This window comes from Herpailurus yagouaroundi, unplaced genomic scaffold (assembly GCF_014898765.1).
Source record: "Herpailurus yagouaroundi ecotype Mexico unplaced genomic scaffold, PumYag 198, whole genome shotgun sequence".
Taxonomy (NCBI): Eukaryota; Metazoa; Chordata; class Mammalia; order Carnivora; family Felidae; genus Herpailurus; species Herpailurus yagouaroundi.
In genome coordinates this window covers 3,989,248-4,045,568 of record NW_024412429.1, presented here as the reverse complement: position 1 = coordinate 4,045,568, position 56,321 = coordinate 3,989,248, and the positions used below count along the sequence as shown (strand labels likewise).

Genomic DNA, 56,321 nt, shown 5'->3' with positions numbered 1-56,321 from the left:
CCCCCCCCCCCCCCCCCCCCCCCCCCCCCCCCCCCCCCCACGGAGTGAGTCTCAGCCCCCAGGGGCCGAGTGGCACAGCTCAGCTCAGCTTGTCCGCACAGACACGCCATGTCGTCTCTGTCCTGCTTCTGATGGGTGTTCTCTCTTCACCGTCGCAGCCTGACGGTCCCTGCCACCCACAGTCCCTTCCCCCACCCTGGATGTCACCGCAGCCTCGTGGGCAGTCTCCACGCTCGACTCCCGAGTCCCGGTGCTTCTCTCTGGAGGTCTTTCTTTGGCCACGGAGGCCTGCTGGCTCGTGCAGGGGCGCCGGCCTGGTGAGCCACACTCAGGAGCAACCTTGAACCAGGGAAGGGTGGGACTCAGCAAGTAACTTCCCCAACCTCCACACTCCTCGGTGGGATCGGTCGGAGCCTCGGTCTCCCCAGGTGTCCCACATGCCCAAGCAGGCCTACAATATGCCTTCCATTGGGCAATCCTCCTAGGACTCAGGCGTCCGTCCCATCGAGGGCTGGCGTCTGGTAATCTGCCCACCGTGGAAGGTGTGGGATTCCCTCAGAAGGGGACTGCTGTGGTCACTGGGGTCTCCAGTGCAAGGAGCTCAGGGGACTTGATTCTCTCGATAGTTATCCCGAGTTCTGACTACCTCCCATCTTGAAAGGAAGAGAAAGAAGGAAGCCGGAGGAAGTCAAGGCACTGACACAGTTTTCACCACACCAAGATCCCTGTCCCTTCCCAGCAGGACACACACACAGCGGGGGCCGAAAGATCACCCGTATCAGCTTCTGCCTCAGTGATGGAATGCTCTCCTCAAATACTTGAGGTTCTTTGAAATCTTGTGGATCGTGGGCCAGTGAGAATCACCTTAGCTCTCAAAGCCATGGTTCTGCACATGCGAAGGCAGCCTGAAAGTGTACAATTTAGACCAGGCAGGGGGATGAAAAAATCACGCCCTAAATCTTACACATGAACAAAGGAAACAGCCCGATAGGCTTACTACAAATGTAAAGGGTGACGCTCTAAGAAAGAATAAGCTAATAGCTAGGTTCCTGAAACAATTAGGTTAATAAACGTTCAGCCATTTTACAAGAGCATAAACCAATTTTATTTGTGGGCAAAGTCCTTGAGATTGGAAAAATCAATAGAGGCCGTTTCACTTTACTACCTCAAGAGAATCTTAGCACATTTTGTCATTTCTGCCAAGAACGTGAGTTCGGTACGTATTGAAAGTACAGGAAAATGTGTTGCGAAGCGTTGTCCGGAGAGAGGGAAAATTTGAATTATTTTCAACGAACCAAGAGGACATGAAATGGAAAATACAGCGAAGCAAATAATTACCTCGAAATAGATCTTAAATATGCAATCACTTAGGAGAGTGCTTGCATTTCGGAAAAGTCCAAGATCAATTCCTGTTAGAGTGGACAATAAGAAATCTAGATGACCTGGTTCAAAGATCATTTTCTCAACTAAAAATGAGGGGCCTGAATTCACATGCAAAAGGTCACGCCCAATATTTATGCGAAGCCAGAGTGTTCTAGATTTGCATCCCCCGATGTAGCCCAATGCTAAGCCAGCTTTCCCCTGGCCCTTGAGTGTACCTGGCATCGGGGATGGAACTCATTACTGAGGTTAAGGTTACCTGCCCGTTCACTTGTCCCCGGGTCACCCAGCAGACATACGGGGAGGCCTCACGGTGTCTGTTCCCTACAGCTGCCGTAGCAAAGCACCACGGTCGAGGTGTCTTCACCAGCAGAAACTCACTGCCTTCTGCTTCTGGAAACTGCGAGCCTGGGATCCGGGCGTCGGCAGGGCCGGGCTCCCTCTGAAGGAGCTGGGAGATCCGGGCCGCCCTCCCGGCTGCTGGAGGCTCCCGGGCTGGTGGCAGAAGTCCACCTTCCACGGTGTTCCCCGTGGGTGCCTCTGTGTCCACATTTCCCATTCAGAGGGACACCAGCTGCCGTGGGTGAGGGCCCACCTACTCTGATATGATCTCACCTTCTGCCAAGACCTCATGTCCACGTAAGGTCACACACATCTGAGGTTCTGGGTCTTCGAATTCCAACATCTTCTGGGAGGAGGTGATTCAACGCAGATAGTCACTAAAACGCATCAAACATTATGAAGGTTTTGAAGGTGCTGATATAACTTATGGTGTCTTCCTTCAGGAATCAAGCCCCTCTTTCTGGGAGACACTGATTCATCAACAGAAAATTACCATAGGGGCGCCTGGGTGGCTCAGTCGGTTCAGCATACAATTCAGCTCAGGTCACGATCTCACTGTGCCTAAGCTCTAGCCTCCCATCAGGCTCTGTGCTAACAGATCCTAGCCCGCTTGGGATCCTCTGTCTCCCTTCTGTGCCCCTGCCCCAGTCTTTCTCTCTCTCAAAAATGAATAAACATTTATTAAAAAAAGAAAAAGAGGGGCGCCTGCATGGCTCAGTCAGTTGAGTGTCTGACTCTGGGTTTTGGCTCAGGTCATGATCCCATGATCCCAAGTGCAGGGTGCAGAGCCTGCTTGGGATTCTCTCTCTCTCCCTCTCTCTGCCGCTTTGCCACTCACACCTGTTCTCTCTGTCTCTCTCAAAATAAATAAAAGTAAGAAAAGAAAAGAAAACTACCATATCTGTGATGATACATGCACAGGAGGGGCCACAGGACCACTCAGGGACAGCAAAGGCCGCCATCGGGACAAGGTGAGCATCTGAGCTGGTCTTAGCTCTGAATCCTACTTAATGCAGCCGGAAGAGAGGCCAGGCTGCTCTAGGCTGGGAAACCGTCCCTGTCGACCGCAGACGATGTGGGGAGGCCTGGGGCAAGGGGTGCTTGTGAAGGGGGCAGTGACATAGGACGGACAGGGCGCTAAGCAGGAAGGCTCGCCCACGTTAGCGAGAACGGTGGCAGGCCAGCGCCTGGCAGACGCCTGGGGCAGCCCCTTTGACCAGAAGTGAGGCGGGTGGCCGGCGATGGCACGACACCCCTTTTCCAGGCACGTTTGCCGGGGAGGAGGAAAGCTGCAAGACGAAGAAGGCTCCTTGCGACCTGCCGGCGTGGCTCCCGTGAGGCCCGGTCCCCCAGCCGGTGGAGGAGAGCCCGCAGGGCAGGGCCGGGAAGGGCGCAGGGCAGCGACCTGCGGAGAGGGCTCCTCCCTGCGCCCAGGCCTGGGTCCGCCTGGTTTCTCGGGGCCCCTCTCGGCCCTGCCCCCGTGGGGCTCCGGAAGCTGCAAGAAAACGCCCACCTGCACGAGAACGTCCCTCCTTTCATTGGGTGCCCTTTACCCAATGACTGCTGTCCGCTCAGGACAGTCTCCGAGCGCCCTGACTCACTGTTGCTGGCAAGAAAGACGAGAGCAAATCTACAACGCACCTGAGAGCAGAATCTGGTAACCCATCTCGGGGTTAAAATTCTCCTATTAAACTTTGCAAGCAGAAAGCATGGGAGAAACGGCACGTCACTGGAACAGCTTCAACAGTTCTTGAGGCCATTCACACTTTATTGGGGGGGGGGAGGGGCAGAGAGAGAGGGAGACAGAATCCCAAGCAGGCTCTGTGCTGATGGAACCGATGCAGGGCTCGAACCCACGAACCACGAGATCATGACCTGAGCCAGAATCAAGAGTTGGATGCTTAACCATCTGAGCCACCCAGGCGCCCCAGTAATTCACATTTATAAGAATTAGATTCAAGAGATTTATACACAGTTGAACATAAAACATAATACTCATTTAAATATAATAACCAGAAGGCTGAACTGAGCACTAAAGCCGAGCAAACTCAGATGATAAGGCGGTAATTTTAGATCTGGTCTCTACAATAACAATAAATGGAGACTATGAAAAATTATAGTTTAGTCTTGCAAAAATGTTCCTCTTTAGAATTTATTGTTACATTTACGAATGAATCTAAAGCAAATTAGAATATGGGACCAAATCCAAGTTAAGATATTCAGCATTCTGAAGATAAAGATATATCCTAAATAAGTTTAAATGTGCTCACTAGCTGACCATAACAATGTGCTCATTAACTGCAAGTTCAAGTGAATTAAGATTATAAAAATAATTCCCCCAAAAAGGCAATGGTGTCTGATTAAAGTTATTGCTGTTTCACTCATTCTGTTAATTTGGTCAATGTCTTTTATTAGCATTATATATGGCCACGAATATGTTTCTCTTAAATTCTTTAAGAGAATTACATAGAATTGGGTACATTTGACCTAGTGACAAAGCATCCTTTGTGATAAAACATTATTAAAGGCACAGGACCCTTCTGAGATTCCACGCAATGTTTTTTAATTTTATTGTTTATTTTTTAAAATCTACATCCAAATTAGTTAGCATCTAGTGCAACAATGATTTTAGGAGTAGGTTCCTTGATGCCCTTCCCCCATTTAGCCCATCCCACCCCCCACACCCCCTCCAGCAACTCTCAGTTTGTTCTCTGAGTCTCTTCTGTTTTGTTGCCCTCCCTGGTTTTATATTATTTTTGTTTCCCTTCGTTTATGTTCATCTGTTTTGTCTCTTAAAGTCCTCATATGAGTGAAGTCATATGATATTTGTCTTTCTCTGACTAATTTCACTTAGCATAATACGCTCCAGTTCCATCCACGTAGTTGCAAATGGCAAGATTTCTTTTTGATTGCCGAGTAATACTCCCTTGTATATATAGACCACATCTTCTTTATCCATTCATCCATCGGTGGACATTTGGGCTCTTTCCATACTTTGGCAATTGTCGATAGTGCTGCTACAAACATGGGGGTGCATGTGTCCCTTCAAAACAGCACACCCATATCCCGTGGATAAATGCCTAGTAATGCAATTGCTGGGTCGTAGGGTAGTTCTATTTTTAGTTTTTTGAGGAACCTCCATACTGTTTTCCAGAGCGGCTGCACCACCTTGCATTGCCACCAACAGTGCAAAAGAGATCCTCTCTCTCCGCATCTTCGCCAACATCTGTTGTTGCCTGAGTTCATGTTAGCCATTCTGACAGGTGTGAGGTGGTATCTCATTGTGGTTTTGATTTGTATTCCCTGATGATGAATGAGGTTGAGCATCTTTTCATGTGTCGGTTGGCCATCTGGATGTCTTCTTTGGAGAAGTGTCTATGCATGTCTTTTGCCCATTTCTTCACTGGATTATTTGTTTTTTGGGGGTTGAGTTTGATAAATTCTCTACAGATTTTGGATACCAACCCTTTATCTGATATGCCATTTGCAAATATCTTTTCCCATTCTGTCGGTTGCCTTTAAGTTTTGCTAGATTCCGTGCAATTTTAAACATCATCTAGAAATACTTTGGTGTTAAGACACTTCTATTCTGCTACTATTAATGCCTTACCCTTGAACATTTTCCCAATTCCCTTCACTGCCTATCCCTCCTGTTCTTTTTATGTTTCCCGCATCACAGAGATGAGAGAAACCCTCAGGATCCAGATCAAGGCTTCACTATGTCTATATACGCACAAGCCCCACTAGACGCTCAAAAAAGAAAATGAGTTATTTTGGGAAAATACCACGTGGTACATCTCCTTCTTAGAGACTGACAGGGCGTTGAAAGCGCGGTCTGAAAGATGAGGTGATCTCAGTCTCAGTTCTAATTATCCCCTCGACTTGCTGTGGAATCTTGGACAAATCCCTTCATCTAATTGCTTTTTCATTCTTAATCTCTAAATTAGGGCCTGGATTAACAATGTACAGACATGTGGAATTGGAAGGGAAGTTTTAGAGCCATCTGGTCTGATCAAACCTGTGTTTCTGTTTCATGTGTGCGCACGTAGTGTTATGAAAAGCTGTTATTTTTTTCTGATGAAAGGATTATCTAATAAATGGTGCTAAAAAGTTGCCTATTATGGAAAAGAGGTAGCAAGGGAAGACATTGAACAATAATTTCAGCGAAAGGGGCCAGATAATTTATTTTTGTAAAAGAAATGTGTAAAGAACTAAAAAAATAAGAAGGCATTGGCAGGTATAAGTAACCATGCCAAAGTATGAACATCAACAGCTCTGAGTGCACAGAATTATAGACATTTTCCTACTTTTTTACACCGTTGAGTGTTTTCCAAGATTTCTTTTTTTTTTTTTAATTTTTTAAGTTTATTTATTTATGAGAAATAGAGATAGCACGAGCGGGGGAAAGGCAGAGAGAGGGAGGCACAGAATCCGAGGCAGGCTCCAGGCTCCAAGCTGTCGGTGCAGAGCCCGATGTGGGGCTGAAACTCACGAACTGTGAGATCACGACCTGAAGTTGGAGAAGTTGGACGCTCAACCGACTGAGTCACCCAGGCACCCCCCAAAATTTCTAACCCCCCAAAATTTCTAAGCGGAGCCAATATTACTTTTTTAAAATTGTTTTTAATGTTTATTTTATTTTTGAGAGAGAGAGAGAGAGAGAGAGAGGGACAGAGTGTGAACAGGGGAGGGGCAGAAAGAGAGAGAGGCACAGAATTCAGAGCAGGCTCCAGGCTCTGAGCTGTCAGCACAGAGCCCAATGCGGGCTCAGACCCATAAACCGCGAGCTGAAGTCAGACACTCAACCAACGGAGCCACCCGGGCGCCCCGATATTACTTTTATAATAATAGCAAAACACGTACTCTCAGAAAATAATATACATTCTGAAGTTTTACCCTTCCCCCTCCAGAAAAGCTCCACGCCCTCATTTCCAAACCAGGGGAATGTAAGAGTGAGTGAAAATTCTGTTAGTTGCTCAATCCATTTTTCAAAGATTGTCAAGAGAGTTTAATTTTAGGTCAAAAGTGAATTACTGTCAAGAGAATGGGAGACTGTCAAGACTCAGGGAGACCCGAGTTTTGCAAGAGACACATCTGTTGCAGGACTGTCGTCCAACACATGCAAAGAGCTCTTAAAATTCAACAATGAGGAAATATGAACAACCCGATTACAAAATGGGCAAAAGATCTGAACACACACCTCACCAAAGAAGACGTACAGATGGCAAACCCCGTGTGAAAAGATGCCCCATATCGTGTGCCACCGGGGAAATGCGAATGAGAACAAGGAGGTACCACTTTGCGCCTATCACAATGACCAAAGCCCGGAACCCTGGGAACGCCAAACGCTGGCGGAGCCGTGGAGCCACAGAACTCCCCTTACTGTTGGTGCGCGTGCAAGATGGCGCAGCCACTTGGAAGGTAGTCTTGGAGTTCTTTACCAAACGAAATACGCTCGTGCCGAATGCTCCAGCAACACTCCTTAGTATTAACCCAAATTAGTCGGATGCTTACGTCCACACAAAAACCTGCATATTAGAGCAGGTTGGTAGCAGCTTTGCTAGTCATTGCCCAAACCAACATGTCCTTCACAGGTGAGTAGATAAAGGAACTGCGGTAACTCCAAACCGTGGAATATTATTCAGTGCCGAAAAGGCACGCGCTATCAGTCCACGAAAAGGCATAGAGGAAACATAAATGCATGTAACTCAGCGAAAGAGGCAAAGCTGAAAAGGCCACATACAGTATGATTCCAACCATACAACATTTTGGGAAAGGCATGGAGGCTGTGAAAATATCGGTGGTTGTCAGAGGTGGTGGGGGGAGGGATACGTATGCAGAGCACGGGGTTTTTAGGGCAATAAACCTATTCTGTAGGATGTTAAAGTGGTGATATGTCATTACACGCTGGTGGGGGCAGAGATGACCAGGGAAATCTCTGGCCTTGCTGCTCAATTTTGCTGTAAGCTAAAGCTACTCTAAAACATACCGTCTATGAAAAAATAAAATAACGATTTATAAAGGTAAATAGACTGTCCCTGCCGTTAGGATTTTAAATCACTGCTTTTAACGCAAAGAATAATGCAGAGGTAGTGGAGAAGCCGGGGGAATAATCTTGAGGATCTATAAAGAGAACATTGCCCGGGCCCTTGGGTCCCCAAACACCCCAAAACCTGCCATCCACCACCTACGCCTGTCACCAGCCTGGGGCCAGCTACGTGCCTGGATTTACCTATAAAACATGCCAATAGGAGATCCTCTTTTTTTTTTTTTTTTAATTTTTTTTTCAACGTTTTTATTTTTATTTTTGGGACAGAGAGAGACAGAGCATGAACGGGGGAGGGGCAGAGAGAGAGGGAGACACAGAATTGGAAACAGGCTCCAGGCTCCGAGCCATCAGCCCAGAGCCCGACGCGGGGCTCGAACTCACGGACCGCGAGATCGTGACCTGGTTGAAGTCGGACACTTAACCGACTGCGCCACCCAGGCGCCCCGGAGATCCTCTTTTTAAGTGCTACTAATGTAAGTTGCTTGCTATCCCTTGAAAAGAGTTCTGTCCTTTAAAGAAAACACAAATTCTCATCAAAGCTAGTAAAGTAGCAAGAGAAACAAAGATCACTGGCAGGTGCTTGTTCACTCCTCTTAGGTATTTATTTTTTAAGTTTATTATGAGAGAGAGCGCGCAAGCAAGGGAGGGGAGGAGAGAGAGGGAGAGAGAGACTCCCAAGCAGCCTCCTTACTGTCAGTGCAGCGCCTGGCACGGGGTTCGATGCCACGAGCCTTGAGATCATGACCTGAGCTGAGATCGAGAGCTGAACGTTTAACCGAATGAGCCACGCAGGCGCCCCAAGAAAAGCAGCATTTCTTTAATGAGCTAAAAAGTGTCCAGAAACGCTAACTACTAAAAACGTCCTTGCAATCCTTACAATACTTCTATGTGTAATTAGAGTTTGCAGGTTATGTGACTTGATCTCTAACTTTGGCTCTAATGTACGTAGAAAATGCATGGAACATCCCCACCTTTTTCTCCAGCTCGCACACAGGCGGTGTTATGGGGTGGGGGCGGGAGCAGACTTAATATCTAACCTCAGCCCCCCTCCTTCATTTCCAAAACAAAACACAAAGCGGCCGGCAAGTGAGATGGTGTCATGACAGAATCCGCTGCAACTCAGACTACCAGGAACGTCATTGTCCAGTGTCGTTCCCACCTAGTAACTAGTACCTCATGTGCTGGGTAAGAGTGCTGGGATCACAGTCACACCTGCCCTCCTGTGTTGACACACCCGCCCCTCCTCACACTTCCTCCCAGGGATTCTAGGACTTTGGAGGACTGTCTCCCCCTCACCCCCCCACCACAGTAGGTTCCAGATTCCCCAGGGATTCTTGGCTTTTCCCGAGTCTCGTTTCATTCTAGCGCCGCCCCTCTCACCACACGCAGAGACCTGCCTTCAACGCTCCAGCGACATTCGAAACATCAACCCCCCGCCCCCCACCCCGATGTCCCCTCTGGCTGATGCCACCTCCCACTGTGCCTGGAGAGTCAGTCCCTGGGGCCCCAGCCCCGGAGTTTCTGATGCAGTACGTTGGGAGTGGATCTGAGAATGTCCCTTCCCAACACGTTCCCAGGGACACTGATGCTGCTGGTTAAGGAGCAGACCTGGAAAAGTATGGCCACACACAGCTGTTAGCACATCCCAAGGCAACGAGGAGTCCCAGTTCAGGGCACAGGGAAAGGGAATGGGGTTAGGAAAGAGACATAATAAAAGTCATGCTAATACGAGCTGACATGGACTATTTCCTATGGTCCAGGCAGTATGTTAAATGCTTAAGCTTTATTTCCCCCATTTAATCCCCAGATAATTGATTACATGAAGGGAGATGATCATCACTGCAGTTTCCCAGACGGAGAAACCCACAGACACGTAGAGCAGCTCGTGCAGCCGGGGCTGGGAGCCCTGGGGCCACCACTTCTGGCCCACAGAGCGCCCCCAGCTCCCACATCTGGGCTGGAAACGCCAGATTCTCAGCTTCCCAGCTGTTCCACATGCCTCCTGTGGAGGACGATCCACCGTCCTTCCTTCTCTGGCCTGCCCTGGAGAGGCAAGCCCTATCTGCACTTGACCAGCGCGGGTCTGCTGGGGACGGGCCCCGCTGGAGCCCCCAGCATGAACCGTGAGGCCACAGCATGTAACTGACCCTTTCCCCGGAGATCACCCCGGGGTTGCTGCGCCTCTGCCCTCTGCAGGTGGCCTCTCCTACATGCTGCCCTCCTTTAGGGGTCCAGGACTGCTCCCCACCGCTCAGTCCTCTGGCCCAGGTATGCCGACACTCCAGCAAAAGGACGAGGTGTGGGTTACTGCCCTGGCCCTTGTGGGTCCCCCACTGCAGCACCTCGGAAAACAGTTCTCTGTAAGAAACTGTTCCGAGATTATCCTAATTTGAGCGTGCCTCCTTCCTGTAGTACGAGATCCGGGGGGAAGGCTGACGACAGCTCCCGGGAAAGTTTCTCTTCCCTGTAAAAGCAAGGAGCGACACAAAATACTCTCTTCCTTGGCCCTTGACCCATCAGGGAAGAAGTCTAAATATCAGGCCCAAATCCTAGGATGGCGGAACCAGGGAGGGGAGGGCGCTTGGATACCGGAAGGCGCTGTGCAGCCACTGGGCCAGTTCTGGGACTGCCCACCTCCGGGCTGCTGAACATTTAAAATAATATGTCTTTGGGGCGCCTGGGGAGCTCACTGAGTTGAGCATAGGACTCTTGATGTCAGCTTAGGTCATGATCCCTTGGGTCATCGAGCCCTGTGTTGGACTCCGCCCTGAGCATAGAACATGCTTAAGATTCTTGCTCTCTTGGGGTGCCTGGGGGGCTCAGTCGGTTAAGCTGAGCTGACCAGCTCAGGTCATGATCTCACAGTTTGTGAGTTCGAGGCCCACATCGGATCTGTGCTGACAGCTCGGAGCCTGGAGCCTGCTTCAAATTCTGTGTCTCCCTCTCTCTCTGCCCCTCCCATGCTCACACTCTGTCTCTCTCTCTCTCAAGAATAAATAAACATCGGGGTGCCTGGGTGGCTCAGTCGGTTGAGTGTCCGACTTCAGCTCAGGTCATGATCTCACAGTTTGTGAGTTCGAGCCCCACATCGGGCTCTGTGCTGACCGCTCGGAGCCCAGAAACTGCTTCTGATTCTGTGCCTCCCTCTCTCTCTCTGCCCCTCCTCTGCTCATGCTATGTCTCTCTCAAAAATAAATAAACATGAAAAAAATTAAAAAAAGATTTTCTCTCTCTCTCTCTACCTCCTTCTACCCCTCTCCCCTACTTGCATTCTCTCTCTCTCTCTCAAGTTATTTTGGAATAACTTGTATTTTTTTCATGTTTGTATTTTTTATTTTTGAGACACAGAGAGACAGAGCACCAGCGGGGGAAGGGCAGAGAGAGAGGGAGACACAGAGCCCAACGCGGGGCTCGAACCCCATGAAGCGTGAGATCCTGACCTGAGCCCAAGTCAGATGCTTAACCGACCGAGCCACCCAGGTGCCCCTCTCGACTGCCAGCTTGGATTAGATTTCACCAGTTTTTCTACTAACTGTCCGTTTTCTGTGCCAGGATCCCACCCCGGAACGCCACATCGCACTTTGTTTTTGGTTTTGTGGTTTCCGTCCTTCCCAGAAACCATCTTTGGCCCCCCAGCCCCCCGGGGACATTCTCCTGGTGGCCGTCTGGCAGCTTTAGTGCTCTGGTGTTTCTGTAAGGTGCGGGCGCAGCTCTCGTGGGTTTTCACGGACCCCAAGAAGCAGGGCCTGAGGCCGCTCTCACCTCCCTTACGCACACACGGCTCCTCTGGCAACGTGCGCTGAGGACACTTTTCCTTCCCTGTGGGGTTGCGTTGCCCTCTTTCTCAAAAACGTCTGACCGTGTGAGTGAGTCTGTTTCTGGTCTCTTCTATCGTTTTACCAATACCGCACACTCTCGATGAACTTTATGGGAGGTTTCGAAGGCAGGTGAGTGGAGTGCCTGCCTCTCGGTCCTTTCCACATACATTTCAAAACGACCTGGTCAGTTTCTAGAGAAAAAGCACCCCCAGGACTTCTGTGCCCACCAGAGAGGAGCTGGAGAGAAGAAGGGTGATACCGAGCGGTGTAAGTTATCCTTTCCTTCCGGGGCTTGGGGCTTCCAGAGCCAACTGTCATCGGGTTTAGAAAGAAAGCAGGAGGGCGTTGTGTGTGGAATACATATTGCCCATTAACACTGTCCACACTCGCGGCCACGACAGACTCTCAGGCTTCATGGTCTCAAGCAGCAAGCCCACTGCACGGCTCCCCGGTGTCTGTGCACCCCCACCATGGTGCCTCGCACACAGACTCAAACATCAGCCCACAGACCGTCGAAGTGAAAGCACGTGGTCCTTTCAGATGCCCAACTCCGAGGGGCGCCTGGGAGGCTCAGTCGGCTGAGCGTCCGGCTTCGGCTTGGGTCAGGATCTCGCAGTTCGTGGGTTCGAGCCCCGCGTCGGGCTCCGTGCTGACGGCTCAGGGCCCGGAGCCTGCTTGGGATTCTGTGTCTCCCCCTCTCTCAAAAATAAATAAACATTAACAAAATTTAGAATCTGGCAACTCTTTACAAGCGGACAGGCCCAAATTAAAGATGCCATCAAGTGCCATTCAACAACTACCTGAACAAAAAGACTGATTTGTTATGATAGAAACTAGCATATCCCTACGGACCTCATAACCAAACTAAGGCAGGCATACGCTTTAGAAAAATACTAAGACCTTTTTTTATTACAAATAACATAATTTCAACTTTCTGGTTGTTTTACTTGGAGAAACAAAGTAGCACTAATACTAAGCATCTTGTATATTCCTGACAGGTGAATAGATTCATGATTACTTAGAACCCGGAATCCAATTGTGTGAACTCTCTTCTTCCAAATAGAAATCAATGCTTTGTATTTGCTCAATGCAACACAAGGTACCATGGGCCCATTGCACAGAATTAAGATGAAAAACGCATACAACAAATGGTCGTGACATAATTGGGTAGTCAATAAGCAATTAAAAATAGTTACTGATGTGTCTCCCTCTCTCTCTGCCCTCCCCCCCGCCCGCTCTCACTCTCTCTCCCAAAAATAAATGATAAAACATTAAAAAAATAAAAAAAATAGTTACTGAATATTTGCTACATGCCAGAGAACACACAGAAGGGGGAAAAAAGAGGTAAGTCTAGTTCAAGATGCTCACTCTTGTTAATAAGCAAAGAAAATAAAATATTTTTAAAAGCTTCAGTAAAAATCGGGGTGACTGGGTGGCTCAGTCGGTGGAACATCTGACTCTCGCTTTCGGCTCAGGTCACGATCTCACTGTTCGAGGGATCGAGCCCCATGTCGGGCTCCACTCTAACAGTGCAGGACCTGCTTGGGATTCTCTCTCCTTCTCTCTGCCCCTCCCCTGCATCCCTGCATGCACACACATTCTCTCTCTCTCTCTCTCTCTCTCTCCCTCAAAAGAAATAAATAAACTTGAATTTTTTTTTAAATTACCATACTGCTCAAAACCATCTATATATTCAATGTAGTCCCCATCACAATTCTAATGGCATTTTTCACAGAAATAGAAAAACAATCCTACAATTTCTATAGAACCACAAAAAAACCCTGAATAGCTAAAACAATCCCGAGAAAGAACAAATTTGGAGGCATTATGCTTTCTGATTTCAAATTACACTAGGTTAACATAAAATAAACAAAACTTCTAGAATGTCTAAAAGAAACGAAGAGAGTTTTATCTGAGCCCAAGTTAGGACAGCCTTCCAGGATACACCATCTTCACAAAGAAGAGAGCACTCTGGGAAAGGAACTTTTGGGGGAGGGTCATATACTTTGTTTACATTAAAAAGTGACAAATCAAAACCAAAGGACATTGCAGAAAGTTGCAGACCTTATCTTAACCTTCAGGTATGTTCAGGGCCATATGACTTTAATCTTATGAGAACCAGGGAAGTTTCTTCCTTTTTCTTATCTTTTGTGTTCAGAATGCTCCTTTTTGGTTATTTTCTTTAACAAAGCAGTGGTATCGTGTGTGTGCTTGGGGCAGAAATAGAGCCCATGCTTTGAGGTTTTGCCGAGTCATTCTGACCTTGGTAAATGTTAAAGTCCAGCATCCCTGGGAGCCCGGGAGCAGAGTCCACAAACATGAAAAGTGGAAAACTTCCTTTATCAACTACAAAGCTATAATCAAACAGTGTGATACTGGCATTAAAATAGACACGTAGACCAACGGAAAGAATCGAAGTCCCGGAAATAAACGTCCACATGAACAATCCACCCACATTTGACAAGGGAGCCAGGAAGACTCGACAGATAAAGGAGAGCGTGTGCAATAAACGGTGTCAGGAAAATGGATAACCGCGTGCAGAAGAAAGAAATTGGCCACCTACCTTACATAACTCATGGAAGTTAACTCGAAATGGATTAAAGACTTAAAGACTGAGTTCTGGAAAACTCCTGGAAGAAAACAGGGGCGGCGGGGGAAAGCAACTTAACATGGGTCTTGGCAATGATTTTTTTTTTTGGCTAAGACATCAAAAGCATCAACCACAAAAATGAAAATTAATAAGTGGGACTACATCAAACTGAGAAGCTTCTGCACAGCAAAAGAAACCAACAACAAAATGGAAAGACAACCTACTGAAAGAGAGAACATCTCTGCAAACCACGTATCAGATAAGCGTTAGCATCTAAAATATGTAAAGAACTCCTTTCACCCAACAGCAAAATAACAATCCAATTTAAAAATGGGCAGAGCCCTGAACCCTGCAATAAACGGAAGAGTGCGTATATATTTTCGAGTTCGTGTTTTTGTTTCCTATACCATATGATTTCACTTCTATGTGAAATCTGAAAAACAAAACAAGCAAACGGAAAGGACTCATAAATACAGAGAACTGGTGGCTGCACGAAGGAAAAGGGGTGGGGGCGGAGGAGGGCATTAAGTACAAACTTCTAGCTCTAAAATAAATGAGTCACGGAGACGAAAAGTACAGCAGAGGGCATAGAGTCAATATCATTGCGACACCCTCCTCTGGTGGCTACACTCGCTGCGGTAAGCATTGAGTAATATATAGAACTGTCCAGTCACTGTGTTGAAACTCACATAACATTGTATGTCAACTGTTTACCTCGGTTTGAAAAAAAGACCCAGTAGGTGTTGTCAAAGAGGTGGAGAAAAGGGAACCCTTACGAACCGTTGGCGGGAGTGTGGCAAATTGGTGAAGCCACTGCAGAAAACAGTATGGAGATTCCTCAAAAAAATTAAACATAGAACTGCCCTATGATCCAGAAATCCCGATTCTGGCTATAAATCCGAAAAAACTGAAATTAGTAGGCCAGAGATATCTACGCACCCATGCTCATTGCAGCATTATCCACGTAATCGAGATATGGAAACAGACTGAAAGTCAACAAATGAATGGAATGAATGATGGAGATATATATATATGTAAATAAAATATATAAATACACAATTTTTATATATATCACACATCTGTATATACTCCATTATATATTGGTGTTATATAGAATTATGTATTATATTACATTATATAATATGTACATCGTATATAAAAGTAAAACGTGTGCATATGTAACACATATTTTTTTATGTTCTATAGGTGTGTATATATGTGTCCATTTGGGTATATATATATAATGAAATATTACTCAGCCATGAGGAAGAAGGAAACCCTGCCATTTGGGACAACGTGGATGAACTGGAGGGCATTATGCTAAGTAAAATAAGGCAGAGAGAGAAAGACAAATACTTTGTGGTCTCACTTATGTGTGGAATCTAGAAAAGCTCACGTCATCAGGAGAATGGAATGATGGCTACCGGGGTGGGGGTGGGGTGAAGGAAAAGGGGAGGAAAGGGCCAAAGGGGGCAAATGTACAGTTACAAGATGAGCAAGTTCTGGCTATAATGTACAGTACGGTGATTACGGTTCATAACCCCGCATGATATCCTTGAGAGTGGTTGCGAGTAAATGCGACGTGTTGTCCCCACAAAAGAATGGTAATTCTGTGATGTGACAGATGGGGTAGCTGACTCCACGGTGGTGACCATTTCCCGGCATATAAACGTACGTACGTACGTAGGCTTTAAAGTGACGGCATGTTTTATGTCAAATGTCTCTCTCAGTAAAACTGGAGGGAAAAAAGAAGCTCTTCGCAGAACGGTCAAGGTCTCGGGCCCTGCACAACCCCAAACAGAGCAGAGACCTCCGTTGGCCGCAGTGTCGATGCCAAATGAACAAACCTTTTAAAATATTTGGGTTTTTTTTGAAAAAGGAAGAGAGTTTTATCGGAGCCCAAGCGAGGACACCTGCCAGGGATACACAATCTTCACGAAGAAGAGAGTGAAGGAACGTGTGAGACAGGACTGTGTATGTTTCTGTGCCAAGAATTAGGAACCCTCAGCAGCAAGGCCATTCCAGAAAACTGCAGAAAATTGATCTCACGCTTGCCGGACGGGCAAGGTCGCAGGCTTCCCGGCTTGGGAACCCAGGGAGATTTTTACTCTCTAGTTTGAAATGTTTCTTTGAGGCCACTTGCTAACAAAGCAGATGTCCGATGCGAGCTCGGGGCAGAAACAGAGCCCGCGCTTTGAAGTTTGCTTAAGTCGTTGTGACCTTGGTAAGAGCACAGCTTCGCTGGGAGCCCGGGGGCAGGGCCCGCAAACATTAAAAGATGAACATTCCCCTTATCAGCAGACGTGAGGGCGCGAGGCCATTTACGGCAACGTGGCGAACGGCCAGCTGCTCAAACACGAGACACAGCACCTGGCAGGGGAGGAAGTCCAGAAGAACCTGGAGACAGAATTCTGGGTTAGAGGGAAGGGAGGGAGGTCCTGCAAACTGCTCTCCAGTCAGAACCCAGAAAGGCCTCTGGGGGTGCGGGGGGCAGCCCAGAGTGAGCACAGCCCGGCAGGGAGAGGAAAGCTGGGAACCGACGGGACCACCCCTAAGTCAGCACCTGGAAGAGACACCCGGCCTTGAAACTTACCGGCCCTCCTGCTCCACAGTCACCATCGTAACTCACGGGCATTCACTCCCAGCTTCCAGGTGTGTTACCTGGGGGCTCACTTCAACCTGAGCCCCCCCCCCCCCCCCGCACCTGCTCTCCTGTACACCTGGGCCTGGGAGCCCTGTCTTCTTCCCGCTCGGTCCTCTCCTTCTGTCCTGACTCCCGGGACTCCAGGCTCCGGGCTCCAGCCCTGTTCACCTCCTCCTCCCTCTGGAGACCCTCCACGGGGGTTCCCCTCATCCTCTGGATTCTGCTTCCACCCCCGGCTGACTCCCCAGGGTCTGTCTCCTCCCAGCACCCCGGGGCCACAGACTCGGCTCCGCCAGACGTCTCCCTCTGGCTGCAATTCCCCAGAGACGGCAAGCTTCGTGTGTCCCCAGCTGAACTAACCTTTACCCTGTGTTCCCTGTCTTAGTGAAGGACAGCAGCATCTGAGTTGCCATCCAAGCCAGAAACCTGGAGTCACCTCGGAATCCTGCACCCCTTGGATTCCTCATCCAGTCCCTCCCAGCGACTTAGACCCCTTGCATTTGGTCCCTCTTGTGTCCTCACTGCCACCCCCACGGCTCAGACTCACATCACCTCCAGCCTGGCCTCCCACAGCAGTCTCCTCCTGGCATCCTTCTCTCCAGTGCCACCTCCCACAACACTTTTCTGAACAGTCTTATTTGACTCCATCCTTTCATTTTCCAGAACCACCAGCCCCCAGTGTCAGGAGACACACACACACACACACACACACGCACGCACGCACACACCCCACAGCCATCACCCCCACCAATGCCCACGCCAGTGCCTATCCACTTGCCGTTTCACTCACACGGCTCCTTCTACCCAGAATCACCACTCCCCTCATGGGAACATGAGGTAAGGAATAACCCACAGAGTCGACTGGGCTTTTTGTCCCTTGTCCCTCACGGATAGTATGAATGACATCTGCGGGCTCATCTTTGTTCTCTGCTTACACCATCACGAATACCCCGCAGCCCCATGACAAATTATCGCATTCATTGCTTTACACAAAATATTAGATTGGGATGAAATTTAAATTCTAGAGAATACATTGAGAAATTTTAAATAATTCCCTGAGCTACAAAATAAGAATAATAACCGTAACTGACCTCATAGGATCACATGAGAATTAAAGAACACAGGCAAAGTGTATAGACCAGTGTCCCCTCTATGATAAGGGCTGAACAAGTGTCAGCATAACTGTCATTATGTAGCAACTGGTAGAAAATAATATAACCAATGCTTATGAATCCGCTTTCAATATTAAACTACATTAAGATCTTAGAATATTTGCTTCATGTCCGTCATTTTTAAAAGAAAGAAAACACTACAGATACGGCTAAAATACTAAAGCCAGCCTGAGCCTTCCCGTTCCTCCCTCCTCTCTTCCCTACAGTTAATCGACATCCTAGAAGCAGTGAATTTCATACCAATGCATGTTTAATTATGTGTGCTTTTATTTTCTAATTATATTAATAGCACTACCATTGTGTGTACTCTCCTGAGACTTGCTTTTTTCAACCAACATTACGTTTTGTATATTTCGCCACGTGGACATATTTAGCGCGATTTCTCTTATCTGCTTTGCAGTGTTCCACTTAAAGACTTGACCACCGGGACCATTCCTACCCGACTCAGAAACCATGGTGCTTCTTCTAGAGTATCATTCAGTGAACATCAATAGATAAATATTTAGATGACAGATGATGATGATGATAGACAGATAGATAGATAGACAGACAGGACAGATAGAGAACAAGAAAGAATGAGAGACAGAGCAATCTCCTTGCGACACTTTAGGGCAAACACAGCAAATCAAGATAGACTAGGTTGAGCTACAATAACAACTTGACCCTAACATCCACTGCCTGACTGAATAAAGCTCACGTGGTAATCGTGTTGCATATCCAAAATGGTGGGCTGTGTTTAAGAACTCGGTTCGCAGAGGATCCAGTGTCCCAGGAGCCTCACCACCTAGAATACAAGTCTTCACAGCTTCTGCCATAAATATCTTTCATAGTCTACACTCTGATTAACACTCTCTCTCTGCTCACTTATTTCTTTTCATAAAGCACAACGCCATCCTCTCTAAAGCAGACAAATCCCACCCCATCACTACATCCAGCTCAAAGGCCAAGGTCCCCGCGGGATACACAGTGCTTTCTCCATCAGTCGAGAACCAGGATAATTACAGGAAGTTACAAATGGCGATTTATACAAAGGGTAAGAAGTCCTTGCTCCGTAGCCTTACAGAGAAGGTTTTGCAAGGGTCCCCTACTAAGGAGCAGAGTGAAGTCCTGGCTGCATCAGGACAGAGCTCTCCTTCATCATCCTTGTCGCTGGTTTGGTCCCCTTTTGTCCCCTTGGGCGTCTGTGAAGTGGCCTTTGGGGAATACATTCTCTTAGGGGATATGCGGTTTCCTTCCTTCCTGCTCCTCTTTGTGGATGTTCAGGGAACCCAGCGGTTAAAGCTTTTGAGCAGCAACAGACTTACCTTGGGTTCCTGATCGCCTTTAATAGTAAAACTCCCTCAAAACTCGGTGCACATCCAATCTGTTTGCTTCCAGTCTGTTCCACAAGCCCACGACTCACTTAGAGGTGCTCTCAGAGCCCTTTACTTCCTCATCCTCATGGCCCATCCCTAATTTACCTTCCAGAGCCCAGAGGCTGTGGGGCTTTGGCGGAAAGGCCGCACCTGTAATTCATTCTTTACTTTCCGACATATAATCAGGCGGTGGCTCTTTCAAAATCTCACCTCTGACATCTGTAAATTCAAAGCCGCCCGCTTTTCCCACACTGAGAAGTCACATGTCTGACCTCTGTATTCCCTTTTATTTCGTTTTACAAATAAGCCCATCTTTCCAGAGTTCACCTTTCTTGTCGTGTGCGATCACAACCATCCCACGTTGGCCCAAACAAGTCACACGGCCCTCACCCAAGGAGGGCTGCAAGATGCTGGGGACACACAGGTATTGGGTGAGCTCTTTGCCAGATCACATCCCCCACCGTTCATGTCAACTCACGCCTGCTCCAGCAGTGGGTAAGGATGTGCCCACCGGTGTCCTTGTACGCGTTTGGTTTATCAGGCTTTCTTTTTTGTTGCTGCTTTTCTTTTCACACGTCTGCCCCACAAACTGTCAACTCCCTAAGGATTGAGGCCACGTCTTCCTTTCCCCTCTTCCAACAACTAGCCAACTGTCTGAAATAGACCCGTAATGTCGATCTAATGCATGTCGCTTGAATACATGAATGAATGCTAGGATAACTTACATTGCTTTCTTTTCTTTTCTTTTCTTTTTTTACTTCTATTGCTTTTCAATGAAAAGTTTACCAATCCAAAGGATACACACGACAAAGTGCCTGCTGTCAGACTTTGATCCCAGCTCTATTTTTTACCGTGTAGTTTAAGCAGATCAATTCGCCACTTCCCATTTTTATTCTCTCCCCGGTATAATGGGAAATTTAGTGCCTACTTAATAAGATTCCAGGGGCGCCTGGGTGGCGCAGTCGGTGAAGCGTCCGACTTCAGCCAGGTCGCGATCTCGCCGTCCTTGAGTTCGAGCCCCGCGTTAGGCTCTGGGCAGATGGCTCAGAGCCTGGAGCCTGTTTCTGATTCTGTGTCTCCCTCTCTCTCTGCCCCTCCCCCGTTCATGCTCTGTCTCTCTCTGTCCCCAAAAAAAAAAAAAATTAAAAAAAAAAAAAAAAAGATTCCAGTGAGCATGTATAATCAATAGAAGGCAACTTGAACACAGGGAATTCAAAAACAGTAAAGTCCAATTTATTTCTGTATATGATAAACATCTGCTGTTTCAGCTGCCACCTTTTCGTCTCTAAAAGCAGAGTGAATCACGCCCCAGGAAGAGCTAATGGATTTATTTATTTATTTATTTATTTTTTTTTTTTTAAAGCATATACTCCCTGGTCCAGAGAGGAGTCAGGAAGCATTGCTACTTTTTTTTTTTTTTTTAATTTTTTTTTCAACGTTTTTTATTTATTTTTGGGACAGAGAGAGACAGAGCATGAACGGGGGAGGGGCAGAGAGAGAGGGAGACACAGAACTGGAAACAGGCTCCAGGCTCTGAGCCATCAGCCCAGAGCCTGACGCGGGGCTCGAACTCACGGACCGCGAGATCGTGACCTGGCTGAAGTCGGACGCTTAACCGACTGCGCCACCCAGGCGCCCCTGCTAATGGATTTAAACCTGTGGCAAGAACACCACCTGACATTGACCTCCTGGCCCACAGAAAGCAGACCCTGCCCATCTTGTTCCTCTCTCTCCCTGACCTCAAACTCTACTCTTCCAGGTTGGGATCAAATCCCTCATGTAACTCCACCCTTACACTGATTTTCACAACAGCCCTGTATACGGTTGCCCAAAGAAATTGGGACTGGTACTGGGGCGCCTGGGAAGCTCAGTCGATTGAGCATCTGACTTCGGCTCAGGTCATGATCTCACAGTTCATGGGTTCGAGCCCCGCGTCGGGCTCTTTGCTGACAGCTCGGAGCCTGGAACCTGCTTTGGGTTCTGTGTCTCCCTCTCTCTCTCTGCCCCTCCCCTGCTCGCGCTCTGTCTCTCAAAAAAATACATAAATAAACATTAAAAAAATGCTTTTCAAGAAACTGGACTTGTATTAACTCTAAGCGCTCAGGCCACATTATAGGCAAAGTGGGGGTCAAAAAAATCAAGTCACAACGTTGTCATGAAGATCACAATCAGTTGAGACGTGTGTGGTGCAAAGCCAGGCCAGGCTGGAATGTTTCAGAGCACTGCAACACTTACAATCAGTAAAGATGATTTAATTGAGTGAGTATTAACTACATGATCACTACATCTTATCAAATGTATGTATATAAACTTGCACTGGCAAACAAGAAACATATTTGATCAAGCATAAGAGACTCTTAAAAACTGAGAACAAACTGAGGGTTGATGGGGGGTGGGAGGGAGGGGAGGGTGGGGGATGGGTGTTGAGGAGGGCACCTTTTGGGATGAGCACTGGGTGTTGTATGGAAACCAATTTGACAATAAATTTCATATATTGAAAAAAAAGAAAAAGAAAAAATATGAATCAAAGATTTAAATAAATAATCATAAGACAAAAAAAGAAACATATTTGATCTGTATTGTAGCAGGGATGAATTTCTTATTTCTATCAAATAAGCAAAAAGTGGGTTTCCTTGGAGAAAACTATTAAATGAAAGCAGAAAATACCCTAACAACTACTATTGTTATGAATATGTACACAAAGTAAAACTAATCACATGCACACATGTATTTATTCCAGTATCTTGATGCATATAGTGCATTAACTTTATTAGAAATTAAAACTGAAAAAAACTGACAAAATGAGATGTATCTTGATTACTTTATACATCTGCAGACATTCACGCTATGGACATGATGGCTGTGAATTTTCATGGGTCATTTTTCCAGTCCCTTGAGGGCTGTTGTCTGTTTCCTTCAAGTTTACAAATTCTGTAATGAAATCCCAAAGGTTCCTTAAACACAACAAATGAATACGATAGATGAGAAAGAAAGTACCTTAAGCATAAAAGGAAATTTTTAAATAAACATCTATTTCAGCACATATTTACTCAAAAATACACGGTGAGACTTTGTAATCTTCCACTTTGATTTTAAAGGATTTTTTATAGCATTTTGGCCTTGAGTGTAGCAAAGATTCTCCCTAACTAGGGGGACAACCCCCTGCAGCATTTTCCAGACTACACACAGGGTGGCAGCAGAAGCAGAATTTACCTTGAAGACAGTGATGTTTAAACCTTAGGTCCATTCGCTCTCGTGGCCAGAACTATGGAAGGAGCCTCCCCAATTTGGTATTTTTAATTCCGTCTTCTTTTCCATTGAGGACACCCAATATGATCTAAGACCCGACAAAACCTGGATCCACCCGTACGGTTCACTCAGCAACCATTCCAACACCTTTCCCTGGTGACTTTCTCTACGACGTAAACTGGAAAGTAGGGTGTTCTGTTTCATAGAGTCCTTTGCAGCTAAAGATGCCCTGGGGACACAGTGCTGGGCCATGAGATATGTGTGGATCCCTGGGAAGGGCCTTCCCCTCTCAATAAAACAGAAAAGCCTCATGATGAGAAGCTCCTTGGCTTTTGTCCCTTTCTTCCCCCTTTGTTCCTGCGTGGGACAGAGATTCATGCCTCTCGACAGGCATATTTAAAAAAAATTTTTTTTTAATTTTTTTTTTTTAATTTTTTTAACGTTTATTTATTTTTGCGACAGAGAGAGACAGAGCATGAACGGGGGAGGGGCAGAGAGAGAGGGAGACACAGAATCTGAAACAGGCTCCAGGCTCTGAGCCATCAGCCCAGAGCCTGACGCGGGGCTCGAACTCATGGACCGCGAGATCGTGACCTGGCTGAAGTCGGCCGCTTAACCGACTGAGCCACCCAGGCGCCCCCTTAAAAAAAAAAAAAAAAAAAAATTTAATGTTTATTCATTTTTGAAAGAGAGAGCATCAGTGGGGGAGGGACAGAGAGAGAGGGAGACACAGAATCTGAAGCAGGCTCCAGGCTCCGAGCTGTCAGCACAGAGCCCCACACGGGACTCGAACTCACAGACCACGAGATCATGACCTGAGCCGAAGTCAGATGCTTAACCGACAGAGCCACCCAGGTTCCCCTGGAGACAGCCACATTGAGGAGGAAAATGATACTTACGGGGAACAGAGAAGGAAGAGAGAAAGACACCAGTTCCCAATATTATCATTGAACCTAGGCCCCCTACAACTAAACGTCTTTTTACTGTTTTTACAAATTAGTCTTTTCCATGCTTAAACCAGTAGTTTTCTGTTGCTCTCGGCCTTACCAAATCCTGAGATTTGAACTATAGGACCAACTGCAAGAAAATTAACCATAAAAGGCTAAACATGTAAAACAGATAATATAAATCAGCCATTTCATTTTTAAATTAAAGTTGTCAGGGCAATACCTATATAGGCTCCTTCAAAAATGTAATATCTCTAGGAGGCCTGGGTGAGCATCCAACGGTTGAGCATCCAACTTCGGCTCAGGTGATGATCTCACAGTTTGTGAGTTTGAGCCCCACATTGGGCTCTGTGCTGACAGCTCAGAGCCTGGAGGCCGCTTCAGATTCTGTGTCTCCCCCTCTCTCTGCCCCTCCCCCACTCATGCTCTGTCTCTGTCAATAATAAATAAATGTTTAAAAAAATATTTTAAATTTAATATCTCTAAAAGCTATATAATTTGAGAAAAGAAAGCCACCCCTAGTCACACGTCTCCCCACTTTCCCGATCCTTGCCCATGAGAATTTAGTCTCAATTCTTCACTTCTTTCCAAATAATTTATTTCTATATTGCTAAACAATATATACTGACTGAGATTTAAATCTTGGGCTAAGCATTCTTTTATACGTGTGTGTGTGTGTGTGTGTGTGTATATATACATATATATATATATATATATATACATTTTTTAATGTTTATTTATTTTTGAAGGAGAGAGAGACAGAGTATGAGTGGTGAGGGGTGGGCAGAGAGAGAGGGAGACACAGAATCCGAAGCAGGCTCTGGGCTCCGAGCTGTCAGCACAGAGCCCGACGTGGGGCTCGAACCCACGAACCATGAGATCGTGACCTGAGCCAAAGTCGAACGCTTAACCAACGGAGTTGGGCTAAGCATTCTTAAGCACAGGATGAAACATGTCTATTCAACACTCATGAATATAAACACTTCCAAAGTACTGTTTAGTCTAATCTCGGTCTGAATGGATGGTTTTGAGAGTAGCATGAGATTGTCCCGCTTCTCCTAACATGACATCAATACTTACCGTTGCTCCCGCTCACTTGTCTCATGCTTCTCTAGGTTCTGCTTCACATTGTTTTCAATAATCTACCAAGCATAAAAAAATCATTGTTTCCGTATAATGGCATGGTGTTGCTCATACATATCAACAAGAACATTGAACCAAAATGGAATACAATTTCTGGAATCAGGCATAACATACTCATGTATACCATATATAATACAGAGGAATATATATATATCCTAGAAGTAGAACTATAATCAGTTAAGCAGCAGATTCTTAGTACGAATTTTGGAGGGCTATCCTGAAAGTCATTAGAGGAGCCAGTTCACTACATTCCTTGTCACCACGTAAACTCATTACAGTTCATTGTTAGGTGTGGAAGGGTTAGAGGAACGGTCAATTCTGATTGGTATATCCAACTATTTAAAAAGGTTGTTTATTTTTTTCACTAATACATTAGGTTACACCTGTCCAGTTTTAAGCTACTGTCTACATACTGAGATATTCCTAGCATTACAGAAATTATCATTTAGAAAGATAATGCATATATTCTCATTTTGTATATGACACAATACAAGAAGCACACAGCACTAAAGGAAATAGTTCTATTGAAAAACACTGATTCACATAAACTTACATGTATTTTCTTCTTTAAAATTCGATTTGCTGTTTCTAATTTTATAGCTTCAGTCTGAAGGAGAAATGGTTTTAAAAGTAAGATACTTGGCTAAGAATATGTGTTAAATACTTTTCCCCACTTATGGAACAAAAATATGTAAATGATGTTATTCTAAGTTCAAAAGTAGCCAATAGAAAATCATTTAAAAACATGAATAAACAAAGCGTGACTGGAAGGACAGGTAGTAACACAGATCCTAGCCCTCTAGATCAAAAACGAGAGGACACAAGGGTTGATATTACAAAAGCCTAGAGAATTTTAGGGAAATTCTAAAGCAGTTCCTCAATTTTCATAACTAATCACAGAATCTGTTAAAGTGGCTTGATACAATATAAAAATACAAATATCAATAAGTCACATATATACCAGCAATAACTGATTACAAACTGTAATGTAAAATGTTTTTAAAGTTGCCATTAACAATAGTAACAGATGCCATAAAGTCCCGAGAGCAAACATAAAAAATTAAGAGCCAATGCATAAAAATAAATTAAATAAATTTAAAATGACCCCGGATGGGAGTGTGAATATTGTAAAGCTGTAACTTCTTCCCGAATTAATCTACAGGTTCGCTGTAAACACAACCAAAATACTGAGAGTATTATTACTGAAACTTGAAAAATATTTAATACTGTGAGTGAGAACATCCAAGATAATTGTGAGCAAAATAATGACGGGCAGAGGGTGTAAACATTTGCTCGTTCAGATTAGCAGTTACATCAGTGAACCTAGATAGTATATAATTAAAAACCTAAATTGAGCTTTCATCCCAATTCTACTGCTTTCTCACTGTGACCTCAATCAAGTTACTGAGTGTATCTGTGCTGTGGTTTCCTTATCTGAAAAAGAGGGTTAATAATGCCTTAGGGTTGTTGGAAATTATACGAAATAGTATTTTTTAAATGTTCACAGTAGTATCTGGCACACTGTAAATCCCTGATGCATTTAGTTATTTTTTATTTTGGTTAGAAATGACATATTTCAGGGGCGCCTGGGTGGCTCCGTCAGTTAAGCGTCTGACTTCGGCTCAGGTCACGATCTCGCGGTTCGTGAGTTCGAGCCCCGCCTAGGGCTCTGTGTTGACAGCTCGGAGCCTGGAGCCTGCTTGGGTTCAGTGTCTCCTTCTCTCTGCCCCTCCCCACTTGCAGTCTGCCTCTCTGTGTCTCTCAAAAATAAATAAATGTAAAAAAAAAAAAAAGTTTTTTTAAAATAAATGACATATATCAAATCCAAAACCAGAAATGAATTATTTCATAAGAGAGTAAAAGCAATTCTATTGTAGCTTCTAGCATTTGATTTAAGGAGCAAAATATCAATAATAAATAGCTAAAGTAATATAAATTAGTGATATGGAACCCTTATACAGACTTTTCTATTTCTTAGATTCAATCCACTTCAAGAGGTTTTAATCATGAAGGAAAAATTTACATAATTTTACATTACATTTGTGATGTATCTTGTGATATATTTACATTATTACATGATTTAAAGCTATAACATATTTAAAGTTATATTATATAATTATATATACATTGCATAATATATAATACAATTTAATATAATATATTTAAAGTTATAATATATTTAAACTATAGCATATTATTTTCAATGTTTAAAAATTCAACTGTAAATTAGTGTTCATTCTCAGGACATTATGTCATTTAAAAAAGAATAGACTGTAGGGGTACCTGAGTGGCTTAGTCGGTTAAGCCTCGACTTCGATTAGGTCGTGATCTCGTGTTCATGGATTCGAACCCCGGGTCGGGCTCTGTGCTGACAGCTCAGAGCCTGGAGCCTCCTTTGGATTCTGTGTGTGTGTGTGTGTGTGTGTGTGTCTCTCTGCCCCTCCCCCCTCTCAAAATAAAGAAACATTAAAAAAAAAAAGGACTATAAACAAAATCACAGAAAGAAATCTGAACATACTATTTTAAATCTTTTTTTTCAACGTTTATTTATTTTTGGGACAGAGAGAGACAGAGCATGAATGGGGGAGGGGCAGAGAGAGAGGGAGACACAGAATCGGAAACAGGCTCCAGGCTCTGAGCCATCAGCCCAGAGCCCGACGCGGGTCTCGAACCCATGGACCGCGAGATCGTGACCTGGCTGAAGTCGGACGCTTAACCGACTGCGCCACCCAGGCGCCCCTGAACATACTATTTTAAAAGAAAGAGAGAAGTCAAAATAAGTTTAAACCACCACTAACTTCCTATACACTTTATAATTCTGCTTTTTAAAAAAAATTTAATGTTTATTTTTGAGAGAGAGAGAGAGAGAGAGAGAAAGAACATGAGCGGGAGAGGGGCAGAGAGAGAGGGAGACACAGAATCTGAAGCAGCTCCAGGCTCTGAGCTGTCAGCACAGAGCCCGACGCGGGGCTTGAACTCATGAACCGTGAGATTGTGACCTGAGCCGAAGTCGGACATTCAACTGACTGAGCCACCCAGGCGTCCCTTTATAATTCTGCTTTTTAAAAAAAGATAGAAAAAATAGTGCTGGAAAAATCTATGTAATTATATAACCATGAGACCAAGAATAATCATATATCATTTATAAACTCTATAACAAAGTGGTAACATTGAGTCAGATATTGCACAAATTAATTAGGTTACGACATACAAAAAGTAGAGTACCATAACATTTCAAAACACAGACTACAATTTACATTATATTGTTCATCATTGGTTCGTCAAAATGGTTAGTAATAACTGTTAAAGACTACTTCTAGTATAGTAGACTTCCTTTTCCATGGCAGTAGCGAATTTCTATCTTCTAGCATAATTGTTCAACTCACTGAAAATCTAACTACGAAGTTTCAGTGTGACACAATGAAAACTGTTAGGGCTTTGGAACCCCCAAAGTATTAAGCTCGAATCCCAGCTTTGCCGCCTCTAACCTGTGTCACGTGGGGCAGGTAGTTCTGAACCCCTCTGAGCTTCAGCTCAAGCTACTTAGTACATATCGGATGACAATTGTCATCACCCTCATGACAAGCATCTTCTATACAAAATTGTTAAGAGACATCAATTGACCTGAAAGAGATCCACTTTGCACCTTACCAGAATTCTACATAATTTTTATCACCTTTATTTTTGTTTTAGCTAGATCTCTTCATTATTCTAACCATTTGCTACAAATGTTTTGCAATTAAAATATATTTGGACCCAACTGTCCATTATTTTTCACCCAATGGCCAAATGAAATTGCTTCAGGTGTTTGCCAACCTCTTCAGGCAAAAGAACAATGTAGACATTCAAATGAATAAACTACATACCTCTATGCTTTTAATCCTATTTTCAGTGATATGTGAAATTCCAGTATGAATCAGAGTCGTTTTAATTTCTCTTTCAAGAGCACGAATTTCATCCCATTTACTGAGTATTTCACACCTCTTCTTTTCAACCTTCTCAATAAGGGTAAGGTGATCCTCATCCATTACATTTTTCTTAGATGATTCTGAAAATATTTTTAAAAGCAAAGTATTACTGTGTTTAATATGTCGTCTCTTATGAATAGTATTATGCATTATTAACACTGGTGTATGTTATATACTGCCATATATAATGTGTGTATATATATATGTGTGTGTATAATATACATATAAAATATATAATGTGTATATATATATTATATATGTGTATATATATAATGTGTATAATGTGTATATATATGCGTATATAATATATATTTTATATATATTTTATATAATGTGTATAATGTGTGTATAATATATATATTATATATACATAATGTGTGTATATATGTGTATGTGTATATATGTGTATAATATATATATTATATATTATATGTAACGTGTATATATGTGTATATATGTGTGTATTATATATATTATATATATATTACATATATATAAAGTGTGTATATATATACTGTGTATAATGTGTAGAGTGTGTGTATATATATATGTAATGCTAAAATATAATAATGTAAGTCAAGGTTCAAGCACATCAATAAAAATGATCTGATCCGAGAATGGGGACATGCCTCTTCTAATTCATTTATATTATCAAAAAGTATCTACTGAGTGCCCAATCTGAGCACCTAACACAGTGTGGGGAAGGTATGAGGACAACTCTGCAGAATCACGGCAAAGTCGATAACCAAATGATGAACAGGCGTTAGAGAGGCGGAAGGGGACGGGGAGACGGAGAGGGGGTGGAAGGGCAGATTTCAGCACATTTCAGTAAAAAGAAAGGTTTGCAGTACTGTGGGGACTTTGAGGGCCAGGTGCGTGGCATCGGTAAATAACACTAGGAAGGAAGCAGGGGGAAGACCCGAAAAGGTCTTATAATCTATGTTGGGACATCAGTCGAAGCTGTGGAAGGCTTTTAGGCCGGGATAAACACAACCACACAAAGGTCACTGTCTACAGCACCAAAAGTGGAAGAGGAAGAGCAAGGCTGGAACAGGAAAACCAGTCAGAAAGCCACTGCCATCATTCAAACAAGATCAGATCAGGATGGTGCCTGTCGCCTAGAGAAGCGGAGAGATACAAAAATGATTTAAGGGACTGGAAACAAGGAGGGCTCACGGGATCTGAATGTAGAGGAAGAGGTAGATATCCAAGTAACCCCTAGGTTTCAGCTCTGCCACAGCTAGGGACAGATGCGGTGCGAAGGAAGTGAGTAAACTGCAGCAGAGAGGTAAGATTCCATGTTGGCCATTAACTCCAAGCTCTGCTGAGGTGGTTGATGGGGTGAGGAGGGAAAGATTTCTGCCACAGGTTTCCTGACTTGACCTCCATGTGTTTGGTGGTGTCATTCATTGAAACAGAGAGTTTAGTCTTGACGGTGTTGGGTTGAGGCACCTATGGGATACTCAAGTGGACACGTCCAGAGGGAAGTTGGATATGCAAATCTGAAGCCAAAAAAGAGATCTGGGCAGGAAAGAGTTGGAATCAAAGATGTGTGTGTTGAACCAAAGACATGCCAAGGCTCCAACAGACATCAATATCTAAGGATTCAGAAAGGAGGTGGAGACATTGACAGTAACTCACTTGATTATACAGTACTTGAGTTACTAGGATGTAACTCATTAGAGGTAACTCACTAGAGCAGGAAGACAATTTTTTGAGAAAGAATGACTACCCCTTTCTGATAGAAAAAAAAAAAAGGCAAGTCGAAAGAGTGATAATGCTTACCTGTACAAAATGAACAAGACGGAAACCACTGCCATCATTCACACTTGCCAGATTTGGAAGAAGGGAAAACTCTGAAGGGGAATTCTGAAATCTGGGGAATGAGCTAAACAGATGCATGAGGAACTAACCAAGCGGGTAGAAACAGCCAGAGTTAAGCTTCTACCCATGAAGTCCGATCCCCACCTTAACCTAAGCTGAGCGTTTTAACCTGCAACAATTGACTGAGGGCACAGAAGTCAAAAGGGATGTGAAGTCACTAAAATGACCCACCTGTTACCCTTTTCTACCTAAGGAGGAAGACTGAGGCACCAACATGGGGAAATTCCACAGGAAATGTATGGTTGGAGGAGAGGCTCCTGAATGAGAAAGCTTTGGGAAAACAAGAAAAGGATGAACACAAGCCACCAGATTTCTTCAATAGCACTGGAAAAGTGTCAGAAACAGCTAAAATCAAATATTAAGAAAAGTTTACTTCAGTTCTAGAAATTAGTAACATCCTCTTGTTTATTTTTGTATATCTTTCATTTTATCCTGTTAGCAATTGACAATAAAGCCCTTAGATTTAAAAGAAAAATGGGACAAACACCATATGATTCCACTCGTAAATGGAATCTTAAGAAGAAGGAGGAGAAGGAGAAGAAACAAACAAAAAGCAGAATCAGACCTATAACTACAGAGAACAAACTGATGGTGGGCAGAGGGAAGGGGATGGAGGGATGGATAAAGGGGGTGAAGGGGAGAGGGAGGCATAGGGCTCCAGTTACGGAATGAGTAAGTCATGGGAACGAAAGCAGAGCATAAGGAATGTAGTCAATGATACTATAACAGCAATGTACTGGGGCTCATGGTAGCCGTGCTCGCGGTGAGCGCAGAGCATATGCATAAACTTGTCAAATCACCAAGTTGTGCACCTGAAACTAATGTAAACATTGTGTGTCAATGCTACTCAAATTAAAATTAAGAAAAAAGGAAAATGGTGGGCTTGTGTTAGGAGACAGCAAGGAGACGGAAAATGGTGAGCTGGAGTTCCATCCATGACCCGTGTGGAAGAGGATCCCAAGAATAGGCAACGTGGATGCAGGAGAAGGGTGGACCCCACCAGGCTCCGAGCCCTGAGAAGGAGTCAGAAGACGAGCACTGAGCCAGCCCCACAAGAGACCCTCGGAGGATGGCCAGCAGGTAAATCACACGGGTGTTGCTCACAGGAAGAAAGAACTAGCAGGAGGAAGCAAGAGACTCCAGCAAGAACCTTTGAGGCCAAGGTCTTCTAAGAACTTAAAACAGGTCATATCTGTGAGTATATCCTAAAAGCTGCTGGGCGGGGCGGGGGGGGCGGGGAGGGGTTGTTTAAAAGCTTAACCAACTGAGCCACCCAGGCGCCCCTCATTTGGTCAGTTTCTCGGGCTCTCGTCCAAATGTCTTGGTCAAAACTTAACGGAATTCTTTCTACAGGAGGTCTTGGCTTAACTCAGTGTTCTACTAAAAACCACAAAGATCTGAGAGAAGAATGAATTAGTGCACAGGTTGTATCTGGCTCCCGAGAAACACAATTACTTGCCCGACTCTTCCTTAGCTGATTGCAGCAACGCGCGTTCCACCTCTAGTTCACTTCTGAGTCTACAGGTTTGATAATAAAAAGAGGGTAAAACATCAGAACTCCGTCTGCACCGTTCTTCCTTTGTCTATTTTATGCCACAGGTCTTTTTAAAAAAAAAAATTGACAAATACCAAGTGATCTCAGTTTCTATCAAAAAAGGTGATTTTGAACATCGACGTAAGATGAGAGCCTACAGCCGTCAAATTAAAGAAACCAAAGGATACTTTCTGACCAAGATTGTACAAGCCACTAGCTGAAGAAGCTGGAAAATAAATACATGATCTCCCATAGGGTTTATGGATATTATTTTGTTACTTGAATTTCTACAAAGCAGGGAAGCAAAGAAACCAGTGTTTACACTCTGAGACGAACCAGAGACGAGGGCCAGTGGAAGCACGTCACTGCTGTTGGAAGGCACGCCTCATGTCCCCTGTGCCTTTCGATTTCCTCCCACAGACACAATTCACAAATTCCAGTACATTTACTCTAAAAGTAAAAATGCGAGAAATATTAGGAGCGCCTAGGTGGCTCAGTCAGTTAAGCGTCCAACTCTCGCTTGTGGCTCAGGTCACAATCTTACAGTCTGTGGGATCAAGCCCCACATTGGGCTCTGTGCTGAGCCTGAAGCCTGCTTGGGATTCTCTGTCTCCCTCTCTCTCTATATCCCTCCCCCTCCTGGACTCTCTCCTTCTCTCTCAAAACAAATAAATAAACTTAAAAAACATTTTAAAAGAAGGAAATGAAAACAGTTGTAATTTCTTTGTATCCTCCCCCTGGTTCCAAAGGAAAAAACAAAAACAAAAACACGAACACAATAATTAAACTAAATCAACTGTATCATCGCTGATTTGGAGGGAAAAAGATGGGGGCGCCTATATGTACAGAAAACCCCTGCGATTTGGTCACCAACATCACTACCACAAATGAGTCGATGCTGCCTGCCTACAAGAGGCCTAATGGTTAAATATTTTCACATACGTTAGCTCATTGCATCAGAGATTAAAAGAAATAGAAAGGTATTATGACCCCCAATGTTAAGAGATTGAGATTAAGTGAATTAATAATAATCTTAACAGTCTTTTCAGCATGTAGATCCAGAGCATTTAGTTTCTAGAAATGTTTAATGTATTCCAGTTTCAAGTGTGATGTTCTGTCCCATTGATTTTTCTTCTTCTGAGACTTTAATTATGTACAATGGATCTTCTTTGCCTGTCTTCCACTTCAACCACTTTTTCTCTGACTTTCTTTTCTTATCACATTTTCATTCTCTTGCTTGTTCTCCCGCTTTTCTCTAACGCTCTTTATTGTAGTGTCACTCAAGACTATTCCTGCTGGGAGCGTCATAATTTAGTCTGGATCTATGACATAATCTTGACTTTTCCAACTAGCTGTTCCTCAGTGGCCAAACCTTGATTCACATCTTCCTTTTTATTGCCATTCATTGCTGTGCTTATTGTTTACATTACTGACTCCAGATCGTTTTCATATCCAGAAACGCTCTTCAGGGAATATTTAAGTGTGGAGTGTTGTGGCAGTTTCCTTCTCCGACTTTTTGTTGTTGTCGGATGGCCGAGATTTTCATCAACTAAATTGCTTGGGCCCCCATTTTCTGTTCTCTCTTGAAGCCATTTGTACAGACAGAGATCACTTGCACCTCTGCACTGTGGTGGGCGGGGCTAGTGGTTCAGGGAGTGTTTGAGGTACAGGTTTCTAAATCTCCCTCCTCTGCTTCTTTTTCTCTTCAACGCACAGCTTTAAAGGATCCCGATCACTTCCTTTTAAACCTGTTCCCACCATATCATCATTTCAGAATTGGCTCTTTGCTTCCACACTCACTCCAAAGTCCTCTCCTTCTAAGTCAGTGCTCTGAGAGACCGACCAGTAACATCTGTTATTATCTGTATTATTTAAGGAAGCTGCTCTCTCTCCCTCCCTCCTTCTCTCTCTTCCTCTCTCTCTCTCCCTTCTCCCCCTCCCTTTCTTCCCCCACCCCTCTATCCTTGTCTCTCTCTCCCTCTCCCTCTGTCTCCCTCCATTTCTCTCCTCACCCCTCTCTCTCTCTCTCTCTCCCTCCCTTTCAAGCCTCATCCCTCTGCCAGCAGAAGAAGAGATATAATAAAGATTAGAGTAGAAATAAACAATATAGAATCAAAAAAAAAAAAAAAACCCAGAGAACAGATCAATGAAACTAAGAGGTGGTTTTTTTGAAAAAAATAAACAAAATTGATAACCCGCTAGACTTCTCAAAAAGAAGAGATAGGGGATAAATAGATAAAATCACGAATGAAATTGGACTTACCACAACCAACGCTTCCAAGATACAAACAATTATCAGAGAATACTATGAAAAATTCTATGCCAGCAAACTGGACAACCTGGAAGAACTGGACAAACTCCTAGACACCCACACGCTTCCAAAACTCAAGTGGGAAGAAAGAGAAAACTTGGACAGACCCACAACTAGTGAAGAAGTTGAATCAATTGTCAAAAATCTCCCAACAAATAAGAGTCCCGGGCCAGATGGCTTCCCAGGGGAATTCTACCAGACATTTAAAGCAGAGTTAATACCTATCTTCCTCAAGCTGTTCCAAAAAATAGAAATGGAAGGAAAGCTTCTGGACTCATTCTATGAAGCCGGCATTACTTTGATTCCCAAACCAGACAGAGACCCCACAAAAAAGGAGAAGTACAGGCCAATTTCCCTGATGAACAGGGATGCAAAAATGCAGCCCCTCCTGGGCTGCAGGGCTGGTACAATATTTGCAAATCATGCTGGTACATCACATTAATAAAATAAAAAATAAATAAAATAAATACATAAATAAATAAATAGAAAGGATAAGAACCATATGATCCTGTCAATAGATGTAGAAAAGTATTTGACAAAATACAGCAACTTTTCTTCATAAAAAAACCCTCAAGAAAGTTGGGACAGAAGGAACATACTTAAACGTCATAAAAGCCATGTATGAAAAACCCACAGCTAACATAATCCTCAATGAAAACTGAGAGCTTTCCCCCTGAGATCAGGAACATGACAGGGATTTCCACTCTCACCACTGTCGTTTAACATAGTGTTGGAAGTCCTAGCCTCAGCAATCATACAACAAAATGAAATAAAAGGCATCAAAACTGGCAAAGATGAAGTCAAACTTTCACTTTTCATAGACGACGTGATACTCTACATGGAAAACCCAAAAGACTCCGCAAAAAAGCTGCTAGAACTGATACATGAATTCAGCAGAGTCGCAGGGTACAAAACCAATGTACAGAAATCAGTTGGCATTCCTATACACCAATAATGAAGCAACAGAAAGAGAAATCAAGAAATCTATCCCATTTGCAATTGCACCAAGAACCATAAAATACCTAGGAATAAACCTAACCAAAGAGGTAAAAGATATGTATGCTGAAAACTATAGAAAACTTATGAAGTAAATTGAAGAAGACACAAATAAATGGAAAAACATTCCATGCTCATGCATTGGAAGAATGGATATTGTTAACATGTCAATACTACCCAAAGCAATCTACACATTCAATGCAATCCCAATCAAAATTGCACTGGCATTCTTCTCAAAGCTAGAACAAACAATCCTAAAATTTGTACGGAACCACAAAAGACCCTGAATAGCCAAAGTAACGTTGAAAAAAAAAACCAAAGTGGGAGGCATCACAATCCCAGACTTTAGCCTCTACTACAAAGCTGTAACCATCAAGATTCGCACAAAAACAGACACACAGACCAGTGGAATAGAAAAGAGAACCCAGAATGTACCCACAAATGTATGGCCAACTAATCTTTGGCAAAGCAGGAAAGAGTATCCAATGGAAAAAAGACAGTCTCTTTAGCAAATGGTGCTGGGAGAACTGGACAGAAACATGCAGAAGAATGAAACTAGACCACTTTCTTACACCATTCACAAAAATAAATTCAAAATGGATGAACGACTTAAATGTGAGACAAGAAACCATCAAAACCCTAAAGGAGAAAATAGGCAACAGCCTCTTTGACCTCAGCCGCAGCAATTTCCTGCTCGACACGTCTCCAAAGGCAAGGGAATTAAAAGCAAAAATGAACTATTGGGACCTCATCAAGATAAAAAGCTTCTGCACTGCAAAGGAAACCATCAACAAAACTAAAAGGCAACCGACGGAATGGGAAAAGATATTCGCAAATGACATATCGGATAAAGGGTTGCTCTCCAAAATCTATAAAGAACTTACCAAACTCCACACCCAAAAAACAAAACAAATAATCCAGTGAAGAAATGGGCAAAAGACATGAATAGACACTTCTCCAAAGAAGACATCCAGATGGCCAACCCACACATGAAAAGATGCTCAACATCACTCATCATCAGGGAAATACAAATCAAAGCCACGACGAGATATCACCTCACACCAGTCAGAGTGGCTAAAATGAACAAATCAGGAGACTCTAGATGCTGGCGAGGATGTGGAGAAACGGAACCCTCTTGCACTGTTGGTGGGAATGCAAACTGGTGCAGCCGCTCTGGAAAACAGTGTGGAGGCTCCTCAAAAAATTAAAACTAGAACTACCCTACGACCCAACAACAGTACTACTAGGAATTTACCCAAGCGATACAGGAGTGCTGACTCATAGGGGCACATATACCCCAATATTTATAGCAGCACTTTCAGCAATAGCCAAATTATGGAAAGAGCCCAAATGTCCATCAATGGATGAATGGATAAAGAAGATATGGTTTATATATACAATGGAATACGACTTGGCAATAAGGAAGAATGAAATCCTGCCATGTGCAGCAATGTGGATGGAACTGGAGGGTATTATGCTGAGTGAAATAAGTCAGGCAGAGAAAGACAGATACCACATGTTTTCACTCATATGTGGAATTTGAGAAACTTAATAGAAGACCATAGGGGAGGGGGAGGGGGGAAAACAATAGTTTCAAACCGAAAGGGAGGGAGGTAAACCATCAGAGACTCTTAAATCCAGAGAACAAACTGAGGGTTGATGGGAGAGTGGGGGAAGGGAAAATGGGTGATGGGCATTGAGGAGGGCACCTGTTGGGATGAGCACTGGCTGTTGTATGGAAGCCATGAACCACGGGAATCTACCCCCAAAACTAAGAGCACACTTTACGCACCGTATGTCAGCCAATTTGACAATAAATTATATTTTTAAAAATTGTATTTTAAATTATATTTTAAAAAAAGACCTAAGTCAATGGAATGGCCTCCCAGGATCACAGCTTGGAAGGCGCAATGTGGTAAAGGTGATGATACCCTCCCAGGCCATCTACCAATCAATTCAATCCCTACCAAAGTCCCAAAGGCCATTTCAGCAGAAATGAAAAGGACGTATCTTTAATACAAAGTCTGCAAAAGGGGGCGCCTTCGTGCCTCAGTCATTTCAGTGTCCAACTTCTGCTCAGGTCAATATCTCGTGGTTCATGAGTTCAAGCACCACATCCGGTGCATTGCTGTCAGCACAGAGCCTGCTTCAGATCCTCTGTCCTCCTCTCTCTCTGCCCTTCCCCCACTTGCTCTCTCAAAAACAAATCAACATTGAAAAAAAAACCTCACTCCCCTCTCTCTCCTCCTTCCTCCTACCCCCTTTCTTTTTCTCCCCATCCCTCTGTCCTTCTCTCTCCCTTTCCCTCTCTCTCCCTCCCACTCTCTCTTCACCTCTCTCACTGGTCTTAGAACATGTTATGTTTTCTACCAGTTCCATTGTTCTCCCTTCCTCCACTGCCCTTTCTGTCACGAAGGTTTGTAGAAAGACCGTAGATAACGATTCGCTGCCATTTGATGTGCATTTTTCCATTTTCAGGGATTCTGAAGTCCGGATGCTTTTTGTCTTCTAGTTATACTGAAGGCACCGTTTCATTTTTTGGTTTTTGTTTCCTGTTTTGTTTTCTTGAGTGTGCTGGCTTTGCTTCAATCTTTTTTTTTTTTTAACCCTCTACAAAACATGCGCCCTATCCAATTGTTATTTCATCTGGAAGACTATACAGAAAGGTCAAAAGATGTTTTTAAGTTAAGAGAAAATAATAGCCCATTCATCAAAGGTGTCTTGACTTTGCAGCTGGGTCACCTACCAGTAGGTCCCCAGGAGACCACCACAGAAGACGAGATTCCCTCGGAAACCATCCCAAACCACTGTCCCCCATACAAATGCCGGGTTTGGTTGAATTTCCCAGTCACAGATGTGATGGCTTGGGAAAGGGGCCAGATGACAGGCACACTGTTAGCGAAGGCAACACATCTCACCCAACAACGCAGGAAAAATGTAAATACACGCTTGTCACGTGGCTTTAATACATTGTACAATAGTATAATCCCAACGTAAATCAAATCAGACTGTCAACCCTCACTTGTCATTATGCTCCAGGGCAGCCTTGGTGGCCGTCACAATCGCCCTCAGCTCCTCCCTGGCCTGGTTGACATCTGCTGTCTTCACGGACCTCTTCTCCAGCCCCTTGGCATTAGCCAGCAGAGTCTAGGAGGACAAGGCCGTAACGGATGAGACGCACACAGGAAGGAATATTACAGTGTATTCAAGATATTTTGAGTCAAAATAGAAATTCTAGGTAAAATAGGTAAATAGGAAAATATGGGAGGAGGGATAACTCGTCATGTAAAGATCTGGACAAAATATTGTTTTAAAATTTATGAAGGCTTTATTTTACGAAGACATTTAAAAAGTGGTGGGGTTTCACCGTAGGATGTGGAGACACAAAGATCCCTGCCTCTTTACGTGATGGGCTGCCACATTTCCAGAAACAGAAAGAAAGAGCTGATGCCCTGTTGGCCAGGGAACTTTTCATGCTGGTGTTTGATTGAAATTAGCGCACATACGTTCATCTGGACTCAAGGTGAAAAACCCAAGGAACAGGGTAGGCCGCCAACCGGAGCCTTTGCTTGTTCCTCTCAAACAAAAGCTTACTGTTCTGGGGCACCTGGGCGGCTCAGCGAGTTAAGCATCTGACTCTTGGTTTTAGTTCAAGTCATGATGTCACAGTTCGTGAGGGGGAGCCCCGCGTCGGGCTCCGTGCCCCGACAGTGCGGATCCTACTTGGGATTCTCTCTCCCCCTCTCTCGGCCGCTTCCCCACTCATGCTGCTCGCTCGCTCGCTCTCTCTCAAAATAAATAAACTTTAAAAAAAAGGCTGTCTCTCCCTCTTCCTCTGCTCCTAAGATGAGGTAAGATAAAGTAAAATCAGACAAAATAAAATTAAAATAAAATAATAAAATAATTACAGATGAAAAGAAAAGATTTAAGGAGTAAATCAGAACTGACCTCCCTGTAAGGCTGTGATGTTTTTCAAATACAAGGCAACTGTGCTTCCCAATTTATAAGACAGAATTCTTAAACTTTATTGAATTCAAAAAGTCAAAAGTAGTTTTAGTAATGCTACATCCTCTTAGTTTTTGTGAACGAGGGAGTTGATCTCCCAGTCTATTTTCCTTCCTGGAACATCCACAGGTGCGACCTCAGCCTGGAGGGGACACCTGGGGACTGTCAGCAGTTAGGCGAGGACACCATGCACTTGTACGTGCTGCATGACCTCTCCGACTCCCCTTCTGGCCCCACCCAGGGAAGAAGACGTAGGCCTCAGCTTGTAGGGGTCCGTGGGATTAGATTGGGCCCCCCAGGTAATTCAGGATAGTTTCCCTATCTTTAGGTCTGTAATCTGCCTGCCCCAGACACCTAAGTGTCAACATCCAATGGGATTATACCTGGACACAGGTATAACCTGGAACTCCCAGGAAGTATCTGGGTGCCATAGACGGAGCTGGGGATCATCAGTATAAAGGTGAGCAAATATATCGTACAACCAGAGAAAGAGGGAGAAAAGGGCCAGTGCTGAGTGAAACAGCCATGGGAGGACAGGGTTACAGGGGGATGAGCCAGAGAGATCCCTGAGAACTGGTGGCCAGAGACATCGGCACAACACAAGCAACATGTATGCCTCTCCTCCACCCCACCGCTGGCGCTCACTGCGAGCAGAAGGTGAAGTCCTTACCCACAAGGCCCTCAGCTGGTCTCCAGCTTTTCTACTATGGAAGCAGATGGGGCCTCTTGGATTCTGAATGTTTTCTCCTGCCCGTGAAATATGAAAGAATGAAGAAACAGGCTCTATTTAGGCACTTGCATGATCATTCATTACCTTATACTGTGATGTGGTCTGGGACCGCAGGAGTATTGCCATGTAGAGTTCGTATTCATCCTATACCAAAAAAAAAAAAAAAAAAAAAAATCCATTGAAAACGTGTTTAACACTACTATGTAAGTTTCTTTGCATGTATAAATAATATGGAAGTTAAGGATGTCAGTCTAGATCATTTCAAAAATATAAAATGTTCCTTCAACATATTAACCAATACGCACAATAAAGTGTATAAAATCTCACCAACCTGGAAGCAGGTCTGAATGTTAACTATGGATCACCTCAGAAGAGTATCATCAAATACTCTGACACGCACACACAGCACGTGATCTCCTGCCATATGGGTGCTCTGGGGACTTGGGTCCTGCCGACCTGCCAGAGATGGGCTCCCTAGGGATGGGGACATTCTCTGGAGAACAGGCCACTGTATTCCTACTTTTAAGTATCCTCGTCTTTAGGATTTGGATAAGAGAAACATGTGTAAGAAAACCCATTTCAACTCACTTTTGATATGAAGCCCAACATTCATCATGAAATCACAACAAACTTATAATTCCATAAGAATTTATATAAACTTATTATGCATAATTATAAGTGTTTATATGTTATATATATACAATTTGTAAAAGTCTATAAATAGTTGGGAAGCTTTAGCAGGAAAGAAAATGGGCTTAAGGAGTGAGCTAGCTGGTTGTTTGTTCACATATCCCACTGGTGATTTGCGTGGCCATAAGCACATTACTTTGAGTCTGTGAGTCACTTTCCGTCTCTGTAAAATGGAAGCCATGATACTTGGCAGGAATTCTGTGAGAACAGCAATCCTGTGCGCAGAATGTCATGTATGGCTCTCAACTGTTATGTGACAAATATACCCTTATTATTACCTTAACTTCTTTCAAGATATCCCCAAATATCAAAGAACTATTGCAAATATCTTCAAAGACTCTTCCATAGACCTGCAGTCTGTTGAACTGTTGGGGGTCACATACACACACGTTTTGGAGCTCCTGGTAGAAAAACAGAAACAGACATTTCAGGATGTCTTAATTTTCCTTTCCAAAGACTTTCTCAGGGGGAGGAATGAGAATTTCCATGGGGTTTTCTATCAGCGGGTCCAGCTCATACCAGCCCAGAGCTGGGTCTGGGCAGAGCCAGGCGGCCAACCGAGGAGCCTGAGGAGGTCTGTTTGCTTGATTGTCCAAGGCGTGTTTGTCTTTGTTTTCTTCATTCACCTCCTTGCACCCTGTATTTAAGGACTTGCTGCACCCACAGGGTCCTTCTCTTTCCATTAGTCCTCTCAGCCAAAACCCTCATCAGGTTTGGTTACTTCTCGGGCACACTGCTACTTCCTCTCTTCCCGTAGTCTCTCTCTTGCATCACATGCCCGGTCACTGTGCAGGACTCACGGCCCCTGGGAGTTCACTAAAGCGCCTCCCATCACACTAATTATCTTCCACAGACAAGAGTGACTCAGGGCAGAATGTGCCTCTGTCACCTGACTGTCTACCCCCGCCTCACTCTGCCCTCAGTGCTTTCATAGCAAGTTAGGCAAACCTTTCCTCAGATGCATCTGCTATCCATGAACATTGTATATCACAGTTGCCGGGCAGCATCTGATGCTCTCCCTATGAAATCACCTGCAACTGATTAAGTTTCTGGATTTAGCCTTCTTCTACTTCTCCCCGTGGGGATTTACCTCGTGTCAGATGTTCCCAGCCCCTGGTGGATATCCTACATCCTACCCGGAAATGTAAATGAGGTGTCTGAATGCGGACATCCACCCACAACATTTGGACACCCGGAACTCCCGCAGTGTGCCCACGGGACTGCAAGGTCAACCTCCTTACCTGTTCCAACTTCTTCTCATGCCGTGTCGCTGCCTGCCTCCCAGTGAAGTCGTTCTTCCGGAGATGGTGCTTCGCAAGAACTTCTTTTTGGAAACGCAAGAACTTCCTGTACTTGTCCGTCTTCGTCAGGCCGGCTAAGTACGAGCTGATGTACTGATACTCATCCTTATGTCGGGGAGGCATCACGCACTGACGGCTGGACTCCACTGCTCTGTACTTGAGAACCTTCATCTCTGGCAACCTCAGCTCTTCTCTCCTCCGCCACTCGGGAGAACCCTCTTTCCTCGGAGACTTCCTTTGAATGAAATCCTCTTCTGCAGTGTGGGAACTATGCTCCGCGGGGTTCAAATACCTGAACAGCGGTGTGTTCTGTGCCTCACTGGGCCCCAGAGCTGTATTGATGGTAAAATAAGCCAGAGCGTCTTTCATCTTGGTGATCTCCTTATCGGATTTTCCGATCGGCTTTTCCACCTGGAAGATCTTTTCCCCTTTTGGTCTATTGGCGTTGGGCCAGTGATACAGGATGGTCTCAGGAGGCCTGTAGAGTTTATTGGGATTCAAGTGCCCAGAGGTGTAAAGATAGACATCCTCTCTGTGATCTTTCTGAAGCTTGTTCAGAAGTGTCCTTAGACTGCATAAAGTCTGAACACCTGGCACCTCACAGTGTTTCCACCGCAGGTAAACTGGTCAGGAAAGATAATAAGACTATTAAGTCGGAGGTTCCACAATAAGACAATAAGACCGCTGTGTGTATCTGCTGAGCTGCTACCTCCCTGTCCCAGAGGAGGAGCTGACAGACACGAGAGGAAACAGCACGCAGGCCAGGCCTGCTGCAAACGGGGGGCTGCTAGGTGCACATGATGTGCAGGTCTGATCAGAGAGCCCAGGGCCCCGCAGGGGCGCACCTGGCTGGCTCAGTTGGTAGAGCGTAAGACTCTCGGTCTTGGGGTGGCAGGTTTTAGTCCTATGTTGGGTGTGGAGATTACTTCAAAATAAAGTAAGACAGAGAGGGAGAGAAAGAGAGGAAAGAAAGAAAGAAAGAAAGAAAGAAAGAAAGAAAGAAAGAAAGAAAAGGAAAAAAGAAAAGAAAAGAAGGAAGGAGGAAAGAAAGAGAGAGAGAAAGAAAGGAGGGAGGGAGGAAGGGAGAAGGGAGGGGAGAAAGGGAGAAAGAAGGAAAGAAAGAAAGAAAGAAACCAGGGCCCTACAAAGCCAAGAAGGAGGAGGATGGGGCTTTCGATTCAACAGAGGGTTTCTTACAATATTAGCAAAGGTTCTGAAAGGGAAGTTTAACGGCATAATTAGAATTCATAATGATGATGCTCAGAGACACCCAACATAGGAAATAAACACAGGTGTTTTCTCTCTCAATACTGAAATGTCTCAGCGTCCCTGACCAAACCCCCAGGGACTGACAAGTCAGTCACCCCTTCTGCTCCCATCCTCGCTTGTAGAAGATAAGGAGCCACGGAGTAAACCCCGTGGGAGAGCTGACGGGGACCCCAGCTCCTTCCACAAAGGGCCCAGCTTCTCATATGTCCCCGTGGTGGGGTGCCACGTGGGCACATGGTCCAGGACATAAAACTGGAAAAACCTGGCTGTTTGAATCAGACTCCTAACCACGTGAGCTCTAAATGCTTACATAATCTCTCTGAATCATAATTTCTTCCTCTGAAAGATCAGGATAATCATCCTACTCAAAAGGGTTGATTGACAGCTAAATGGAATCGCTTTTGGCAAAGAAGCACACGGCCTAGAACAGACACTCCATGAACGGTATCTATTTTCAGGAAAGGACTACAGCACAGGGAACACCTTGCCAAATGCTTCTGGTAGAACAAGAGTTGACCCAGACTTCAACTCGAGGAAAGGAGATTTCGGCCACGCGCCGTGAGGGCCCCGGAGCCACGAGCATATGGCATAACTTTCCAGAGAACCCCGGAGGAGTAGCTGACCAGATCTGCGATCCCACACGTCAACCTGGGCTGGGGAGGGCACTGGCAACAGAGCCCTTGAGGGCCCACCCTGAACACCCCCCATCTAAGCGTTGCCCACATCCGTGACCCTGGGCCCCACGATGATTCCATCTGTGACTAGTTTTGTCCCCATGCTGTAAAAGGGAAGCAGAAGGACTTATGTGACCCACTCGGGTCCAGACACCTCTCGAGGCAGATAGCGTGCTGGGTGGGCCTCACCTCATCACATGAAGATGGTCATAGAGGAGGGGTCAGAGGTCGGGGGGCATGAGGAGAACTGATCCCTGAATACAGCATTTGTACCAAACTGTTGGATCAGCTCTCTTATCCCACAAGTGCCTGGGCTCCAGGGGAGGGCTTTCTGGGACCCGTGCCACATCCAAACCCTGACCAGTCCACGTCCAGAAGCAGTGACAATAAATCAGGACACAGTATTTCCTCTGTTTTCACCTGTGAAAAGTAAGAAAGGCCCAGAGAACATGAAGAACCGGGGTAACTTCTGTTACCATATAACAAATTACTACAAACAGCAGCTTCAAACCCGTGTTTAGCTCAAGGTTATATGGGTCCGGACTTCAGCCTGAAGGGGCTGGATTCTCCACTGGGGATATCACAACACAGATATCAAAATGTGGGCCTGGCTGAGCTCTTGGAAGCCTTGGAAGTGGGGTGGGGAACCTGCTTGCAGCCTTATTCCTATTGTTGAGCGAATCGAGTTCTTGCGATGGTAGGACCGAGGTCCCCACTTCCTCGTTGGCTGTTGGTGGGGGTGACGCTCAGCTCCTAGTGGCTGCCCTCGTTCTAAAAATATGACTTCCTTTTCCACATTTATTCATGAAGCAAAACAGTTAACTCTTGGTCTCTTTCTGAGACCCTTCATCCTTCATCCCTGAACCCCCTTCACATACTTCTCATGCTCCCCGACCTCTGACCCCTCCACTATGACCAGCTTCGTGTGATTAGGTCGGGCCCACCCAACATGCTACCTGTCTTGAGGTCTCTGGTGCCGTGGGATACAGCACAATCGCAGAGCACTCTGTCCCCCTGTTCAAAGGCTTGGGGACTATGCCAAGTGTCCACGAGAGGTCAGGCAAACTTGAGCCATTCCAGAATTCTACCCGCCTCGGGGATACTGCCAAGCCCAGCCCACAGTCTCCCCTTCTCCCTGTTGGTTAGCTTCTTACTTCAAAGAAACCACTCATAAAATGTTAAAATATCAACAGAACATTTTTTCAAGACAGATGATCATACGTAATCAAAGGCATCGACACTTAAAGAAGGTGCTAAAACCACATCGTATTTGTTGGGCTTCTCCAGAGGACAGAACCAAAAGGGTGTAGAGAGAGAGAATATACAGAGATTTCTTCTAAGGAATCGGCTCACGTGATTATGCTACAAACCCACCTGATGCCCAAGGTGTTCTGCTGGAGAATTTCCCTCTTGTTCTGGGGGAGGGTCAGTGTTTATTCGAGTAAGGCCTTCGACAGCAGACGAGGCCCGCCCACATTTCAGAGAGCAATCTGCTCTACTCAGAGTCTACTGGGATAAATGTTACCTTCATCCAACACACATCCTCAACAGAGACATCCAGAATGAAATTTGACCAGACCTTCTGGGCACCGTGGCCTAGCTGCGCTGAGAACTACAATTCCCCATCACCTACACGATACCAACTCTCTTCGGAAAGCAGGAGAAAGAGGCATTTCTGGTGTTGTGCTATCCTGTCGATTTTATTTCCCAGAAGGCTTTGGAACCACCGGAAAATGAGCAAAATCATTCTCCTGAGAGCGGCCAGAGCAGAGGCCCAGGGCCGTGGGGAACCGGCCAAGCCAGGCTGGGTGCTTGAACTCCTGAGAGAATCTACAGGGGGAAGCCTCCATCTGTGCAGATACTCGGGTCGGTTTTGCCCCCTCCGGCATTTTAATCGCCTGTCGGGGGTCTACAACGCTTCTCGAGATCCTAATCCCTCTCTCCTGAACTCCGCACACGGCCTCGTCCTGTCCTCGTTCACTCTCTGCCACCAACCGTCACACGCTTCCGGGGCGATTTCGACAGTTCCTCAAGGGAAGAAACTGTGTTTTTATTAACATCAGCCGCGTCAGAAAGAGACCAAGAGTTAACTGTTTTGCTTCATGAATAAACGCGGGAAAGGAAGTCATATTCTTAGAATTTGAAATAATAATATAAAATTTTACTCCGCACCACACCGTGCTCTCTCCCTCAGAGGATTCCGCACCAGGAATCATGTTCGTCTTGTTTCGTTTAAGTTTATTTATTTATTTTGAGGGGGGGGAGGGAGGGAGAATCCCCAGCAGGCTCCACACTGCTCGCCTGGAGCCTGACACCGGGCCTGAACCCCCGGGCCTGAACCCATGAACTGTGACATCACCGCGTGAGCTGAAATCAAGAGCCAGACACTTAACTGACTGAGCCCCCCAGGCGCCCGCATCCCACCGGGAATCCCAAAGTCCAGTAGGAATGCGCTATGAGTACCCGCGACAGGGAGACCGTGGGAGCGTCTATAGTGCAGTAGTGAGAAGCAGGAAAGCACCTCACCTTAATTATCCTGCAATCGCTGGGCCCGGAAGGCGGATTCGTGAGCCCACCTCCCATTTCTGTGCTCCTAACAAAGGGACTTTGCAGAATTAAAGTTATGCCCTTAAAATAGGGTTTCCTGAATTACCTGGGGGGCGCGATCTAATCCCATGGGCCCCTAACAGCACAGAACCTTCCCTGGCTGGGGAGTCGGAGAGATTCCCTGTGATGGAAGGATTCCATGGCCACTGGGGGCTCTGGGATGGGGGTGGGGGGCCAGGTGGGGCCCTGGGGAGAGGCGTCCAGGAGCTGACAGGCGACAGGGACAGGACCTCAAGTCCTACAACGGCAACAATGTGGGTCCTGCCCGACAACCTGAGTGATCCTGGAGGACGGTCCACCCCAGAGCCTTCAGAAAGGAAGGGAGCCCAGCTGGTACTGAGAGTTCTGCCCAGAGAGACCCCAGCAGGGCCCAGCAGAGCCAACCAGACTTCTGCCCCACAGGACAGAGCTACGGAGTTTGGTTTGCTTTGTGTCACTACATCTGTGGTCATCCGTTACAGCAGCAGCAGCAAACGAACGAATACAGCAAGGGGAGTGCAGGCTACGCCGTATCCAGGACTGGACAGGCCAGTTGGTGATGACGGTCAGGGGAAAGCTTGCGGCCAGTGGGAGGGTCGGGAAAACCACCCAAGAGACTTGACAATTCGGGAGAGCCAGCACTGCGGGGAGAGGGGATGGGTGGCCACCCCTGAACACCATCGCCCCCTCCCTGGAACCTCCCACCCCAGGGTCCCCCACCCCCTAGATCCCAAAAGGAAGAACGCAGTGATGCCTCCCAAAGTCAGGGAGAAGCTTCAGTTCCTTTTATTATTATTTTTTTTTTTAATTTTTTTTCAACATTTATTTATTTTTGGGACAGAGAGAGACAGAGCATGAACGGGGGAGGGGGCAGAGAGAGAGGGAGACACAGAATCGGAAACAGGCTCCAGGCTCCGAGCCATCAGCCCAGAGCCCGACGCGGGGCTCGAACTCCCGGACCGCGAGATCGTGACCCGGCTGAAATCGGACGCTTAACCGACTGCGCCACCCAGGCGCCCCTCCTTTTATTATTATTAATTAGTTAATTAATTCAGACAGCACAAGCTGGGAAGGGGCAGAAATGGAGGGAGGGAGGGGGAGAAAAAGAGAGAGAGGGAGGGAGAGAGAGAGAGAGCCAAGCCACCTCCTTGCTGTCAGCACAGAGCCTGACTCCGGGGCTCAATCCCACCAACCTTGAGATCGAGATCGTGACCTGAGCCAAAAGCAAGAGTCCGAGGCGAAACTGACTGAGCCCCCAGGCGCCCAGAGGCTTCAGTTTCTTTACCTACGTGTTAAACAAAAAAAACAACCTCAAAAGCCTGGGACGCTGTAAATTTCTAACCACCGCCTGCGGCACAGCCTGTGCGATGCCTCGGCCCTTATTTTTTGCATTTCACCCGATCTCCTGGTGTGGGGCCGGCCTGGCAACGAATTTCTCCTCCTCCTTTTGACTGTACAGAATATGCACTTATTAAGAAATACCAAAACAAAAAACAAAAGGACGCGCGGGTGTATTTCCCACCACCGCGTGGCAGGTTTTGCACACACCACGCAGCCGCCCCGTGACTGGAACCTTCTCGGGCAGTGCCGGGGGGGGGGGGGGGGGGGCGGCGCTTAAGGACCACGCACACAGACACTGCAAGGCCAGCGTGAGTGACCACGTCTGGGAGCCCCCGCCACCTCCCCATCCCGCCACCCAAAGGAGCCCCGCAGACACCGCGGGGGCGCGCGCAGAAACGCGTATTCCGCGCCAGGCCGTCTGAACAATCGGCCACCGTCCGTGGCGGGCAACAGACCTCACGGTGCGCGGGCACAAAGGGCCTCTGAAAGGGCTGAAACAGCGCACCTGGAAATCCATTCAGACCACGTGCCCGGGGACTGGAGATTATCATGGGCCATTATCATGCAGAGTCTTTATTTTAAAAAAAGGGGCGGGGGACGGGGGTGGCGGAGAGGTTTCTCGAACACAGCTCGTCGAGTCATTGCACGGGGAACAGAAGAAAGGGTCCGAAACCACGGGAAACCACCTCGCGGGGCGGCCCGCCTGCGGTCTGCGGCTGCCCAGCGAGGCCCCGCAGGACGCGGCGCCGCGGGACGGGCCCCGAAGCGGGGCTCTTTACAAAGGGCGCTCCCAACGGCTTCTAGAAATCCCGCCCTCATCCCTCCTCCCGCCGGGGGACGCACACGAGCACGTGCCCACACGCACGCTCGAGTGCATACACGCACGTGCGCGCACACAACCTTGTTCCTTTGAACGTGACCCTGAGCTGTTCCGGGGAGGCACCGCATCCCCCGCCCCCCTCCGCACGCAGTCCCAAACCCGGGTGACCCGGCGGCCGAGGCGCAGCCGCCAGAAGCGGTTTCATTCGTCACACCAGGCTCAGGGCAGCCGGGGCCTGGACGATCACACCGCGAACGGACGTCAGGCGGCGCCCACGGCGCGCTCGGGGCGCACTTACACTCGGCCTCTGACTCCCGGGCCATCGTCGCTCCGCCGCAGCTCCCGGGAGCCCGCGGTTACCACGGAGACGGACAAACATTCGGAGCCCCGCCCCCGCGGGGAGGGGCCCTCTGCTGCTGGGCAACCGCCACCCGGCCCCGCCCTCCGCCCCTCCCTCCCTTATAGGTCTTCTCAAACTGGAAGTACTACATTTCCTGGCTTAATATTATTATTATCATTTTTAATAAAACACTTCTTACGATTTGATAACCGTCAAAATACCCTTGTACGTTAATACTTTGCCAAAGCCCGGGGAGCACAAAAGGCAACTGGTCTTTGGCTGGCCATCTATTTTATAGAGCCCTGTGGGTTGCGCCATGCGCCACCCAGGCAACTGTACAAGGAGTTCCAGCACACAGTAGGTGCCTGTCACTAAGTTATCACTTAGTTATTTTTGTGTTATTTTCCATGACTCTCCTAGTAGGAAACTGAGATCACGTGAGGTAAAAACTTGGCCACGATCAGTTAGAAGAAGAGAAGAATGTAAACGCACCTCTGTTTGCAGCCTCTCATCAGGCTGTGACGTGTCAACGGAGGAAAAGCTAAAAATCTCTACGTTTCCTATCTCTGAAAACTGTAAATCTATTTAAATTTCTTGCAGCCAGGGAGAATTCAAGTGGCGTGGCGTGGTGGCGGCTGGTCTCAGACATGATTTCGGGCAGCCCCGAACTGCTGACCAGCTCCCCAGGGAGAAAGTGATGCTAAGGCGCATCGGTGTCCGAGAAATTTGGGCACCGAATCTTCTTTCATCCCCAATGATGCTGGTCAGACACTTTGTTAACGTTTTGGAAACCATGCGGTTGCCCCGACCCTAGCGAACTCAAGTGGTCCATAATTAGGAACGTTTGACTTTGACCTGGAAAAAAATAATAATAATAATAGCGGCAGTGTTTTCCTGGTTCTCTCTCTCCAACATTCACAGTCTTAGGCATCTGATGATAACTAGAAATACTGACATGAAAATGCCCACAAAAGGTAAGGACATCTAAGCACTGACCCAGGACAGGAAAAGTGGTGCTCCCCACATTCCTTTAATTATACATCAGGGTCGGGGATGTGGCAATCCAGGTGTTTGTGTTACCAACCATTTGAGATGAAACCATGAGCTTTTCCGCTCCGAGTTGCTTAGCGACTTGGTGGCAGGCAGACAGGTGACAGAGGCATTCTCCTCTCTCCTTCCACAGAGGGGCTAAGGGGACAGGGCTCCCTGGCTTCGGGAGAGACTTCCACGATAAGTGGGGGCCCCCGGGGCCAGTGGGTCACCCCCAGGGTTCAGCCTGTGCCGCCCTCACGCTGGCGCCAAAATGGATTTGGCTTATTCTACAGGGAATTACCGAGTCTTGGTTTAGATCAGAAAGAAATTAATGTATTTGTTCCCAAGACCTGAGTTTCTCCCAAGCGACCCCTTATGGTCGGACACATACAGTTAAATTCATCCACCCTGCATCCACTAAAAATCAGGAAGCCAGTGGTCAAATCAACACCAAACATTAAAGCCCACTGCAGCTCTCCTATTGCTAGAGATGTCAACAAAGTGTTTGAGACAGAAAGTTATCATTCCCAGTGAAATGAAGTGACCTGCGCAAACCAGATCTTCCTTGAGGCCGGATTTCTAGTTCTATTCGTAGGAACGAATCCCCAGGAAGGACTCACCGGGCGAACTGCGCGCGCAGGTTATTTGGATTTGTGTTCTGCTATTGCGTCTTTTCAGCTCTAGGTGGCGCCGGAACACATCTTAAAACCCTCGCCTGCGTTCCTGCCTCCACGGGGGGGAGACTCGGGCCTTCATCCCTGGGAATTCCCTTGTCCACACATCCTTGCATCCTGCCGGGTCCAAGAAGAAAACAGGAAGCGTTGTCTGCCCTGACCACTTTGCCAAGAATGCCGACACGCACGAGTTGTTCCCTGCTCTACAGACGCTCGGGGCAGAGGAGACAAACCACTTCCGCGCAGGAGGCGGCAGAGGGAGCACGCGGAGACAGGTGCACCGGGGCCCGGAGGAGGGCCGTCTGGGAGTGCTCCTGGAGGACCCCACGTTCAAGGTGCCCACGACGGGCCTGCAGCAGGACGGGGGAGAGCCTCCTGTGCGGTCATTACAACCGACGGGTTGGAAACGTCCTTGGCCAAAAGTGAACGTTTTTAGTTACGGCCTTTGCACCCATTGGAATGTGTTGTGCACGAACGGAAAAAGGCCAAGACAACTTTTCGAGCACCTCTGTGCTTTCTAAGCTCCGGAGTGACAGAGTGGTGTGTTTAGGGAACTCCGGGGAGGGAGACTGTGGGCTGAGAGTCTGTGCCAGCCTGACAGGAGCACGTGGAAAGCGACGGGGAGTCTGGGAGCTGCAGAGGCCGGACGGCATCTCAGTTCGGTCCTGCCCACCGCAAGGAGCCCGGGGGGAATTCAGCGCGCGGAGAGACCACAGATTTCCCTCTCCCTGCTGCTTCACCCTGTGGACGGTGAACGCGGGCAGTGACGAGTCAGGAACTGCATCCCAGCTCTGTACCCTTAAAAGTGCCGCACGCACCGACACCCCCAAATCTCCCCCCTCCGGCCTCACGCAGTGGAAGCAGACTCTCCATCCACCAAAGGGCCCAGGGGGCTGGGGTCCCTGCCCTTTGCCCTCTCCTCTCCAGGGGCCGCACCCGCCGGGAAGACTCTGCCCGCTGTTCGTTTTGTCGCCATCGGATGGAAGGTTTCCCGGAAAACAGACGTGTTCTTGTTTTTCCAATCTTGAAAATACAGGAGAGCGAAACCTTGGCTCTGACTCGGCACGTGTCTAAGGCAAGGGCCCCCTCACCCTGACCGGACCCAGCAGATCGCTGTCAGAGACCCGCCCGGGGAGGGCATGCGGCTGGCAGGTGCAGGTGGGTCGCCAACCCAGCGCGGCCTGACCCCGGGAGGGCAGGGTCTCCCGCCGGGCCCGTGTCTGCCGCAAGGGGCGCTGTCTCCTCGACTTTTGCCCCAAAGGTCCTTTAATGCAAAGAACTGTATTTTTAGGTGGCGGGTAAGGACAAAGGAACGACAAGACCCAGGAAGATTGAAAAATGAAGAAGAAGGTGTAGCAGGGACACAGATCCCCCAGAAGGGCCCGTGACTCTCCCCACCCGTGTCCTCTGCAGGCCTCCTCCTCCTCCAAAAGTAAAACAAGGCTTCATCCCATCACGTTTGTACATAAAACCATATTTCTTTCCTTTCTTTTTTTAAAGTTTATTTTGAGATAGAGAGAGCAGAGGAGAGGCAGAGGGAGAGGGAGAGAGAGAATCCCAAGCAGGCTCTGTGCTGTTGCTGGCTCAGAGCCCGACTGGGGTCTCATGAAGTGTCATGAGTGTCAGCTCCTGACCTGGGTCCAGATCAAGAGCCCCAGGCTCACAGGTTGATCCCCCGCCCCCCGGCGCCCTGACATGTCTTTCCTTTCAAGCTGCCAGTTGCTACCTGTCTAAAACTGTTTCAGCCTTCCATCCAAATGTTTGTCTCACCTGTGAAAATTGCTGCCTTGGGCCAGGATGTGTCATTAAAAACAATGAAAATATTTTTGATGTAATGGCTTTTCACCTAACAGCGTGGTTTTCCAGAAGGATTTCAGCCGTTAAGTGAGGAATGAAAACTCCGCCTACCCACCCCTCCTTCCTCCGGAGCCTCTAGTCTGTCCTCAAAGACGACCCACATCCCTTGGGTAGCCTCCAGGAGGCAGGCGGGCCCACACGGGTGGGCGCAGCGACCCCCCTCCACGCTTCCCCTGCACACAGCACGGCCGGCCTCTCTCTCCATCCTGGACCCGCCGTCCTCCTCTTACAAAAACATTTTGGAAATCATCCCACACCCGTACCTGTAGGGCCTTTTCTTTTCTTTTTTTTTTTTTTTTCTTAAGTTTATTTATTTATTTTGAGAGAGAGATGTGGAAGGGCAGTGAGGGAGAGAGAGGGAGAGAAGCCGAAACAGCCTCCTTGCTTGTCAGAGCAGAGCCCGACGTGGGGCTCAAAGCCACGAACCATGAGATCATGGCCAGAACTGAAACCAAGAGTTGGATGCTTAACCGTCCGAGCCACCCAGGTGCCCCAAGAACCTGACTTTTAAAACAGCTGTATTGTATTCCATTCTGTGTATAGTCAGCACACAATTAGCTGACGTTTCTTCTGTCTCTGCTCTTTTGTATTGAACTCCTGTGCTTGCCTGTAGATCATTCCTTCGGTGTGAGAATATGCAGGGAATAGGACTGTCCTCCACGGAGGCTGGGTCCACCGGTACCCACCACAGGGAGGTGATGTGGGGCCCGGAGCCGACGGTCAAGAAAGAATTCTCGAGACGACGTTTTTGGTACAAAAAGAGGTGTTTTTATTATGGCACGGGACGGGACCCGTGGGCAGAAAGAGCTGCCCTGGGGTCATGAGGAGTGACTGATTACTTTTTGATTAGCGGGGGTGAGGGATAAGAAGGTCTCTAAGGAATTTGGAAGCAAGGCTTCCAGGACCTCGAGGGACTAGCTGCTGTTAAGTTTATTTACTTTACTTCTTTATTTATTCTAGTAAAACATTTGTCTTGAACGCCTTCAGGGGAACGGGCCACGTTTGAATGATGCTCGCTAACACGCATCTGGGGTGGGGGGGTTGCGGTTACCCGAGGGAAGTACCACTAACCAGAGCGGAGGTATCGTGGTAAGACAGTAAAGGAAGGCCTTGTTGGAGCTGGGGGACTGTCACAGTCTGCGAGCCTCAGTGACTCAGGACTCCTGTCTGGAGGCTGGGAGCTGCAGCAAAGTCCGGCCTTCGCTCCATTGCCTTCCGTCAAGGATGCCTGCCCCCCGCCACCCCAGCCCCACCCCACCCCCGCTTCCTCTCCCCCAAATAAGTAGCATCGATCAGTGTTACCGCACCTCGGACCTCCGCCAATACGAAGCTGCCGATTGGCTGGTGAGGGAGGGAAAAATCTGCAATTAAACCGTGAAGGAAATAAGCAAGATGCGATGATTTTTAAAAGCCAACGTCAGGCTTACTCTTTCAGGTCAGAGGACCAGAGAGGCCTCTCCGTGTTTCCTGTGGCTGCTGTGGCAACCACAAATTTAGTAGCTTACAACAGTACAAAGTCAGAAGTTCCGACCAGGTTCACAGGATCGAATCCAGGAGCGGGCAGGGCGGCGTTCCCGGGGAGGCTCCAGGGAAGAATCTCTTCCCTTGCCTTTCTGGGGTCCAGACGAGGAGGGAGTGAAAGGCAAGCTGAGGGCAAAGCCAACACCCCACAGCTCCCTCCCCCACCCCGGGTGGGATCTGTGTGACCCTCCTCGGGCACTCCCGGCTGCCCGAGAACAAAGAAGAGGGAAAATCAAATGGCTAACTGATCACAGTCAGGCAGGACTGTGTAATGATTTACAAAAAACAAGGCAAGCTCCAGAAACTTACAGACTCAATTTCCTAGAGCCCTAACATCACCCTCCCCGCCACAGCATAGAAAATCTTATAGATCAGCCACTGCTCACTACCCCAGTGCAGCCCACAGGTCCTGCCCCCGTGCTGTAATAAAAACACCTTCTTCTACCAAAACGACTCAAGAATTCCTTCTTGGCTGTTGGGTCCCAAACCGCAACACTTCCAACCACATCCCAGACAGGCCTGCGTTCCTGGGCTCCTGGCCCCTTCTGCCTTCAGGGTCATCGATAAGCCAGGGCGGGTGGATTCTTTCTGATGAGGTTTTTGGAGTATGGGGGGGGGGGGTTCGTGGGGGCCCGAGCCGATGGCCAGGAAAGAATTCTTGAGACGTCTTTGGTGCCCCTCTCCCATTTAGAAATACTCCGGGGACTGCACTGGGTCCCCGTGGACAGGAGGGTCGTTCTCCTCATCCTCAAGTCACCTGAAAGCAGCCTTCACCCCGCCGGCTGGCCCTGACCTACCCTCCCGCTCCGGGCATCAGGCTGCGGACCCTTCTGGGGACGGCCATTCAGCCTCCCGGGGCCGCGCTCAGGGCCAGAGAAGAGACGGCTGGAGTCTGGGCAGTGAATGGAAGGCAGAGACTGGCCTGGAGCGCGACGGAGCCGCTGCCCCAGGTCGTCTCTGGCAGGACGTGAAGGCCAGCTCGAGTAGGGGGCCGCAGGTGGTCACGGACTGGGGCTTTGTTGAGTTTTGCTTGATGTTTCATGAAGGGAGAGAGCGGAGCATGTTTAAGGAACGGGGCCTGCGGAGGAGGAAAGGTTGACAGCGTCCAAGGTGGAGGACGCTGGATCGCGTGGCCGGTACACCTCTCAAGGGTACACCTCTCAAAGGCACACGTCAGCTGCCAAAGGCAAGGGGGGCAGGAGCTCCCTGTCCCTGCAGGAAACAAAACGAAAGCAGTCGGCTACTCCATATTGTCTGCGGGCCTCCAGTCATTCTGATGTCAACGCGATGCTTGGGGAAAGTACACCTAAAAGCGAGCCGGCAGCTCCCACGCGGGATTCCGTGGTGGCACCGCCTTTGAGGTCCAGGACCCTCGCCAGAGTGCCTTTTTCCAGAAACTGGCGATCCTGGTATTAGGTGTGGCCTTTTAATTTCCCCGAGGGAGCGGCCCCGCGCAAGGGCAAACACAGGCCAACTGCTCAGCGATCCTGCCTGAGCCCTGCACCAGCCCAGCCCCCGCTGCAAACGGAGGGCGCTGCGCAAGGGGCCCGGGACTCTCCGCCACCTGGTTCAAAACTTCTTGGCCTTGCTGATCACTTCCTGTTGCTTAGCCTTACTTCGCACGGCTTGTATTTCCACCGGAAGCTGAGGGTTGCTCACGGTAAGAACGAGAATCTCGGCCCATCCCTCCCTGAATGCGAAACTAGGCGGGAGCGGGGAGCTCACCTCGCTGGAGTCCCGGAGTCCCAGGCGTGACTGTCCCGCCCGACGGACGGGCCTTAAGGGTAAGGCAGGGTTTTCTTCACGTTCCCGAGCGCAGATGGTCAGGAAGGGCGGCGTGGCAGCCGTCCTGGTAGAAAAGTGGAGGAAAGGGGAATTCTTTGTTTTGTCTTCCCAAGGGCCGTTTTCCTGGCCATGTGCCCGAGGAAGGATTATTCTCCCGAGGTTGGGGTGGAGGGGACACTGTTAACCCAGAGAAGAAATCGAGCCAGAGTTTAAGTCACTATAAAAAGGGAAAGTGTGTCAGCAATGCTGTGCAAGTGACTCACGGAGCGCGCTGGCCGTGCGGACAGGGCGCAGGGGAGGGGGGGTGAGAGCGC

General features: G+C 46.9%; 1 protein-coding gene across 2 annotated transcripts; it reads right to left on the bottom strand.

The window, feature by feature from the left end:
• Positions 1-22,063: 22,063 nt before the first annotated feature.
• On the bottom strand, positions 22,064-49,199 carry CUNH6orf118 (chromosome unknown C6orf118 homolog). 2 transcript variants are annotated; one of them, XM_040448701.1, is made up of 10 exons: positions 49,097-49,199; positions 42,049-42,731; positions 41,086-41,208; positions 40,202-40,261; positions 38,405-38,529; positions 32,001-32,059; positions 28,556-28,737; positions 25,243-25,296; positions 24,627-24,688; positions 22,064-22,304 (listed from the first exon to the last, which is right to left on the bottom strand). In XM_040448701.1, the coding sequence occupies exons 1-10, from the start codon at positions 49,119-49,121 to the stop codon at positions 22,196-22,198; spliced, it is 1,482 nt and encodes a 493-aa protein (XP_040304635.1). In that variant the 5' UTR covers positions 49,122-49,199; the 3' UTR covers positions 22,064-22,195. The 2 variants fall into 2 exon arrangements, with proteins under 2 accessions (XP_040304635.1, XP_040304636.1); XM_040448702.1 differs by having other exon boundaries at positions 22,064-22,281.
• Positions 49,200-56,321: the final 7,122 nt, after the last annotated feature.

Bases quoted from the DNA above. Each gene is read 5' to 3' on its own strand.
- CUNH6orf118 (XM_040448701.1), bottom strand. From the start codon at position 49,121: ATGGCCCGGGAGTCAGAGGCCGAGT. The intron at 41,209-42,048 runs GTAAGGAGGTTG...TTTTTCTACCAG, and splicing joins ATGAGAAGAAGTTGGAACAG to GAGCTCCAAAACGTGTGTGT. The intron at 25,297-28,555 runs GTATGTAGTTTA...TTTCTCCTTCAG, and splicing joins ATAGGATTAAAAGCATAGAG to ACTGAAGCTATAAAATTAGA.